General features: G+C 45.4%; 1 protein-coding gene across 1 annotated transcript; it reads left to right on the top strand.

Moving 5' to 3' along the window:
• The first annotated feature begins 18,440 nt into the window (after nt 1–18,440).
• LOC120841421 (venom metalloproteinase antarease-like TtrivMP_A) lies at nt 18,441–58,229 on the top strand. Its single transcript, XM_040212311.1, has 14 exons — nt 18,441–18,489; nt 20,836–20,993; nt 21,983–22,075; nt 22,459–22,576; nt 24,692–24,733; nt 25,148–25,275; nt 25,415–25,486; nt 38,076–38,209; nt 41,989–42,044; nt 43,205–43,316; nt 43,549–43,716; nt 49,151–49,373; nt 50,424–50,531; nt 58,151–58,229. Exons 1-14 carry the CDS (start codon nt 18,441–18,443, stop codon nt 58,196–58,198), a joined length of 1,509 nt encoding a protein of 502 aa, XP_040068245.1. The 3' UTR covers nt 58,199–58,229.
• Nucleotides 58,230–72,089: the final 13,860 nt, after the last annotated feature.

Here is a 72,089-nt window from a genome sequence, read left to right on the forward strand (position 1 = left end):
ATGGGATTAGCCTCGGGGCGAGCCATCCTCTCCAGAGGGAGTGGGGACGGAACAAAGCTGCCATGGGGGTTCCGGCTTAGAGGTAGAAGAAAGTTAAGCTTGTCAAACGGCGGCCTCGGATCCGAGGACGGGCACGTTAGAGAATTTGAAAAAAGCTGCTTGATTAGCCGGACAACCCAGTGCAGTCTACTGGTTCTAGAAGATGACTCGGATGAAGAAAACTCGTTTTGCTCGAAAACTCTAAAAGCATTCTGGACGTGAACTCTTGCCACAGATAAAAATAACACATGCATGAAAAACTACGAAGGCAACTAAGCTTTCTCCTATGCTGGGAGAATGCGCGAGCATTACAGGCAGAGTTATGTTGGCGCAACTTGCAATAAAGAAAGAAAAAAAAAGTTATGATCGCGCAACGAACAGCGCGCTAGTTTCACGATCAAGAGGGCCTAGCTTCGAAACCGGGCAGGGGATCGTCTCTTTTCTCGTGTTCTTTTTTTTTTTTTTTTCGTTTTTTTTTGTTTGGTCACGTGACAAGAAAAATCACATGAACAGAATTTTTTTTTTGTTAGCCACGTCACCAGAGATTTTTTTTTTTTATTATTTCTCCTTTTCTTCAGTCTTTCTTTCTTTTTTTTTCCTTTTTTTCTGTTTACGCCTCCTATCGCAAAACTCTTTGCACATATTTTGCGTTACATTGGCGTTAGCCAAATCCTTTTATTTATGGCAGGGAATTCTGCCGTACGTACCTTATGTTGCTATTACAAACCCTGGCTTGCAATTTCTGCTATCCAAAGGACTGGACTATGCCCTTGCTCCATGGTACGTTCCAAAACGTGACTTCATAATTGAAAATGAAGAGAAACTCAGATGTGCACGATGTCAAGGGGTAAATCTCGCGAGAAGCCGCGTTGTCAGTGTTTTGAACAATGCGAAACCGGCCGGGTCAAATTTAGATCAACAAGAACGCATTGCTCTTAATGAGTTGAAGTCAGACAGCTCCATCATGATTTTAAAGGCCGACAAAGGAAAAGGAACCGTCGTGCTTGATAGGGATGACTACATGAAGAAGATGTGTGAAGTTATAAATGACAGTCGCTATTTCGTGAGGCTATCAAGAAATCCCGCTGCTAAGCCCGAAAGAGAGTTAGTTGACCACCTTCGAGAGCTGAAAAAGAAAGGACGCATCAGTGACGACCTACACCGTCGTCTCTTCTACTTTGACGCCGCGACACCCAAGATGTATGGACTCCCCAAAATTCACAAACCGGGTTACCCCCTACGGCCGGGTGTATATGTTATTGGTTCATCCACTTACAGCCTTTCCAAATATCTGTTTATGATTCTGAGCCCTCTTACGAGAAACAATGAGTTTAGCGTCCGGAATTCCCGTGACATTGTTGAACTTATACGCGCTCAGACCCTGGTACCGCACGAGGCTATGGTATCCTTTGATGTGATTTCAATATTTACGAATGTCCCCAACGCCCTGGCGGTTGATGTCGCCCGTGACAGGTTGTCGGCAGACCAGTCATTGTCCACTCGCACAACTCTCCTTGTCGATGACGTTATACTCCTTGTGCGTTTTTGTCTCAACCAGTGTAATTTTAGTTTTAATGGGGACATATATCATCAGGTCAGCGGATGCCCTATGGGGAGTCCAGTTTCCGTAACCGTCTCGAATCTCGTCATAGAATATGTTGAGGAAGAGGTAATGTCTGGCATTGATTTCCCCGTGAAGTTCTACCGTCGCTATGTCGATGACACTTTTGTAATAGTTAACAGAGAGAACGTAACCGGTTTTCACCGCAATTCGAATAGTGTCCACCCCTCAATTCAGTTCACCTGCGAACATAAAACCGACAGTACCTTGCCGTTCCTAGATGTACGTGTCCATATTACTAGTGAACCTTTCTTTAAAATGGAGACATCCGTATATGGTAAACCATGTTACAGACAAAACGTTCTTGACTACCATTCTAATCACCCTACTCAACACAAAAGCTCAGTTGTAAGATCGTTGCCTTCACTGTTCAGAAACAGTCCCGTCTAACTCAACACTTAGCGATCAAGAACTTAGCCATGTGCGGGAGGCTTTGAAGAAACGTAACTACCCCCACCGGTTTATCAATCACGTTAAGAAACAAATGTCCCGTCGGCGCCCGGATCGAGCCGAACGAACACGTGACGTCGTGTGCATCCCGTACGTTAAGGGGGTTTCGGCGGCATTGGGACGCGCCCTTAGGCCGTTGGGGGTACGAACTGTATACAAACCCTACAGAACAATTGCCAATGTTATCTCCAATCCAAAAGACCCGACCCCGCCAGAGGCAGAAAGGGTCGTGATCTACCAGGTGCAGTGCAAGGAATGTGACGTTTCCTACATTGGAGAGACGGAACGAAAAAGAAAAACAAGACTAAAAGAGCACGCACGGGATATCGCCAATTCCACAAACGCCACCCGCTTCACGTCCGAACTCGTCGACCATCCCTGGACGTCAGGACACCAATTTGACTTTGACAATGCGAGGGATAAAAGGTGGGGACCGAGGAAGCTGCTGGAATCTTGGTTCATCCAGAACGATAAACGCGGAAGTGATTCATCGCTGGTAAACAAGAACCGTGGCCCCCTGCCGGACGTGTACACAAATTTTATGCCTAAATAGCCGAACGTTTTTGTGCGACTCTCACTCGGTCTGCGCTCTATTGAAGATGCCTCCCGCATGGGAGGCGAAACGTTTAATTAAATTGTTATTTTTTTATGTCAAGCCGTTTTTGTTATTACATTTATCATGTATTCCCGCGGCTTCTAGAGTATTTTTGCGCTCCTAATTTCACCGGCACGACAGCCATGGGAGGCCACTGCGAGCGAGTGGGGACAGAAATAATTGAGGCCTATCGGATGGCGACAAGCCCGAAAAACTTAACCACCCTGTCCATTTCGCTCTCAGGAAAGGAGATTATCTTTCTGAGGCCCTCAATGGAAGCCGAACGCAGACAGACTAGGCAAGGCGACAAGGTCACCGGCAAAAGCGGCCTTTCCTTTTATGCGTTATTGATTCCCCTTCGACCTCGCCTTTTGCAAATCCTCCCCACCTGCTTTTGTGTCTTCGTGTGGCTGTCAGCGACCGCGACAGCCGCTTTAAGCAAATCAAAAGGGTGAAGCGAAACGCGTGACCCAACGTGACCTCTCTACGTAGGACGCGTAGGACAAAAACGTTTGGACGAAAATTTTTCACATGACTTTCTCTGTGACGCTGATGGGATCTCTGGGGCTGTCGTTTTCGCCGTTTGCCTAGTTATAGAAATAAGCGGGCCACGTAGGTCCGGTTTTCGAACTGCTCTTCAGTGTTCTGTTGCTTTCGTGCGTTGCAGACGCGGCTGTGTTTTTTCGTCGTAAACGGTCGGAATACGTCCATGCCAATTTTTCGGTAACAGCCATTTTTTTTGCACCGGAGTTGGTGGAATACTTGTGATGCGTTTGTTGGACACGCTTCGACAAAAACTGCTCTTCGCCGACGACGAGACGTCAGTCCTCGAATCTTCGAATGTGTTTGTGGGGTGCCTGAGTTGGATTATCCATCTATCAAGGATTACATGATATCGCTCTTTTATTAGTAAGTGCACTGCAAGCATGATTCTGATAGTTGTCCTGCTTTCCTCTCAATCTCCGCGGTTTTTGTGTGATGAGTTTTGCTTGGCATGAGGACAGTGTTAATTGTATTTTATAATTTGCTTTTTGTTTTACAGAGAAGTGTGACCTTTGTAAATATGTTGAGAATACACTGTGTGCAATGATAGTTGTTTAATAAACTTCTGGGAGCGATCGAAAAAAATTGGTTTGTCCGTATAAGTGATTGGATATGCAAGAAATGACATGCAACGTACACATACTTGCACAACGTTCGGCCAATACGGAGCAGACGCATCGTACAGTTTTCGCACAATATTGCGCGAACGCTAGGCCGGGGCGAAACAGCTGTACGGCAATACCTGCCGGGTATCAAACAGTGGTGCAAAACTGGACAGTTGAGCGATATTGGAGCCGACTTTCGGCCGGCACTGGCACGATAGTGCAAAGTATTGCCGTGCTGCTTGGGAACGGAGGTGATGACATCTTACCATCGTGTTTCCAACGCTTATTGAATTTATTTCTCTTCTGGGACGCGTGAAAGAGCACTTCTGTGACACACCAGAGATATTCGAAACTTGGGCTGGCCTCTCGGTTTTTTTTGCCACTTTTGGCACTTATTTGGCACTTCAGTGGGTAGCCAGAGAAAAGCCAAACTTCGGCATGCCCCGAATCGACAAATTAAGATTTACTGCGGCAGTTATGGCTCAAGTCTGGCACTTACTATGGCACAACTGTGGCGGTCCAGAGAAAAGCCAAACTCGGCGAGGCCGAAGTACCGAAATTAGGCATTCCTTTGGTAGTTAGGCTGAAGTATGGCACACTTCGGCACTCCTGCGGCGTACGAGAGACGCCAAATTTTGGCGTGTCCGAAATACCCAAATTAGGCGTTGCTCTGGCAGTTGTGGCTGAATTATGGCACCAACTTTGACGCTCCTCTGGCGGACCAGAGAAACGCCAAACCTTGGCATGCCCCGAATTCCCAGATTATGAATTACAATGGCAGTTATGGCTCAAGTCTGGCACCAACTTTGGCGCTCCTCTAGCGGACCCGAGAAAAGCCAAACTTTGGCACGTCCCAAATACCGAAATTAGACGTTACTCTGGCAGCTATGGCTGGAGTATGGCACCAACTTTGGCGCTCCTCTGGCGGACCAGAGAAACGCCAAACCTTGGCACGTCCCAAATACCGAAATCAGGCGTTGCTCTGGCAGTTATGGCTGAAGTATGGCACCAACTTTGGCGCTCCTCTGGCGGACCAGAGAAACGCCAAAGCTTGGCATGCTCCGAATTCCGAGATTAGGATTTACTATGGCAGTTATGGCTCAAGTCTGGCACCAACTTTGGCGCTCCTCTGGTGGACCCGAGAAAAGCCAAACTTTGGCACGTCCCAAATACCGAAATTAGGCGTTACTATGGCAGTTATGGCTCAAGTATGGCACCAACTCTGGCACTCCTCTGGCGTACCAGAGAAGAGCCAAACTTTGGCATGCCCTAGGATCGCCCAACTAAGGCTATAGTTAGGCACCGTACTTTGGCACTGATGAGTGCCATGGTGCAAAAACCTAACTGCGCCAAAGTTGGGCCCTTATGTTTGCCAGACCTTTGCCCAAGTTGGGCATTCCTCTGGCGTGCTACCTGGGGTAACATACACGTTGGCAAGTCGTCTCCAATCTGATCCAAGAACGACGTCGACAGGAGCAGATAGTTCTAAGACGAACACCTCTGGTAGCCAAACTTGAGTAGTGCCTACCGTGATTGTGATAGCTGTGACTTTCTCGGGTCTTACTGGTATTCCAAGAACGTTTATATCAGATCTATTAAGATGAACTGTGATGTTTGAGTTGAGCGGAATGGCTGCGGAGCGAATGATCGAGACGTTTGCGCCCATGTCGATGCACACTTTCACAGTTGTTTCTGAACCAATTATGCCACGAACAATGGGTAGGTCGTCCCCGCTTGTACGTAGGAAGCAATGAACGTTTCTTGACATGGTAGTACGGCTTCAGCGTTCGTCATCGCTTTGCTCAAAACGTCTTGGAGAGGACGCCGTCGGACTGTGTGCGCTGCGTCTTTCTTCCGCCCGAAGAGTGGCGGGTCTCTTCGGAATGCGACATCCTCTTGAGAAGTGTACCGGCTTGACACAGTTGTAGCTTTTAATTGTGTTGCGCTGTGTATTATCTTCGTAGCGTGCAGCTGTCCTCCGGTACAGCTCTTGGTGTTCCTCGTTTGCGTAGTTGCTCTTTTTGAGTGGCCGTCGGCTATCCATCCACATTGCTTTGACAATACGTTCGAGCACCGACCTGAAATTGTGGGACGCCAGAGGGTTCGGCCATTTGTCATCGGAAATACCAAGCAAGATCAATGAGATTCTGTCCTAAGGCACTGATTCATACGGCGACTTTTGTAGCATGGCATTCGTGGTGTAAATGTATTGCACAAGAGTTTCGCTGGGCAGGAGCTTCCGTTGGGCCTGATACTCGATGAAGTCTTGCATGGTCATCTTCCTTTTGAAACGTTCGAGGACTGCTTTCTTCCAGGTTTCCCAGTCACGTATTGGTTTGCCATATACTGTCTGCCAGTCCTTAGCAGGTCCTCTGAGTCGACTCAACGCATTCAGTATGGTGAGTGATGACGTCCCATGTGCAAGAGAGGCGACACGGTCGACATCTTCAAGCCAATGAGAAACGTTAGTCTCTATATCTCCGTTGTAAATGGGTTTGGCGGATGACGTGTCAATCGTAGAGTGGACTTCGAGGGGACGTGAGTTTGTCAATACGCACTCCACGATCCGTTGTTGAGTCTCTGCGATGATGGCGAGAAGCTCGTTGATGGCAGGGATCGCAGGCTCTCGGCTGGTCGCCTCGTGGACCCTCGTGACTGTTGCGTCTATGACTGTTGCATGCTCAAGATGTGTGACTGTGTCCGGTGTTTGCGGCACTGAACCCGCGGCCGGGCGTTGTTCTTGACTTTGACGTACATGCTCTTTGATCGTCGTCATATCAGTTTCAAGCTTCTCGTCAGCGATTTGAAGCTGTTCATAGCGCTCCGCGAGATCGTTTCTAGAGTCGGCCTTGTCTTGCGTCAATTTGGCAGGCGTTCAATAAAATGCATGCTTGGGTCGTGTGCCTCAGATAGCACGTACCTGTGATTCTTGTCGGTGTCCACTGCGCCACGTTAGGATTAGAAAAGAACTGATTTAATCAGAAAGCGTTACGAATCGTAAGGTATTGTCCGTGCTCGTGCATCCGAATCCCGCTCGTCCCTCTTCCTTTTTTTTATTACTCGCACTGCTAATAGTCAGTCTTTAAACATCATGACTAATACGCACCAGCCCGCCTGCAGATACACATTTTTTTTTAAACTTTCCGCTGCCTAAACATCTAACCACAAATGACGTGTATTCGAAAAAGGTTTTCTACACTTAAAACGACAGACGTTATCGCGTTTCGACGTCCCGTGCGCCATGTCACGAATACTTGCTAATCCTCTAAGCCACCCCGCCGAGAGCTGAGAATTCTCCTACCGTTCCGTCAAGAAAATAATATTGCGTCAAACGACAAGTTCGATCTTGTGTCTTGAAAGCATCGCAGCAATTTGAAGGTGTCACCCTCTTGCACCCAACGACGCCAAGGTTGACCGTCTGATATTGGGAATAATTTTGTTTCAACGACGTGAATAGGAGCAACGCCAGACTGTCAAAATTGACGCTGTTGGTTTAAGGATGCTGCGACTTCAAGCATCCACTATGCTTTTCACGATCATCAAAAAACTAATCGAACTCATCGTTTGAAGCCATCTCTCTTTCTCGCCGGAGCGATGGGACAGTCCGTAGGAATGGAACACTTTGTCCTTGGCTCCTTGCAGAGTACGGGGAATAGCAAGCGTCAGTGACGTGACCCGCATAATCTCAAAACACAATGACATATGCTCCTCTACCTAGAGAAAATCCTTGTCGTGTGAGTCCACCACAAGATCAATATGGCTCCGTCAACTTTAGCGCTTTTGGTGTAAGGACGCGGCGAGTTCAAGCTTCCCCCAAGGCTTTTGCACACGCCATCGAACTTGTCGTTCGACGCCATCTTTTTTCTTGCCGGAACCATGGGGCAATCCTCGCCTCTTATTGGAGTACCGGGATGAGCAAGCATCCGTGAAGTGGCGCATGTGACCTCGAAGCACAATGACGTTTGCTTCTCTCTGTGGAGGAAATCTCGGTCGAATAAGGACACTTTTAGAAGCTTCACAAGTAGAGATACACAGTGGCGTGGGAAATCCGGTTCTCGCATTCAGTGCTGCATAAAACGAACTTCCATCTTGCGAAGATTTAGCGTGACATTCCACCAAACCAACAGTATTTACACGCCGACATTGTTCAGAAACAAGTTGGCTTTCACTCGGGTACGTTAGGTACATAACTCTACAGGCTGGGTGGTGATCGGGGAGTCAAGACTTCACCACACAACTCGACCGTAGGCCAAGGATTAGCACAAGAAGTGTAAAAATGAACGGCCAGGGAATAGCACAAAAATTGTAAAGATTAACAGCTTCGTGTCGGCGTTAAATTAGGGAAGCACTTTGTTTCCGAGGGTGTATACAAGTTTTCATTGACACAAGCATGAAAAAAAAGTTAAGAAGTCTTAAAACGAGACATTCGGTTTAGAGTGCTTGCAGAAGCGGCAGTTTGAACAGTGCGAAACTCCGAGCTAGACTTCTCTGCGCATCGATGATAACCTGTTTGCCTTAGGTGCCCTGGTAATCCCGTGTAAGGCTTTTAAAGGGTAATATTTATAGTCTTATTGTCATAAGACAATTTCAGTAGAATTTTTTTATCTCAAAGGCAGGCAGAAAATTGAGGTAAAAGTTTTAATTTATGCAAAAAAAAAATTAAAGGCGTTTAGAATTCTCTCTAATGCCGAATTACAGCGCAGATCTTGAGGAGGGTGATAAGAGCCCTATTGAAAATATTTCTAAAGGGCCCGTCAGCCTTGAAGGATTATGGGACCTCACAGGCCTTCAAAACCCTTCAAAAATACCCCACAGAAAAACCCTTCAAGGATACCCCATAGAAAAACCCTTTAGCCCCACAGCCCTTCAACCCGTCAGGCCCTTTATCCCATCAACCCTTTAGACGCCCAAATGACTGTGAACCATAGACAAAAATGCAGGTCAAAACACTGAAAATTTATTGCCGACATTTAGTTTTACATGCGTATTATAACTCAAAAAGCAACGCTTGTTCAAACCCGGCGCAAGGAGCTGTAGACGAAAGGGATCACATCAAACAGGGACAACTGACATCCTTATCACAAAGAAAAATACCTTTCAAAGTACTCACAATGCCGCTGGGTATATTCCTGAAGTACGGTAGTTGAGCTAATAAAACCGAGCAGGTGCACCTCACGGGCACATACACAGTCTCAGTAAGCACGTTTAGCGAAAACCACGAACTCGTAAGCAGCACCCGCCGCCGTTGAGAAATCCCGAGCACAGTCACGGTTTCGTCCATGATGAGATCGCGCCGGAGTCTTCGGCGTATTTTTCGCTCGCTGGTCTGAAGTCGGACGGACGAAGAGGCGCAAGGAACAAGTCCGGACAGCGGCCGTCATCCACTGTCTCAACACCCACAGTGCCGTAATCCCGGTGCGCAGGCACAACATGCGGTGGGACGCTGACCCCGACTGCCAGGCTTTGCAGCGAGTAAGCCGATACCGGCCACCATCTCCTTGAATGCGCTGAACACAATGGCGCTCGAGCGGTGCAGAAGGCGGCCTGCGCCGAACTATGGTTCATCTGCGGTACCAAGAAAGAAACTGCAGGGATCAAAACAGACCAAGGGGCGAGCCCTCAAAACCATGCATGCTCACCTTCCTGGAGGAAATTGGTCCGCTCCAAACATCCCGGCTCGTGGGATAACCGGAAACGCACACGAGCAGAGAGAAAATGGCTATGGCCTCCCCCGCTTGCACACACCACCCTCCTCCCCCCGACCGCTGACCTGACAGCCCTGCACCCTCTCCCCATCGCCGGGCGGAGAGAGGCGATTGCTTTTTGGGGACAGTCCCCCGTGGGGGGACCGGTTCCCGGAACGAGTCGCTCCCGCGTGCATCCCTGTTCCTGGAAAGCGCGCACTGCTCTCGGCTTGTTCTTTTTTTCTTTCTTTTTTTTTTTTTTTTATACATGGTTGCACGTATTTCGCCTCGAGCGGACAGGATTGCGTTCGCCTCAAAACGCCGCTCGGCCAATACCACTCGGCCCGCGGCTCGTCAATTCTCCACATGGGCGGTCGCCCTCAGTAGCCTCTTTCGCGACCGAACACCCGGGCAGTGACAGACGGGTCCAGGAGCCCACTCGTACTTGATAGAAGAGCAGTAATAAAAATCTGACCGTACTCACACACGATCGGCATTCTCCAAATACTTATTTTTTTCCCCGTAGCGTACAATAAGCAGCTATGTTCATTAATTCTGCGAAATGTGTTTTTTCCACCTTGGCCGTTGCCCACAGAGACATATCAAGAGGCCTGAAGGTTTTCCCGACCCCATTAGAAAAGTTCTTGACAGGCTTTCAGACATTTCAAGGCATCGTAAAGGGGACTTTAGACATTTCAGGAGAGCCTCTGACGGGGCCAGTGAACCCACCAGGAAATATCGGTGCCCCCGTTAAACATCTCAGAAATTCCTGAAGTCCCCTTCACACCCTTTAAAAAATCCCGAAGTCCCATCAGAGCGATTTTCAATAGGGAGGGTACGGAGGGTAGGGCATACCCCTCCTCTCCCTCTGTACCCTTTCCTCCCATAAAGCATTCAATTTTACATAAATTTCCCGATAAATTCAGCGAAAATTTCCCCTCTAGATTTAGCAAGGAAGCTGAATTGATGTTGAGGTCAGATGACTTCAATTTTCCCGCTAAATCTAGCGAAAGAAGTTTTCCGCTAAATTTCACGTGACATCATATTCATTTACTTGACGTCACATGTGGCGTCACTTGTGACGTCACGAGTGTAAAATTTACCGCTAAATTTGGAAGGAAACTTTACGGCTGAATTTAGCGGAAACATTTTTCCGGGTTGAGGCTTCACGTGTGACGTCACGTCACGATGGTAAAATATTTCCGGTAAATTTGGTGGAAAAGTTCTCCGCCGAATGTAGCGGGAAAATGTTTCTGATGAATTCAGCGGAAAAATTTTCGTGCTAAATTTAGCGGAAAACTTTCCTCGTTAGGTTTAGCGCAAAAATCTTCCTGTTAAATTTAGCGGGTAAACTTTACCCTCGTGACGGCACACGTGACGTCATTATAGGGAACGTCCCATAATGCAACGCGTGAATACGCCGACGTTGATGGCAATGGCGACGCAGCTCAACTCGGAAACAAAAGTCCACAAACTACGCCACAAAAAACAAGAAAAAAAGACAGGTTTGAGAGTAATTTTTGCAACGAACAACAGCGCATACAGGAAGCTTGGCGAATTTGTTTTGCTTTAAAGCTATTGTTTATTGCAGCTGCCAAGGCGGAAACTGACATTTTTTCTACCTGTCGGAGATCGCATGTTTGACCGCTCGGTGTGCATTCTCTTCTCGCACTGCTGCACGAGAATCCTTCTGTGACGCTTGAAAAATAGAGGTTATGACGCTTAATAATAATATTAATACTAATAATAATAATAATAATAATAATAATAATAATAATAAATATAATATAACCTAACTTATTCACGAATGCATCGATCTCTAAGATGATCATCGAGTCAGGTCAAAGTAGGCAGCGGCTTGCAGGACGTGACTCAGTAAATTAATAAAATTTAAAAAGCTAGTATTTTAAAATAATTTTGAAAAGTTGAACTTTCTCAATTTTATAAGTTTTGGTGAAGTTTTATAAGTTCTTACACGTGACCCACATAAGTGGGTCACACAGTTCGAGTATTCTTGGTTCCCATCAGTGCCAGGCAGCTGGTGTAAAGTAAGAAATATTCCTACCCAATGTCGTTGCACAGCCCCTTTAATCAAAATAATTTTTTAGAACTTAAATTTTGGAACTTACCCCCCGTGTACCTCCGAAAGACATACTCTCGCTATACTGGACACAACGCGGGGGACACTCATGACGTCTAATTTTCTATCCAAGAGCAGATGACGCTTCCTACTCCACGGCATTGGGCGTTGTGGTAAGCGCCTGGGGTTTTGCGAATTCCGTCTAGTTTAAGCTGTTTACAGCATGCGACGGAGGGTAGGGAGAACCGATAAAGGGCTCAAACGTGCAATACCAGCAACACACACAAAATCAGCAGAGTGACATCTTATTGGCTTTTAATATTTTGTCAGTTGTGTGCGGTTCTTGCGCTCTGGTAGATTGTTTTCTGTTTTCAAAGATGCGGTTGTGTTTTATAGGCGCAAACGTTGTATAGTAGGCGTATGTACGATATCGGTATACAGTAAGTGGTCATAATTTTTAGATAAGGAATAGTTTTCCTCTTACCTACCTCTGGAACGTGTAGCGTGACGGTCTTCATGCTTTGTTTTTATTTCGTATCGCGTCCAACGATCGAAGGACTTTGGTTTCGCTCCGCTGTCTGATATAGCGTGCCGGTATTCGTTTTTGCGCGAGTCGCTGTCTGGAATATTAGGGACCGAAGCGAACTTTCAGAGCCGGCGTGTGCCTGAGTGCCCGTCCGTGTTGTGAGCTGTGGTGCACCCGACCAGTTCGTGAACCGTGCTTTGTCGGTCGCGAGATTCCCAGTGATTCAACGTTCACCGCTGACCTGCCTGGATTGGTGCCGCCACCATCATCATCGAGGGTGCTCGTCATCATGGGCGACACTCAGCTGAGCGAGTTCACTGCTGGAGGAGCTTCTCCCGGGAGACCGTCCGCCCCCCCCTTCCTCCCCCCCCCCCCCTCCACCGACTGAAGCCCCCCGGAGTCCGAGCCTTGGGGGAGGGGAGGTGTGGAGACCCTCTTCCCGGCCCCCCGTTCCTCCGTGACCTTCCCGTTTCCCACCGCCGTCCGGTCGTGGAATGTCCGATCCCTCCGGGAGGGACGGGGCAAGCGCTGCCTCATTCAGCGCTGACGTCGAAGTGTCGCCTCGCGGCAAGGTTTCCGATTGGACGGTTGCAGGGACAAAGCCAGGAAAGTCTTAAAAGGGGAAGCGAACCAAATGGTGGCTCTCTGTTGCTGCCGACCTGGGGGTAAACGAGTGACGGAGTGGACCTCGGACGGCGGGGGACGCTGGCGCAGGAAGTGCGGGCACTACGCCGAATGACGGACTCGACCAACGGAGCGGACAGCGACCCTGGACGACGACATCCCCATGACGCTTTGCGGATGACTACCGCTGGGACTAGGAGCAGCTGCCATGGCGACGCACGTCCCCAAGGCCTGGCTGTTGACCATTCCCCGACCCCGAAACACCCCAGGCAATAAGTGAGTAAATAAACACTTTCGCCGAGAGCGAAGTATTGCTTTATCATGTTCATCCGGAAAGAGGGTCTATGGGAATAGGAGTTAGAAGCCCGCAACACATATCCGAAAGCGTCTGTGACCGTAATATTGAACGGCTCAAGGGTACGCCCTCAGTCGATGTGAACGTGGCCCGCTACTCTGCTGATCCGATACCAAGGTAGGAGGCCAGACGTGGCCTCTCTGTGCCGACACAGACTTCGTACACCTGCGACTCGTCTCGAGCGTGCTGTTTCTCAGAGAGATACCACCTGTGCCGGCAATCTCAGGTCGCAATCCACGAAGGTCTCTGTTGGAATGCGGCTAGGCAGAACTCGAGGACTGCCATCCATGCGTCATAGCGTTGGCGCGTCTTCACGAAGGACCGTCACAACAACGATGCCACCGTATCGTTTTTTTTTTCAACCGTAACAGAAGACATGTGTTCCAGGATGATTCAGGTGGTTCACTGATCTCCAAAATTCCAAAGTTACGTCACGATTTTCAACGAAGTCACCTACAACAAAATTACGTATTGTCCTTTCATACAGCAGCCTCGGTAAAGTTTTACGTTCAAGCCCACAACTACAGATACACGAATACCAGATCATTCCACCGTGACGTGATGCGATCACTGTTGACAGGGGCGCCCTTATTGAACAGGAGCATGATGACGTTTTTATGGGACTTAGGGTGACATGAAATTTATTCGAGGAGGAAGTCTTTTCGCATCGCTCATGAGACACACAGAATTCCAGGGAAGGGACCTCGGTCAATCCTTGACTGAAAGTTTTTGAGCCCATTGAAGACTCCTTGCCGGTTGGAACCGTACAGCGAGGCGACGTCGCTTGGCACTTTAAGGTCAAGTGCCAAGCCTGAGAGAAAGTAATTTCGTCATCAAAAACTTCCACATCAAGCTCAATCTCAGTTGGCGTCTCAAACATATTTTTAAAATATATTGTAGTATCAGTATTTAAATATTTGTATTTCTGCCCTCAGCGAAATGTATTCCTGTATTAGTATTTCCAAAGACTTTATGCTTATTCTTAAAATGTATCTCCGATACGTGTCGCGATAGATTTTTCTAGATATATTGGAATATCAGTATTTTTGCTCCTTTTCTCATGTCTTCTAGTATTTGTATTCCCGAATACATTTTTGAGTATTTCTCCCCAACCCTGGTATGGACCTTAATTTTTGTCGACATTATTTATTGCCATTCACGTTGCGAGTGGCGCCATCATGTTACTGAGAACTATAAAAGTTGCGTGTCGCTGTTGCGTATACCATGTGAGATAAAATGCCGTCACAGGCTCAACGTAAACTTCAATCACCTTTACTAACCCTAGACATGACGAAAGTATGGTCCTGCTCGAGGAGGCTCGGCGTGAAAGTGTCGGAGTCTTGGGCTCCCGCAGGGACATGTACCGATCTATCAGTACACCACAGGCGCAAAAAGGTCTGTTTGGATGAAAAGCTGGATGGATGTGCCGGAAAGATCGCGGCATGCTAAACGAGGTATGACAGAAGCTTATTAAACTGAACCCTGACGGGTATTGGAAACTGCAGTGTGTCAGCCTGGAACAGTTTCTGCTGCTCCATTCGCGCGTGGAACTCAGAGCCGCGCCACAAACCGAACAAAACACAATGACTCGCCAATTTAGTTTTTCTAAAAAAAAAGAAAAAAAACTTATTTTACATGTATTACACTAAATGCTTTTCAAGTTAGAGGGAGACGGAAGTGGTTTTGTATTTAAGGGGACACACCCCCAAGGGGGTCAACTTTTGAACTCTTGGAGTAAAATTAATGAAATTTACAGGGCGGGCTGAACGTCGTGCTAGAGGATGCATAACGAAATTTCGGGTCTGTCGGCTAAACGGAAGGAAATTAGAACAGCTTCTATCAGTAACACGCCTACATTGCTTAGTTAATTTACCGTTGAAAAACTATCACAATATTCAAATTTTTTGTCTGCTACATATGTGGCAGAATGCCCAGGGGGTGCGGCTATGGAAAGATTTTTGTAAAAATGTAATTTATTTCTTTAAATGTTTTCTTCTGCAAAGTTAGTCAACTTTTTGGTCTTCTCTGGCTTTGACAAAATGTTAACATTTGTTTATAAAAGACATCCGTAAAGTAACAAAACAATTCCATAGCCGCATTCCTTATTAAATTTTAGTCAGGAAAGGTGAAGAACAAGCCGTCCCTTTATCGCCATTATCAAACGATAGATTGAATAAATAGAATTTCTAGCAAAAAGCGGAACAGAGAAAAGTGTGTTCAAATCGCTGCAAACCCTGCCTTTCTTTAGCTTCACTGGACAGAAAATACTGTATAAAAAGTTAACTATGCAATGTAAACCAATTAAACTTTCTGCGGTAAACCTCTAGATGTTAGTGGATGCAAATATCTAATTTTTCAGAATCAACTTTTCTTGCAAATCTTTTTTTTTTTTGTTTTGTTTTTTGGTTAGTGGCTTTCCTTAAGGAAAAACACCAAAATCGTCTTCATTTGGCCTCCAAGATCCCGAGTATAAAAAAATATTTTTCAATTTGGCGCACGGAGGCTGCAAAAACTATTTTTTAAAGTTAATATCAAAGTGCACGGGGCGTGGCGCGATACTGGGAGTTTTCGGAATCTCTGCTTAGCGCATCTTCAGCACCTGTCAAAGCTGCGCGCGTGCACTCTTGCTGCGTTCGAAAAGGTCAGAGATAGACGTCACGACTGACGTCAGTGCGGAAAAATATACCTTGCAAGCTTCCGATTGCACGCGCTGCCCAAACGAGCGACACGCGCATGGCGGCCCGAAGATCCTAGTGTGACGTCACTACTGGTCGGAGGTTTTTCGGGTTTTCTCATGTTTTGTATAAATCGTCGTGGAAAATGAACGTGGTATTCAAAGTCAGGGGATAAAAATACTCTAGAATTCTTCTCTAACTCGTTTCTATTTTTTTCAAGAATTGTTTCAGCTTCCCTTCAAAGGCTCTCAGCTATTCAGTCTTTTCACTCCGCGCGCCCGCGGACTGAAATAATATTTTAATTTATTGTAGTAATTTGTTCTGTCAAGAACATAGAAGTTTCGGTGTTACTAAATGAGAAAAAATACGAAATCTTTTTTGACGACTTACTATCAAAAACGAGTACAAGAGGACTCCGTTCATTTCGACCAATCGGCCGACGTGCCTCAATTGATATCACGGTCCACGCCATTCAAAAGCTGGATTTTTCCGCAGTCTCGGGCGCGACGACCGAGAAAAAACATTGAAGAGACCATGAAGACCACTTTGAAGTTAACTTTAACGATTGATACGAACGCCAAGCGCTTGCACGTCGCACACATTAATTGAATAGAACCAGCAACTATCGCACCGGGACCGATGAGAGCGACTCTCATCTGTTCCGGTGTGATTGTTGCTGGGTCTATTCAATTAATTTGTGCGACGCGCAAGAGCTTGGCGTTCATATCAATCGTTAAAGTGAACTTCAAAGTGGTCTTCATAATTCTTAAAGGTTTTTATTAAGAGATTCGCGTTTGATTAATGACGAATTCCACTCGTCGTTATGGCGCGTTCCGGGATGCACTTGTTTGGAGGGCGCGTTCGCCACTGGTCTTTTGAGATCAACCCGGATGTCTTTCGCACGTCCTTTTGGAGCAGCGCCGGCTCTGATTTAGGGTTCGGAACGCCCATATCTCGATCGGCTCATCTTCCCGGAGCCGAGTGGAAGCCGATCTTTGGGAGATGTAACTTCCTGCCTCGCCGAGCGTGACGGGAACGGCGGTCGACCGACTTGTGATGGCGGTTTCCGGAAATGACGATAGCCCAGCGCGATGCGGAATACCGGGACGATAGTTGGTCACTTTCGGAAGCCTGTCGTCTTCCGCTGGTGAAGTCGGAGGCGCGGTGGCTCCCCAGGAATCGGATGCTCCGTAGTGGATTTAGACTAGGGATCTAAAACGACCAGGGGAATGGTCGGTTTGAGACGCCTGCGACCGCTTACGAAGAGTGAACACAGTGGCGTCATCTAACAGGCAGCCCTGGATACCTCACGGTCTCCCTACAGTTTTGGGTGTCAACCTTAGTCATTACTGTATTATCTCGGATAAAAAAGTAGGTTGATTTAAAAACTGAAAATAAATGTACAATAAGGTGTACTCGCACCCCTAACTAAAGCCAAAAGAACAGCGTGCATCCCGTGATGGTGACAAGGGACCAATGTGCCAATGTTGCCGGATTCAGCTTCTTTTGTACATACTCGTTAGTCTGGAACATTTCGAACATGAACGAGGGATACGTTACAAAATGATAACGTTCTAGAAGTGGGGAGAAAGGTAAAATGAGAAATTTGGCTGGTAAGGCCCTAGCCCCGTGCCTTCACGTGGGTGACGAGCGCGGTGCCAACTCGGTCATGAATATGTCAATAGAAATCACTTGAGTAAACGTAGCCCTCGAGAGGTGTTCTGAACTTCCCTAGCAGCAAATGAGATGCCGCTCAGAAAGTACACGATTGTTTAATCTCAGTTTTACGTGCTATGACTGTTATTCAGTGTATGGAATCGCACTTTTTTCTATCGAAGCGACGTGAGATTTGAGGAAGTCATTTATCAAAAACCGCTGGTGTATTCTTACGCGTCTTCGACGGTCCGGTTTCATGACATTAACATGACTCGTTAGCCGCGGCGTTTATGTGTGGCCGGCATGTGAGACGTCTTATTCCATACTTATTTTCATGCATTGATGCAGAAGCCACCTGCTCAGCAAGCAATGGCCACCAGAATGGCCGCTGCTGTGGCGTGAGTGTAACCCATATTTAGTTTCCACCGCGATAACCAAACCGCTGGTGCCACCTTTTTGACGCCCGCTTCAATAGAAAATTTTCAATATTTAGTCTCACCTACCACGTGCACAGCCAAACTCGACGCTCTAATTGCGGCGCTATGCAGGTTCTGCACCCTTGGAGAAGCGAACGCCTTTAAAAACATGCCACAGAGAAGCGGAGAATCCATTCTAACAAGTTGGCCCTTGAAAGTCACCTTTGATTCACAAAATCGATAGTGTTTCAAGGTAGACAATCTTGATCTTCAGTCACCGTCATTAGTGCGGAGAAATTACTGCTATCGAGACTGCCACGAGATGCTTCTGACTTTTGAAAAGGGCCCATTGCCGGTGTCAATGCTCGTCTCGTGCAAAAGCTGTCTTTAACAACATAATAAATGCAACTTCCTGTTTGCGTCATTTGATGTATTGTTTTCATTGTCTCGCATTTTGTGTAATGTTTTAAAGGGCGCTGAACCTTTTCACCCTTTAAAAAGGTTCCTGACAAAGGCATTTTTTCATTTTCATGTGTTTTTCTCTCCTTTACGCACGTTTTTACGACGGAAAATGTATTCGGCTACACTCATCATTTTCAGCGTAGCTACTGCTCACGCCGGTGATGTATTGATTCTATTTATGCAGAAACTTCCGCATGGCGTTTTTCTTAGTGACGTAAAATCGAATTTTACATTTCTCCTAGGCTTCAACTTCCGAGCTTTTGGGCACGATAAAGAGTTATCATAGAAATTCCGCACACAATATTGCAGACGAGAAATAATTTGTATTACGGCATGCACTATGCCCTCGAAAGGCGTAGGATTTAAATTGGCTTGGGTAGACATACCCCATTGATTGTATACATAGATTCCTTCATAGTCGCTGACAAATAAGACGCGCAGGGTGTGGCTTAATACTAAAATCTTGATTCTTGCTTCGTTATTGCTTCTTTCGTGTTCTTATTCTCTAATACCGAAATCCTACTGGATGAGAAGAAATAATGAGATGCTCGTTAGTCAACACGTCCTTCACTTTGGTTGTCAATTATTGTAGAAGCGGCCTTATATAAATATATGCCGCTATATCTCCCGATAACATGACGGATTGATTGAGACACTTTAATACGTTGGTATTCTATCGGGTATTTATATAGCGGCCAGGCTATTTAAATCTACCGCAAAATTCGGTTTCTTAAGCCATCACTCTACGATTTTGTGCAGCGTTGCCCACAGGGGGCGGGTATTTTTCTATAAAATTCGCAACGAGCGAACTTACCTGAGGAAAAAGTAAAGAAAGCAATAGTTGTAATTACTGTTGAAACCGAGCCAAGCCACCGCTCTCCAATCAATAGGGTGCCCAATTGTTTGAAGACAGCTGACTTCGCTGCGTTTCCATATTATTTAAGCCTTTTTTTTTACATTTTTCACACGTAAGCTCGCTCTTTGCAAAGTTCATAGAACAAACGCACCACCTGTGTGCAAAGCTGCAGAACATCGTAGCGCGATAGTTAAAAAAAAAACGAATTTTGCGGTCGATTTAAAGCGTTTGGCCGCTTCCTGATACACCTGGTACTACATCTAAATCTCTTTAAAAACACAAGCAAAATAAAATTGCGACTAGGTTAACGCAAACCTGGTGATTATATGTTTTTTTTTTATATCTGTGACATAGAAGTTGCGAACAAAATTCTTGTACTCTCAACCACTCTGACGTCATATAAGTTCCATACCGTCGGCCAGGATCCTGGCGGTGTCGCAGCGGTGGTTGTACGAGCCAAATGTACGAGCTTTCTATTTTAATTTTGCCCGGGAATTCTGGCACCAAGCGCAAGGGTTGCGACATCCGAGAGCATGACACTTTGACTCCTGTGAGGTCGTTTCTGCAAAATTCGGGATTACTTTTAAGGTATGGATGCGATAGGATCTTTAACACACCAGTCACAGACGAGTTCTAAAGACATAGTACTCCACAATTCAGCCAGCGAAAGGGCGTCACGAATAGGTAGAACGCGACACCGAGGTCATCATACCGGAAGCAGTTGTTCGCGTATTCAACGTCTGACGTACGTCAGGTCTGAATAAAGACCATGCACTTGGTTCCTCCTCTTACACCTACAAATTAAGAGAGGATGCAAATGTGGCTGTTTAATGCGGAACGACGATTGCATTGCACGTGCACGGAATGCACAATCACGTAATGTTTTTGTTTTGCCGAGTTCCAATCTGCCAGAAATCCTTTCGCGTTGTTGGGTCTTTGAGAAAATTACTCTTTGCGCTTTTCTTAGAGTCTGTTCGTTCAGATTACGTTTACAATCGGAGTTACCAAATGGATGTGACCGTCCCAAAACGATGTTCCATTCATCATGGTGCCGTACAATTAGAGCGCTGAAGAGCGAAAAGTTTGACAGATTACCAAAAGGTTTTCGCAAGAACAGGAACGTAGGCGTGGTACAAAAGATTAAGGTTATAACCATCATTAACAAAAGCTTGGCAACAAGGTAATCTAGATTCTTCAGTCCCTTTCTTTTATTTGGTATGGCACTCTAATAGCATTTTGAGGTCTAGCGAAGTGGCATATCTTCTCATGAGCTGCATATTAAGAAATGCATATGAAAGGATAAATAGTGTTAACGAAACACGATTGGAAGATGCCCCACCCCCCCTCCCTTCCCCCGGTTTTCTAAATCTGTTCCGTTCGAACTATTCACATGAGTGTAGGCTTGCTTCCCCCCTTGTACTTTTATTGTATTACGTTTCCAACGTCTTGTCATTGCAGAAGGGCTTTCTTATTTTTGTTGAGTTAATTTTCCTCTGTTTGTGAAAGGGAACTTTGCTGGGAGATCTAGATAAGATTTTTTTATAAGGAAAACACCGTGACTTGTGACCACCGTTTTGTTTCTTCCTCTTTACCCAGAAGTTTGTTGCGAGAATGGAACGGTCGGATAACAGGAGCGGTTACGTTCCAGGTGTCGTGTATCCGGTTTTGATTGAAAGCAGAAGCGGCAACTCAAGAGGCGCTGTTCAACTTTCTAAAGACTACGTCATAGACTTGGAAGAATCCAGTGTTTTAGGGGACAGTCTGTATTTTTCCGATGCTAAGTATGGAGAGGTGAATCACGAACTGGTAAGGAAAGATTACCTTTCACAAGAAAGCATGCTTCCGCCTCACTGTTTGAAATTCAATGAATTTACTTAGAAAATAAACATTCGGCCTGTTTTTTCGCTCAGAAGTTTTTTTATGTACCCGCTAGCGCCTTTGGAGGTTATCGTACATTTTAAAATGCCCTTCAAGCAGAATTGTTACCGCTTATAATAACGTTAATAACACACATTTGTTTAAATGACGTACCGACTCCCACGATTTCTTTTTTGCATTCTTTGAGAAAGTTTTACTTCCTCGATAATTTACACAACCATTCACACCGATATTCGTTCTGCGTCTTGTTGAAATTCATTGAATGTAATCATTTACTGAGTTTTTATAAATTGCCATAGTTTGCGAAGAAAAAAAGCATGAGCAATTCCTCTCTGAGAAGGCGGATGACCAACGAAGCTGTTTAGCACACGACACAGACGTGTCAAAGAACTTTGAACAAAGGTACGACCAGATTTATTGTCTTGATTGGTGGTCATCGTGACGAGCCGGAGGAAAAAAGACACCCGCAATGCGGCGGCCACCTGGCGGAATGTAGACGCGCGCGAAGCGACCGCCAATTCGGGAGGGCGGAAGGAACGGAAACTAGGCTCGCAAGCGCTCTGGGCGACTACAAGGAGACGGCGGTGCGAGAGTAGACATAGCTGACGCGGTTCAAACAAAGCCAAATCGTTGAGAAACGTTTATTGTCTACCTGGGAATCTACTGATCTTGAAAATGGAGTCTATTGATAACTAATCTACTGAAGATGCATATCCAAGTGATGAGACATAAACTTTTTCATAAAATTAAGCGATTTTGCACCAAACTCGGCAACTGACTTTTTGTTGACATACACAAAAAATCCACAAAACCAAGCAATAAATAGCTTGGCTATAAATATAACTGTTTAGCATTTCAGCTGCAACTAATATGAATATTACTTCGCAGTTATTTGTCTGATAATATGTTCTTTCCAGATGGATACTACAGACATACGTAATAGTGTTTATGAAAATTCGGAACACAAGGCGTCCTTTACAATTACTGAAACAGACGTGGGAATTGAAATGGTATGTACACATTTCTTTAAGTATATATTCTTATTGGAACAATAAATACGATTATACCAATGTACAGGAGGTTATGCAGTCGTTATTTATACATCCTATATTTGTAAACTACATAGATTTTCGCGAACATTTTATAAACCTGGAGTGCTTTTTTAAGTTTCATAAAAATAAAGGAGCATTAAGCGTACTGAAAGTACACACCACCTTAGCGTCTAAAAACATTACTTACGAGAACTTTAAATTATATATCTAGAATACTTTCTCCATAAATTGCTTCCTAATCAATTGAATTTTTATTAAAATGAAATGTTTGTTTAGCGATTCATAAACGGTCTGCACCGGGCAATGCTTGCAATATTCAGAAATCTTTCACTTTTTAACAGGAAGGATACCTAAACTTTACACATGGAATTGAGCCTTTGCGAATACATAACGAATCCGGCCGTGTCCCTCACAGAATATTTCCGCTGCCGACGTTTGAGGAGGCGATCCACTTGGAAAGTAAGTGACAGAATCAAACACTGTACACTAGATATTTGTTGAAGATTCGATCTTATAGGCTAGACTTCCTGAAGCAAAAATGATTTGAAATTTTGAACGTACAACCGAATTTCTTCCTTCAACGTTCGCTTCACGTGCAGTGTCAATACTGGTATGCTCTCAGTTATTTGCCATTTATTCTCTCGATGAATTAATTCACCTCCCGTTTTTTTTCTCTCAACACATTCTGTTTAAAGCGTGGCGAAATGACCGCAATAATTGATTATCATTGAAAAATGAAAAGGAGAAGTGCTTGCAAAGGCGACGGCCCCTCAGTATTTCATTACTTTTTTACTTGCATCAGTTCAACGGCTCCTGTATTAGTGATCTGAGTATGTAATCCGATGTTCAAAGTATTCAGAGTACCAGAGTATGTATGATCTCAAATCGTACCAATAATTAGCACTTACTTTCTGAGCTAACGGAAGAGGTCAGTGGTTTGGCAATCGGAAAAAGTTCTCATATCCTTATACTCAAGACAACCTTCCTTAAGTGCGTTCAAAGTTTCCCTTCTATTTTTCCTAAATAATTTAATATGTAGCACTTAAGAGTTCCAAGAATACATGTTTCTACAAACGATATTTTTGACAGGGAGTATACTGGCGATTATAACGTCCCTTATATTTTTACTTAATTATGCTTGCGTTTTAGGTAACACATGCAAAAATATCATGGGAAAATAAGCGCCAAAAAAACACGGACAAAGAGTAGATTGATAACGACACAGGGCGCACTCTCAACTGAATTTATTAGAAAAAAACACAAACTTATATACCAATGGGAGCACACTATCAGACACCACACGTCACGTTAGTCTCCGCCCAGACCACGTTTCAAATATTCAAACTCATTCGTAGACAGAGCCAATGATGTATCGCTAATGCATTTTTTACCCCTTCTCCTAATCCCAAATGCCTCGTGAAGCTCGCGTGACACTTTGTTTCTGTACCTCGCCAATATTTTAGTGCTGTCAAATGATGGGTCGCAAGTGCATCTTTTGCAATGTACAGCCAAATGCCCTGACGGTGTAGTTCTAGTTGAAGCGGCGTGCTCGCGGACCCGATCATTCATACACCTTCCAGTCTGCCCTACATAGCTTGAACCACACGTCATTGGTATTTCATAAACGACGGCGGTTGCGCAATCAGTGTACTTATTCCTGTGCTTAGTATGGCACGGGTCAGTTATCGGTTGTGGATCGATCCACAACCGATAACTGACCCGTGCCATACTAAGCACAGGAATAAGTACACTGATTGCGCAACCGCCGTCGTTTATGAAATACCAATGACGTGTGGTTCAAGCTATGTAGGGCAGACTGGAAGGTGTATGAATGATCGGGTCCGCGAGCACGCCGCTTCAACTAGAACTACACCGTCAGGGCATTTGGCTGTACATTGCAAAAGATGCACTTGCGACCCATCATTTGACAGCACTAAAATATTGGCGAGGTACAGAAACAAAGTGTCACGCGAGCTTCACGAGGCATTTGAGATTAGGAGAAGGGGTAAAAAATGCATTAGCGATACATCATTGGCTCTGTCTACGAATGAGTTTGAATATTTGAAACGTGGTCTGGGCGGAGACTAACGTGACGTGTGGTGTCTGATAGTGTGCTCCCATTGGTATATAAGTTTGTGTTTTTTCCTAATAAATTCAGTTGAGAGTGCGCCCTGTGTCATTGTCAATCTACTCTTTGTCCGTGTTTTTTTGGCGCTTATTTTCCCACGATGTACCAACTGGCCCATCTAAGCATTTTATTGCAAAAATATCACTTCGTCGTCTTTTCTTTCAAACAAAAATAATTAAGTACTTTATTTCGGCATAGTTCAGTTTCGAGGTGATGGCATTTGAATGAACACATGTGCGCTGACATCGGATATTGTAACAATTTGAGAAAATTATCTTGAAGATACCTTAACGACTAAAAGCCGCAAAAACGGGACAAAAAAAAAATAATTGACAGCAAAACAGGAATTGATCCTGTATAATTTTGCTGAAGAAGAATGCATTTGAAAAGTTATAACCTTTGACTTTGATTACTCCTTACATTCAGTATCACTATGATGTTTACAGTTCCCGTTGAAGAACGTTCTGATGAAAGACTACCGCCAAAAAGTAAGCTTATTTTGTTTTTAAAATATTTAACATTTCTCAGCAATCCTCTCGACCAATTGTAGAAACACCAAAGAGCAGGCTGTAATTCCAGTTACATGCGCGGCGTACATACTGGCCACTTTATAACCTTGATGCAATTTTCTGTACACAGCATAAACCCTAATTTTTCTTCCTTAGGTTTTTGCTTTGAAATATTTCGGTAGACGTCAGCTCTTGCTTCACGTGTAACTACAATTCGAGACCGCACTTTAATGATATAATGAATTTGAAAGCTTTCAATTAGAGACTGTTTCACTATCTTGCACAGAAAACAAGATCGACTTATCTGCATCGTGCAAATTAAAAAAAATGATTACACAGTCAATTCTAAACTTGCGAAGCACTGAGAAAATGCCATGATTTGAAACCTTCTAGATGACGCTGCAGAGCCACCCACCGTGTGGCGACCTGAAATGTACGTCATGTTTGACAGTGTAATACACAAGTCCCTCAACGAAAGCAAATATATACAGGCTCAATACATCATAAGGCTTATGAACATCGTGCGTATGGTTTACATTTGTTCTTGTTCAGAAATAATATAGTAATGTCAGTTTTCATTGACCAAACAAAAAGTGATTACTGAGGCTTTTGTGCTCCGATTACTGACACCCGTTCGAATGCTTTATTTCTTCCACGAAGGTGAATGCAATCTTCAAGACGGTTCGCAAGCCCCGAATAAACCTCCAGCTTGTTGGAATACACAGGTTTCAGGTGCGTATTCATTGTCCAACCCCCACATATTGGTATCTTTATATTTGAAAGTCTTGTTATTGCCGCCAAGAGTGCAACGCAATTGGAAACTGAAATATTTTAGAAGAAAACAAAATGTTTGTCATATAAAGTCGACTTTTTTATTCGAAACCGTTTGCATCAGATTGCGCTTTGCCAAGGGGAATCGAGTGAGCGGAAAACATTAACTATTTGTTTAACTATAAATTATTGGATGCCTATGATTTAAATAAGACTCATTTGCGTTATACCAGATAGTATTATTTTACATTAGTAAAGCTATAAAATAGTGTATTTGATGACTAGATGTATTTCTGAACATGACAGATTGACTAATAAATAACCGACCACTGAAAATATTCGAGAAGAAATAATTACTGTAAATTTAAAGTACGGTTTAAGTGACTTTTTTCTTTGTTTTTATTAAGCTGGGACTTTGTAGAACGAAAAAAAAACAGCTTAATATTGTGTGGTTGCGATTCGCTCGGCCGACTGCTTTATGCTTGATTTTAGTGCGTTATGAGATTTTTTTTTTTTGTTTAGCGATTCCTTGATATAAAAAGCAAACAATGCATATAAACTGCATCGCATGATAGAAACATTGTAAATTATAAAACTATTTTGGGATTATTTTTGTGGAAATGTTTTTATTCAAAATATTGTAGTGAAACATGTATGATTCAAAGCACTATTGAAACATGACAAAAATCAAGATTTAAATCGTCCAGACTTTTATTCTCCCCCATGCTGTTAACGCTCATGTTTTCTGTGTTGCAAGAATATTGTATTGGTCAGCTTGATACAATGTTGTGTTTTTGATATGATAGTGCTGCAGAGCAGGTTTACACAAGTGTACCGGATGCAAAAATATGTTCAGTATAGTGACTTATATTGTTGTAACCAGGAATATACCTCCCAACATACTTTTTATGTACAATATTTACAAAAGAAATGAAACTGTCCTGGGCATCGCTCGATGTAGCCGCCGGGCCGCTCGGTCGCCGAATTTCCCAGCTCGTGGTGTCTCGTTCTGTGTGTTCGCGCCGAGATGCTTCTTTTTCATCGTCGCGGAAGCACCACTAGCTCGGCTGCTACAGATGCCCCCCCCCCCCCCCGCCCCCCTGGACAAGTGGCCTGGGCCACTTGCGCACCAAGTGGGGAGTGCGTTGGAGCATTGTTCTGCAACGCAGGGGTAGTAGTTGTGTCGAGGGCTGTGGTGAAAGCAGGTTTTAGTCGGTCCAGGGAAACTGTATCTCGACGTCCCTGTATAAGTACCGTATAAAACTTCGGTGTTCTGCCTACGACCTGGTATGGGCCATCGTATAGAGGTCTGAGAGGTTTCTTTACCGCATCTCGACGTATGAATACCTATGATGATTGGGCGAGGGCAGGATGAACGAAGACTTGTCGTGCGCTAGGTTGCCGTGTCTGTACTGGGCGCAAAAAGTTCATGGCTTCCCGGAGTCGTTGTACGTAGGAGGCGGGGTCCATTAGTCTTTGTGCCGTTGATGGTTCAACCATGTCAGCAGGGAGACGAAGGGGAGAACCGTACACGAGTTCTGCCACTGTACAACCCAAGTCGGGCTTCAAAGTTGATCGCATGCCTAGTAACACCTCTGGTAGGTTGTCAACCCATGCATCGGGAAAGGTTTGTGATCGGAGCGCAGACTTCAGCTGACGGTGGAGTCGCTCGACGAGGCCTTTCGCAGCAGGATGATATGCTGTCGTGCGCGTCCGTACTGAGCCCAGAAGAGATGTTAATTCTTTAAATATCGCGGACTCAAACTGGCGCCCGCGATCGGTGGTGATTGTGGCAGGCACACCGAAGCGGCTGATCCAGCTGGATATGAAAGCGCGTGTTACTGTTTCAGCGGTGATTTTTTCTAGTGGTACCACCTCTGGCCAGCGAGAAAATCTGTCGACGCATGTCAATAGGTATGAAAAATTCCGTGAAGTTGGAAGTGGACCAACATTGTCTAGATGGACGTTCTCAAAGCGTGTGGATGGAAGAGGAAACTTGCCAAGTGGTGTATGGGTGTGACGCTGCACCTTCGACCTCTGGCAGGCAAGACAAGAGCGTACGAATTCCCGTATGTCGGCGTTGATTTTGGGCCATACGAAACGGTTCGTTACCAGCTCTTGTGTTGCGCGTATGCCTGGGTGGCAGAGGGAGTGAAATGACGAGCACACCGCATGACGCAGTTGGCGTGGCACATACGGGCGGGGTTTTCGTGTCGAAGTTTTACATATCAAAGTGATACCATGATCAGGGAGGGTTACCTCTTCGAGGACGAGGGACGTGCCGGTCTTCATGATGGATCGAAGTTCTTCGTCCTGTGCTTGAGCCGCAGCTAGTTCAGAGTAGGTGAACTGATCTTTCTTTGCGTTGAGGGCATTCAGCTCCAGACGTGATAATGTGTCTGCGACGGTGTTTTATTTTCCTTTCACGTGTCGGATATCGGAAGTGAATTCCGCGATGAAGGAAAGATGTCGCAGCTCTCGTGGTGAATGATTTTGGTTCGATGACTGAATTGGATAAACCAGCGGTTTGTGATCCGTGGCTACCCTATTGAAAATTCCATCAAGGTACGTAATATGGGACACTGACTGCCAGTCAGCAGCTTTGGTGGAACGTGATGGACCATCAGACGTCATCTGATGGTCCATCAGATGACGTCTGACTGCCACTGCCAAGGGAATTTCATCAACAAGGGCAGCATTTACAGAAGAGTAAAGCTATACACACTCATAAATATCGCCAAATGCCTCAATAAAACAAAATGTAAAAAAAAAAAAAAAATCTGGTCCACAGCGCATCGAATCCGCGACCACTCGCATACAAATCGGGCATCTTAACCACTATGCTACGCCTCCACTTCCGAAACTCGCTTTGACTATTCGATTTATACGATATGTTTCGGCTACAAATGCAGTTAAGCCGTCAGCGTGTTATGCAAAGCACTCGTACATCACTCGCCGTACTTCAGTTCTACTCACCTGCCATGTAGAGTACTTTCGCGTCGTAGAGCGATCCTTTTGTTCGCGCGTCACCGGCCCAGTAGACCTGGTACACCTTGTCGCCTTCAACTACACCGCTAAAGTCCCTTACATCGTCGGAACTCACAACAGGCTGGATCTTGTCGAGTAGAAATTCTACTAAAACATAAGACATTGAAGAGCCCGAGCAGGATCGACAGGTTAAAGCAAGCGGGCAAACAAAACGAGTCGAGAGCGATCGTTCATGAAAGCTCGGCGAAATCTCTATGGGCGAAGCGAAGTCGGCGAAGTGTCGTCTTCGGCGCTTCGACGGGCTTCTGATCAAGGTTGTCGGTCCGTTGCTTGTCATATCTCTAACGTCAGCGGTTTTATGGGCTCACGTCCCGAAATCGTTTTCTCGTGCATAGATTACTTTTTGTATTCATAGATTTGACGAAATAGTGGTATCCGAACGAACTTTACGTCCTTTGACCGTACGTCTGTCTGCACGTCAAAGCTTTTTGACGTACAGTCAGAGACAATCGATGTACAGTCAGAATCGCCACCAAGACATCCTGATGGCATTTCGCGGCGGCCGACTGCCACCAGGAAACCATCAGAAAGCCGACAAGCGGAGTCTGACTGGAGTTTGACTGTAGGTCAGAGTAGCTTGTTTGCCAATCAGTCATGCTTGACGTACAGTCAGGCACAGTCAGCGGTCCACTAGAAAACATTGACTGCCAAACAGCGTTACATTGATGGATTTTTCCTTCGGGTATGAAGAAGGCACGCCCTTCCAGGAAGTGTCGGAAATGTTTGATGGCTAAGTAAGCCGCAAGTAACTCTCTTCCGAAAGTACTATACTTCCTCTCTGCGTCTTGCAGTTTACGTGAAAAAAAAATGACATGGGGGACCATATATTTGCGATCTTCTGCTGCAACACACCTCCGACCGCGACGTCCGAGGCATCGACCATCAGGCACGTTGGTGCATCTGAAGACAGGTGTACGAGGAGTGTGGCATCGGCTAGTTCTTTCTTCACGCTCTCCAATGCTATCGACGCCTCCGGGGGCCATGGCAACGTTGATTTCTCGCCCTTGGAGGTGCAAAGCAGTGTCTCCAATGGCTGTAGAAGCTTGGCAAAGTGGGGGAGAAAACGCCTGTAAAAGTTTACAAGCCCCAGAAATCGCCGGAGGGTGCGTTTTGTTGTAGGTTGTGGACAATCGGTGACGACTCTGACCTTGTCTGGTAGTGGTCGGATACCTTGACAGTCAATGTGATGGCCAAGAAAGGTCAGCTCTGGTACACCAAACTGGCATTTGTCCACGTTTATTATAATGCCATACTCGTGTAGCCTGTCGAAAAGTGTGGTGAGATGGCGCTTGTGTTCCTCCGGGGTTTTGCTCGCTACGAGGAGGTCGTCGAGGTAGGCAAAACAAAAAGGCAAACCGCGGATGACCTGGTCAATAAATCGCTGGAAGGTTTGGGCTGTGTTACGCAGCCCAAATGGCATTGTGACGAACTCAAAGAGGCCGAAAGGAGTTGTTATGGCCGTCTTGTGTATGTCAGCAGGTTCAACCGGAATTTGATGGTAAGCCTTTATGAGGTCTATCTTCGAGTAAATGGTGGTATCCCTCAAAAAGGCAGTGCAATCTTGAACGTTTGGGATCGGGTACCGGTCAGGAATGGTAGCTGAGTTCAGAGCCCTATAATCCCCGCACGGTCGCCAATCGCCGCTCTTTTTGGGCACCATGTGCAGAGGGGACGACCAGGGACTAGAAGATGGGCGTACGACTCCGAGTTGGAGCATATGCTCGAATTCCTGCCGTGCGACCTGCGGCTTTTCAGGTCCGACTTGACGTGGTCGGCAATGGACAGGCGGGCCCGTCGTCACGATATGATGAGTGACGTCATGCTTAGGTACCTCGCCGATGTTGTGCGGGTTGATGAGGTCTGGGTAGTTCTCGAGCAGCCTGGCAAATGAATTGGAAGGTGGCTTGCCGAAAGTGGGGCTAAGAGCTGGCGCTCGAGACGCAATACCAGAGACTTGTAGGTGAGTGGTCGCATCAATTAGCCTTCTTTGTGTCATGTCCACCCAGATGTTGAAGTTCCGAAGGAAATCTGCTCCAATTATTTTGTCGCTGACGTCTGCAACCCAGAACAACCACTGGAACCGTCGTCGGAGGCCAAGGTCCAACGTTAGTGATTTTTGTCGATACGTTTTGATGGGAGAAGCGTTGACAGCTTGCAATGATGTAGTTTGGACGCGATTCCGGCGATCAAAAAATGAGGCTGGAATGATGCTGACCTCAGCGCCTGTGTCCACTAAGAAACGGGTGCCGACGATCTTGTCGTGGATGTGGAAGGGGTGACTGGTGGGCCGATATGGGTCGCTCGCCGCCACTAGCGATCGGCCGTCCCGTTTTTATGGTTCCAGGAACAGGGTGAACAACAGCGGCGGGCATTCGGTCCGAACTGTCGGTGGTACCGACATAGCGACGTGTCTGGAGGCCGAGGCGACGGCGATGGTCAACGGCGACTTTCGCGACCAGAGTGTTGCTGCGACGATTGAGCATGGTCACGGGATTCCCGCCGAAGCTCGGACACGATGGTCGTCAGGTTCTGCACTTCTTGACGGAGCTTAGCGATGTCCGAAACAAGGTCTGGAGACTGCTGTGTTGCTCCGATGGTGGGACCGGAAACCTCCATAATTCGATCCGCCAGCTCGGCCAGTTCTACAAGCGGAAGCCTGTTGGCTACCACTAGGCCGACACGAACAGAAGCCGGCAGCCGTTGTAGAAATAGCTCACGGAGGATGGCGGCGTCGATGGAGGCCGCCTTGTCGCCCAGAAGGTGTTGCAGGTGTCACAAGAGCTGGGTGGGTCGACGGTCGCCTAGCTCTTCTGCGCTGAGGAGCTGCTGAAGGCGTCGTTGTTCAGAGGCGACGAGGCGACTGACCAAGGCTTCTTTGAGAACTTCGTAAGGAGTGTCACCGCTTGGGGAAAGTAAAACGTCCCGCACCTCGGTAGCGGCTTGCGGCGGGAGGGCGTCAACGAGGAGCTCGTATATCCGGGTCTGGGAGGTTCTGCGGTGCAAGCGGAATTTGTTCTCCACTTGTACGAACCAGAGCGCTGGATCCTCAGCCCAAAATTTCGGTGAAGTGAGGACCGAGGTAGCGCGATTCCCAAGGTGGCGCTTGCTTGGGAGGCACTTGCCGGTTGTGCAGGCTCACCAGACTCCGTAGACATGGCAGAATCACGTCCGGGTCACCAATTATGTTGTAACCAGGAATATACCTCCCAACATACTTTTTATGTACAATATTTACAAAAGAAATGAAACTGTCCTGGGCATCGCTCGATGTAGCCGCCGGGCCGCTCGGTCGCCGAATTTCCCAGCTCCTGGTGTCTCGTTCTGTGTGTTCGCGCCGAGATGCTTCTTTTTCATCGTCGCGGAAGCACCACTAGCTCGGCTGCTACAATATAATAGGTAAATATTGAAAATATTATTAGTTACTATAGAAACTACCACACGTTTAGCAATTTGTGTAAAATGACAACGGACATGGCAGTACAATAGATAAAAATGTCCGCAAGTGATTTACCGTTTCTACTTAGACAACTTTTTTCCTGAATTCGTGTGTTGGTCACGTGTCACAAAGTTACCGGACGTCATTTCTTCTTCTAAATTTAGCGGAGAAACTGATTGCTGTCGAGGTCACGTGGCGTCAGTTTTCCTGCTAAATGTAGTAGGCAAACAAAAATTCCGTTTAGGTCACGTGACCAAGTCAGATGACATCACTTTTTCCGCCATATTTAGTGGAGAACCAACATTGTTCTATAGGTCACGTGACATAAAGCCATGTAACGTAATTTCCCCGTAAATTCAGAGGGGAAATGGCAGAGGTCGAGGAAAAATCGGGACCCGGAATTACATTCTTCATTTTTCTGAGATGCATCGAGGGCGCTGCAGCAGTATTGTAGGCGTCACCGAAAAAAAGTAACGAAATACGTTACTCATTACAACAGATGATATCAAGGCCATACCAATCATAGCTGTTGCCCATCTTTTATGTTCTCCTCTACAGCATATATGTAACATTCCATTAGTAACTAATGTGCCGTTCACATGTATGCGCCCGAGTACGACCGAGAGAGACCAGACCGGGTTTTAAGCCGTTTGCGACGTCTTAGGACCAGCCCCGCTGCAGCGGAGCTGGTCCTAAGAAGTCGCAAAAGGATTAAAAACCAGCCTTGTCTCTCTCGGTCGTACTCGGTTGCAAGAGTGTGAACGAGCCTTAATACTTTTCCCCATGGCATGAAAAGTCCAAGAGTTGCTGTTTTGTACAAAGGCCAGGTTCTTTTGACAACATTAATAACTCTAGGCCCATATCCGTACTTCCCTTGTTTTTAAAAGTATTAGAACATCTGATACAAAACGCCTATGCAAATTTTTGAATTAAAGATACGTCTTTGTAATTCAGCATTAAGGTTTAAAGAGAAAATAAGGTCAAAAGAAAAGGCGCTACTTAGTATCAAAGAAAAATCAATCAACATTTTGAAAATAAACTAGTACCACTGGAATATTTTTAGACTATAGAAAAGCGTTTGATCTCATTAAACTTGATATATTGTTTTAAAAACTACCGTTTTTTAACATTCTAGTTGTGGCTTTAGATTTCGTACGTACTTACTTATCTTCACGGTTACAATATGCGTGTTTTAATGGATACCGGTCCAAGCCAGAACAAATTTCGCATGGGGTATCATAGGGGTTTATTTTAAGTCCTCTGTTTTTTTATTATTTATATTAATGATATTCTACCTATCCAAAGCACTCCTAAAATAGTTTTGTACTCCGACGATACAAGCTTATTTTGTTCTTATCCATTTTTACGTCATCTAGAAGTTACTACTAACATGTGGCTCAACGAGTTATCGGACTGGCTTGACTCTAATCAATTTCAGTTAAATGTTAAGAAAACAAATATGACCTTTTTAAGCCACGAGGTAAACCCGACGATTGTGAAATTTTTATACAAATTTATGACTGTGATCGACCGTGTAAACGTTTATAAATTGCCAGGAGAAATTTAAGCTGGACACATCATATTATTAAAATGCATGCAAGCATCTTGATATCTATTGGTATTTTATACAAAATTAGATTGATGGTTCCATGCTGGTTAAAACGTCAGTTGTACTATACTTTGATTATACTTTCATCTCCATTACTGTTTATTAGTCTGGGGTACAAGAACAACAAAAAAAAAAGATTGATAGGCTGTTTCTTTTGCAAAAACAAAAGCTATAGGATGTGCAGAAAAACTTCAGCATACTGACCACACAGCACCGTTCTCTTGGAGCGCAGATCTTAAGCTCTCGTTTCTGGCTTGAGCGGCGTCGGCGTAACCGTAAGGTCACGTGACCCCGGTGACGTCCCGTGACCTCCTTGAGGTCACGTGACCCGGGTGACATCACGTGACCTTTGTAAGGTAACTTGACCCCCGTGAGGTCAGGTGACACCCGTGAGGTCAGGTGGCGTAACCGTGAGGAGTAGCAGGCAGGATTAGGAGGTGAGGAGGAGAAAGAAGTATGCGCTTCCCTCAGTACCCTTCCCTCCTCCTCGAGAGAGCTGCGCTCTAATTCGGCTTGACAGGGAGTTGTACACTCTAAAACAATTCCGTGAGTCTAATTTCCCGCACAATACTCGGAGATCCAATCAGCGCACCTTACGGAGGCAGCTCAGCGAATGGTGATACCGAAACATATGTTTAGACCTAAAAAAGCAGTCTCAGTTGTGACATTAAGCAATGCAAGTCTGACATTTCGTATTGATTAATGTCACAACTCAGACTGCGTTTTTTTGGTATAAAAATATGTTTCGGCATCGTCATTCGCTGAGCTGCCTCCGCGAGTTGCGGTGATTGGCTCTCCGAGTGTTGAGCGGGAAAGTAGACGTACAGGTTTTTCTTAGAGTGTAAGCGGCTTTCATATTTCATATAAATTTTCTTACCACTCAAAATAATTAGTGGCCCCACCCGTTTTTTACGCGCTTCTTCCTAGTAATACACAATACAATCTCCGACACGGCTATTATAGAGTACCTTGGTCTAGGCGGAATTATGGATGTAACCAATTACCATACTTGATGCCTGATTTTTTTAATAAACATCCAGCCGTTGGGAAAATAATCTGAGATTGTGGAACAAAACACTGCTTTAAAATTAGTCTACAGCGGTACTTTCTCTCATTACATGTTGAGTAAATACTTTTAGATTACATTTTTATTGTGCAGGAGTTGTATTAACTGTCTCATTTATTTCCAAAATATTAAGTGCACTAACGATTGTATAAGCTCTGTACAAAACATGCTGTGTTGATTGTTGCTGATGTGCTATTGTATCTTCTTGCAATGTTTAATGAATATTGTTTTTGTTTTCGCCTCCTGAGCGTTGCAAATGGGTGATAGGGCCAAGTCAGGCAGAGCTAATCTGCCTTTTGTCTTGTTACCTTAGGCCTAGTGTCTACATAAAGCCAATTAAATTAAATTATTTGAAAATGAAAAGAACGCGTTACAGTTACCCAAATAAAGTAACGAACATTATCTTGGCGTTACTTTTTGAGTTATGAATTTATATGTTTGATGTTTTCACGTCAAATGTATACTTAATCGCCATATTTCTAGAAACATTACGTCTATGCACACACTTTACATAATTACTTCGTTTTTTATGGCTTGCCCCAAACACTCACAAAAAATGCAAAGAAAAACGCAAAGAAAACAACAGAGCACTTAGCTTGGCGCCTAGAGGCACGATGACCAATTTTTGTAACTTTGTCTTAAGTTTTAGGAAGTAAAAGTAACCAGTGACGTAAATCCGTCACCCGTTACTCGAACTGCGTAATGTAGATACATTACCCGTTACTGTTTTAAAAAAGTAAAGTACGTTAAGCGTAACCGAAAATAGGCAACGCGTTACCGGTAACGTCATTACTAGTAACGCGTTACCCCAACACTGGAGCTGAGTCTTCAAACGATGAACAGTCTTTGTGTCAAAACACGGAACTCTATGTCCCCCTCACACTCAAAAATATAACGTTGCACTCCGAAATAGAACGCGACCCAATCAACACTGAGACATCAGTCAGGGGCAATGTCTAGGTTTGTATAGAGGAAACGCAGAGAAGAAATGCGCCCCTTCCTTGAAGGTTACATATGTCACAAACAGCGGCAGAAAGCAAACGGAATGGTTTCGTCTCGTTGCCGTTACAATTCATCAAGATGCGGGGCTTGGATTTTGACTGAAAAGGACAAGGTGAAAAGCAGATCCCGTAAGTTGCTCTATCCGATTTGTCTAAGACGATCTATTTATGCATGATAGAAACCACTGCTATTTGATTCGTTTCTTACTTACTCTTATTAGCGCCACCAGGTATATGCTTAAGGGCTGTTAACATGCCATTGCACATTTACGCTCCTTTTACTTATAGGCGACCATAACCATGCTGCAGACGAGCCGGGCTTGTGAGGGACCAGCTGCGCTTGACGCTGAAAACGTCAGCAGCACCCAACCCGAATACGCCCATGCCAAGTTTGTTTAACGAGGAACTTCTCCAAACCTGCTCTGCAGTTTCCTTGCAAATTATTATATCTATGACACCTACGAAGTATCCTGCAGAGTTTCCTAAACGAAATCACTAAATTTATTCTAGGTGCCAGATGAAGGCGCAGCAGATGTACCCACGTTTGCCAGCCTGAAGGATTCGATGCATCGAGGAAGGCGCTCAGCGCAGCCACCGGTTCCTTCATCAGCCGACACACCGCAAGACAACGACGCCCACAAAAAGACAAAAAGAGCGGAGCCCTTCTTCATCATCGACGACCGCAGAGACCTCGTTGAATTGTTGCCTTCGCAACATGACATGGCATGCAACGGCTGTCGTCAGTTAAAAGTATTTTTTCGCGGACGGGGCTTTTTTTGTTGTACCTTACATGTGTGACGAACTTGTAACTCTGCATGTTGTAACTGACGGAGTGATTGGCGCAGCCGTTCGCTTTTTGTTGTCGGGTCGGCTAGCTACAAATTTATGCTCCTGCGTTTGAAGGGCTATAATTACATTCACATCTGCTGGGATTCCTTCCTCGACCCCTGAAAGTTTCATGACGGATTTTGAGCAAGCGCTTTTTGGTGATCTGCGCGTCGTGTTTCCCCAAGCTGCTCATCGTGGGTGCCACTTTCATTTTTGCGCAAAACGTGTGGGCTTCCGTTCAGGGGGCTGTGCTCCAAAGCGCACATTCAAGAAACAGCCAGCTAAGGGCGCTCATTCGTAAGCTCGGGGCACTTTCCTTTCTTTCGCCTTCTGACATCCCTCGCCCCTGGGCGATTCTGCGTCCGGCCGTATATTGCTCGGTATTCCGGAGCTTCTAGGATTATTCGATTACCTTGACGCGACTTGGATGAGGGCATTTTCCAACCGGGACTGTGGAACCATCACGGAAACAGGGGATCCAGAACCAACAAACAGATGGAGGCATGGCATCGAAAAATTAAAGCAATGTCGGTAAGATCGCACCCGAACCCCTTCGCGTTCACTGATTTAATCGAGAGAGACGAGGCCAACAAGAGTGATCTTGCTTTAAGTTTAAAACGGGAGAGTCGTACGTCCGCGAGGCCGCATGTGGGCTACAAAAGTCAGAAAACTGGCGGAGATTGAAGTACGTTTTCACAGTGGCGTCATTTCGCTTTTTTTTAATTTTTGATCTATGCTCAAGCTTTTTTTGAAGTATAGGCATTGCTGAGAGCTTTAGCCGGAGAAATAAGTGTGTGAAAAAAGTTGCAGTCGATTCTTTTTACCAGCGTGTGATGTGTGAGAAATAAAGCCAATACGTTTGTCGCAAACAGATGGTATCACTCTAATCAAATGCAGAAAAATGGTTTCGAACAAGCCTGAAAGGAGGGAGGGGAACGGGGCGGGGGGGGGGGGGGGGGGGTGCTAGTGCCTGCCTGTACACATATCTTATATCTGACGGTATGTTGGGTACCCGAACAAGGTAAGAAAGGAGCGTCGGTCTGCTTTGCGAAGAAGGGTTCCTATGGTTCGGTGAGGGTAACAAAGAAACCACATATTTCCGCCATGACCTTGCACTATTTTAATGTCGCGATTACATAACACCATTTAAATGAATAAGAAAACGAAGACATATGTCTTAACAGCAATTGGGGATTTATCTGTCTAAATCAAAGTTATGAAATCGCTTCCGTTCGCGCATTCAAAGCCGTCGGTTTTATTTCGAAGTAACCACCCGGTTTTGATTTCAATTTCGTACAATTTTTATTTTTGTCGTGAGAGATGGCGCTGTCAAAACAAAACTAGCTCCTCTCTCATTCGTTTTCGCAAAGGTAAGTACGTTTCATTTAGCTTATTTTACTCAGTAGACTCAATGCTAAGTATTGCAGAAGTTTATAAACAATTATAGCTAGAGACATTTTTCAATCTAGAAAGTACTACTTTTCGATGATAACGGCGGTCTAATTTGTGATTGAAAAATTAATAAAATATAAATCTTTTCATTTATATATTTATGTTTACAGACGAAAGAAGATGAATATTTCGTTGTGGCGGAAGATAATGTAGTCTCAGGGCCTGAGTCGCTAAAAGCATTTGGACAATTCACCAAAAAGACCACGTTCGCAAGGCCTGCCGATTTCTACCTGATGCTCTTTGGGTAAGCAAGATCACGTAATTCCTGAGGTCTAGTTGTGCGGTTAAGGCAGAGATAACATATCCTAGTTCCTTATAACGATGCAATGCTCCCGAAGGATATGTGATAGATTCAGGCGGACGTGCGAATAGTTTCGGGCTTAAGATAAATTACACACTGCTTAGATCAAATCTTTGACTTCCGTGACCCTTCAAAACATGGACGAGCTTTTATTTTCACTCAAGGCAGTCGTAGAAGTTTTTTTACAGAAACGAGCACATTTAACTTTCAACTCTTTGCCGGAAAGAGTTGCCACATGATCTTCTATTACGGATTCTGGGCAGGCAAGTGGCGAGACCTTGGCGGAAGCCGGAGGGGTATCACTACAGGGTGATTTAAGGAGAGGCCAGGCTCTTTAAATCGACCGCGAAATTCGGTTTCTTAACCTATCGCGCTACGATTTGGTGCAGTGTTGCCAAGAAATGGTGCATTTTGTTTTTGTAAAAGTCGGTAAGAGCGAACTTACTTGAGGAAAAAGTGAAGAAAGAAAAGGTCTTTGCTCCTATGAAAATCCAGCAAAGCCACCGGTCTTCAAACAACATGGTGGCGTTTTGCACGGGAGGCAAGAGATGGCGCAAGCGGTCGCGACGCCAACTGCCACCAACAAATGAGCATACGACGTTTTTAGCAGACAAGGAACAGTAGTTTCTTCTTGTTACCGCGCCTGTTTTTGTTTCTGCGACTGTCGCCGCTTGCGGAACGCACGACGATTTTGAGTCGAAAAGAGTGCCTGCTAAAAACGCCGGATCTCGGCGCCGTATGCTCGTTCGTTGGCGGCGTTCGTTGCGCCATCTCTTGTCTCCTGTGCGAAACGGCGCCGTGTTGTTTGAAGACCGCTGGCGTCGCTCCGTTTAAATAGGAGCTAAGCCCTTTTCTTTCTTTCTTTTTCCTCAGGTAAATTTGCTCTTTGCAAAGTTTACAAAAGAAAAGTGCACCATTTGTGGGCAACGCTGCACAAAGTCGTAGCGCTATAGGTTAAGAAACCGAATTTTGTGGTCGATTTAAAGAGCCTGGCCTCTCCTTGAATCACATTGTAGAGTTTGGCTATTCACTGCACAGCAGTGATTAGACGCAAACTACCACTGAAACGTTCGTCTGGCTGTTTTTTCTCACGAGCCTAACTCAAGTGATTGCGCACTGCTCGTGTCGAATACTCGAGCCGCCTTCGACACTTTACCCCGGGGGATGTGATCCCCGTAACTACGTCGTTAATTTTTACGAAGCAGAATAACATTTTACCAATACAGGGAAGCTCCCGAGCTAATAGTGTTTCCGGTGAGTACAGTGGGATATGTCGAAACGTTTCCGCAATGAATTTGAAATGAAAACAAAACCATTTCAAGTTATGGTACTCTAAAACAGAATCACCTCGAAGTTGAACGCACCTGATGCAAGGTCTTTTCAACTTTTCTATTCACTCTTGGAACGGAATTTCTTCAAGGCCCTCAAATACGCAATTGAATTCCCCTGTTACCTTTTCATTCTACTGAAATCTCTTTCTAGCCAAGACTGTTTGAGTTTTAAGAAAAATATAAAGTGTGAGGGAGGTCAAACTTCTATTATCTTTTTTTTTTTCTAGTCGTAGCAAATGCCAAATGCAGATGATTTGCTACGCATTAAGAAAATGCGACACCCATCTTGCGGAAAGCTTTCTGTTTTGAATTCAATTTATTACGTAAAATATTATCTGCTAGGTGACGAGAGGTGCCCCACGCCTTCCTTTATTTTACGCACTTTTATTCAGCGACATGCAAAACGTTTCCCCTACAGTGCCTGATGTGCTGACCGTTTCACTGTGTAGCGAACCTGATTCGTCGCTTAATGTCTGCCACAATGTTGGAGCTTGGAAACCCACTAAACTCACTGTACAAAACAAAGGCGATAAATATCAAGGGCATCAAAGCTGAATTTCTTTTCGTTTTTTTTTTACTTTTATATATATATATATATATATATATATATATATATATATATATATATATATATATAAATAAATTATGACAACTGGGCCTTTGATTTTACATTTAATTAAAAATGCACAAGTTTCTTTTACTTGAACGCTTGTCAAAGCGCTATTGGAATAATCGATTTGATATTTTCATTGAATTCTTTTGAATTAGTTGGATTCCGGAAAGTTTTCACTCTACCCTTGCGCAAGAGAAGGTAAAGACGCCGCACAGACGAATGGCAAAAAGAACCCAGGACGAGCGCTAGAGCAACAAACCTTACCAACAAACTGACAAAAAAAAAGCCGACTCGATCATAAACAATCTTCTCATATTCTAAAATTGGGCGTAGTAAAGTTTTGTAAGCAAGCAGTTTTCAGCTAGGTGAACAACACCCGAGGAGGAGTTGTTATAACCTCCAAACCATGACCTGCAGAGCTTTGATATGTTGTTCTTAGGTCATCCGTTTCATTCCTAATACTGGCAGATAAGTGTTCTATTCACATTATGCAAGCACCATCTAGATTATGGGTTCAAAGCAATAATTCATTTTCATGTTTCCTTAAAAAAATTCATCTTTTTTTTTATTCAAGCATAGTTCAGTTCTTAGAAGGTGGTATCTTGTTACACACATATGTACTTATATGTGTCTAACGGATATGTGTTCAAGAGAGGACACAAATACGCTGATATCTGTCTCCTCTTTGTCTTTGTCTTTCTCTGCGCCGTATTTAACTACCTAGTGATGAACAAACTCGCTTTTATCGACAACTTTGCCACCTTCGTACTTCGGTGCGACTCGTGGTAGCAAGCTACTGTAAAGAGCATTTCAATTCAAAATCGTAACATGCCCTCTTTTTTATGTGCCAGTTAAATTGCCTTTACGGCAAGGTGACAATAGACGTTTAAAGAAATTTATTGCCCCTCAAAACGACCGGTAGAGGTGCATAATTTTGGCTAATATGCGCTGCATTCTACAAGTTATTCACGTATTATTTCGGAGGATAGCAAACCTCTTTATTTATGCAAATCCTGGTGATCTCCAATTGTCAGTATTACGCTGTCGCAAGCAAGACATTAAGAAATCATTTCTTGGAAACAATATTTCTCTTGCAAAGGTTATGTGAAGTCTTCGATTTTGTCGATTGTTTATGCATAGTAAATTAGTTTTGCGGATATTTAATATTTCTTGTGGTATCTTAATGCTCTAAATACAAAAAAAGCTTATGGTTTTCGTGATGCACAATCTTTTTCTCTATCTCTACGTTTGGTTCAAAGCGATGGCCCAGAAAAAGGCGTGGTAAGGGCCACGGGTTAATATTACATTCAAAATCGATTTCTTTAGATTGGGAGGGCTGGTGACGGGTAAACGCAGACGATTATATTCTCATCTGAGTTTTTGCATCGCCAACCTTGCACCGATTTCGCGGTTGGTAACGTCAGCGCGACACAACCCTTCCCAAGTGTTCGAAAATATTCTAAAATCGACTAACTTAGTGCTTTTTGATGACGCTCAACTACGTTCTGTTTAGAATGATATGTTTTGCTTACGAACTAGAAATTTCATTCACAAGTTTTAGTTAATAATCTTACTTATCGTGGCAGCTGCTCTGTTACGTCCCCATCGCCGTGTAACTGATCTGCCGAGACTGCATAAGTGTAGCTTTCACGGCTTTTCTAAAAAAGGAGCTATAAAGCCTAAAAAGCACAAACTACATGTACACACACCGTTTCTCGTGATTAATGTTCATAGCAGCAGGGATTTGCATAATTAGTATATTCATAATTGCATTTCAGGCGCCGCTTAGGGACACGTAACACGGAGACTAAAAAATTATCTCCTAATCATGAAGGTAAGAGAGCGGGGTCAGAAGATGCTCCGGACGACACATTTATGCTGATTCTTGAGAAAATCGGAGTTTAACCAGTCATTTTCGAAAGATGTCTAACGAATAACAAAAGATATTCGCCGTTTCTTCTAGAGGGTAACTCGAATTACTGAGTGGGATTTGTAAGTTGGTAGCCGTTTTCCCAGAAGATGGCCTTTACTGAATAAAATTAGAATTGTTTGCTTTGAAGTAGTTGGAGAAAGTCAAGTTCAAAATGTTTTTCAAGCACGTTTTGGCCACTTAGTTCACAAATAAAATTTGACGAGAAGGGTTGTCGTCAGATGATGATCATAAACATCACATTCAACGAATATCTCTGGAAAATTTCACTTATATTTGTCGTGAGATATCTACAACACCAAACGCGAAAATCAACAACAAATTATGACATTACATTTTTATTCTACGTAAAACTGTAAGGCCGCAAGTGTACGTGTGTCCAGAAAAAATCGTGTTTTCTCATTACAAGACAGCCTACGCATTGCCCAATGCTTAGTGCCCCCCAAATGGAGCTCTAACGGTACACCCTGATGCCAGAGTTTTAAAACTCAGTGTTTGCAGATTCAAAAGTTAGAAGCAATTTCTTTTACTTTTACACTGGCAAAATGAGTCCCGTTTTCGGTAGCCGAGGTCACTCCTTTTTGAAGCGTTACTGGACTTCGTCGACTGCCCTCGTCTTATTGGGAATTTCCTAAAACTGTTCATAACCTTTGAGTCAGCAAGTTCTGATACTTCGGCATCAGGTTCGAGCACCGAGCGCTACATTCGGCCAAAGACTGGGCGTTCAGTTATTCCTAATTTAGCTTTGCGCTGAAAAAATTAACTGTAGATGTTTGTTTGCGTGTTTTTTGTTTTTTTTTTTTGCTTGTACCTTTCTAAAAACAAATTTTCCCTGTAAGCACACCGCCCTACTTCTAGATACGGTTTGTTTCCTTGGCATTCGAGAATTTTGCACAAGCGGTCACGCGTCGGCTAATTATTTACTTTAAGTGGCTAAACGTCTCACAATTCTAAATACGTGCTTTTCCAAAGAGGGTGATTTTAATATCACAGCTTATGCTTACAGCTTGAAAGAAACGTTATTGAATATATTTGGTAAGCAACAAATGGATTATTATTTCCAGGACGTGCCTATTCCGGAATGGTCTGCGTGAAAGGCGCTAATGTGGGAATTTCCGAGGCAGTACCTCCTCTGTACAGTAGATTCACCACAATAGCCCACGAAATTGGGCATTTGTAAGTATCTCGTCGCTTCCTTTATAAACACATGTGCTCAGCGTATCACCCGGAAAAAGCTTTTTTAGTCACCATTTGTAAATCCCATGCCTTTTATCTTCGCTATGGACGATGCGATATGGGCCGATAAGAAGCGTGACCTTAATGAGCCTTGCTTTGCGTTTTTTAATCTGTCCCTGATAATAGTGTCGACCATTAGATGGTTTTCTTAGCATGAACAATATTTTCGCAGGCTCGGGAGCGCGCACGATGGAAGTGGTCCCTTGAGAAATGTCAAGAATCATCCTGGTGCTGTTGACTGCAAGTCCAAAGTCAAATACATTATGGACTCTGGAGGGCCTCTTGGACCGCCTTTCGCGTTTTCGCATTGTAGTGAGGAGGGCATGCAATTTGTTATGCAGTAAGTATTTGCTTGAACTTTCTTAGGCGCTGGCATCATCGAACCGTTGTTTTTTTTTGACCCGTGGCATTTCCTATGCTATTATTTCATCCTAACTTTGAATATATCGTTTGCCAGTTGACGGGGATGTTACTGCGAATCGTAGTTACTTAAATCGTAGTTCACTTAAAACGTAGCTAAATCCACCTCACGAATGATGACGCTAAAAGCGTTACCGAATTACGCGCATCATGTTCCTTGAGCTGTCAGCGATAGTAGAAAGGAACTTGCAGCACATCTGTCATTGGAGAGGCAACGAGGCGCCAAGTTCACAGCGAAAATACATTGTATTGTGGTTGTACTGTTATTCTCGATATAAACAAATTATGGTCATTATCTCGACTTTAAGGAACATCAAAGCGTTTACCAAAATGTAGCTGAATCTATTAAACTTCACAAATAACTTTTCTTTTTTGAGTCCCACTCTGTCCGTCGGTTGTTTTGTGTAAACGAACTGAACCGAAACAAACATTACAAGGTTGATTGATTTGTACCCCTGAGGCAACTGTCGGACAACTCTATTTGGCAACACGAGATATACGCGTTTCCAGCGACCCTCTCACATCACGGCAACAAGAACAGCAGGGCAACATGTTGCTGTCGCCCGAACTCCGTGTTGGCCGATATGTTGTGCGTCCACCCTATCACACCGCGCTGACGGCGGGCCCAGTGCTTGGAACACTCCGCCATCTTGATTGTTTACCTTCGTTCGTGTGTGGCGAGGCGTCCCTGGAAATGCGAATCTTCAATGTGCTAGAGCATTCGGCGGGCCGGAAATTGCCACGGGACCGCATCAACTAGTGACTGTGGCTAGAAAACTTGACACAGGGAGTATTTTCCACCTTTATTTCATGAAGATGTTCTTCATTCGCTGACAACGGTATAGCCCTATACAAGGAAGATGATATTACCGATATATGTTAGGAATCTACGACATCGTATAAGGTGTTTCTGTTCAGTTTTTTTCTTTCATGCAATTTCTATTTCTACTGTAAAATTGAGTTAGCACCTGCAGTTTCCTGAAGCGTTTTTTGCAGCGTGGTGTTGAGCTGAACTGACAGTGCTTAAAAACTACGACACCGACATTATCGGCCTTCATTACAATAGGTAAAATGAATACTTTTTTACGCTGTATACTTGTTTCCGCCTGCTATGTGATCGCTTCATTCACCAAACGTCCTGTGGATTTTTGTATCAGTTCGGGTGTCTGGTAGCGGCTGTTTTCTAGTGCCAACCAAGCAGGCTAAAATATCGCGTTCTTTTATTCCATTTGCAAAGCACGACGAAATCTCCCAAATGTGTGTGAATAAAATAATGAAAGCGCAAAATTAGTTCTTTATTAAGGACCTACGCGGCCTTATAAAAACTAAGTCAAAATAATTTGGAATGCAGTTAACCCCAAGCACATTTCCAATCCCTTTCACTTTACTGATTCTTCGAGAAACGAGCTGGATGCTGTTGACGTCTGTGAACGAGTTGGCAATTTCTTTAGTGAAATGTTTTCTGATTACTGAAATGCTTTCTGGCGAGACCTTTCCCTTGCTAGTTATTTTACCTGAAGATAGTATACTAACTCATATGGCTCCAATTGCTATGTCTGCGACTGGTATTTACAAACTGATAGAAAATCTTGAACAAAGTTGAGCTCCAGTCCCTGACATTATTTCAACGAAAGTGCTTAGGCTCTGCAAATAAGAAGCTTCCTCTCTTCTGTGTTTACTTTTCCAACACTCCTTACGAACTGGCGAAATTCCTGCAAATCGAAAAAAGGCAAAAGTCACCCCACTTTTTAAGACCGGTCAAAGGAATGAGTTGACGAAATATAGATTGATCCTTCTGACAGGTGTAACTTGTAAGCTGATAAAGCATGTAATTTTCTGGAATATTATGGATCATTTGCCGGACAACAAATTGCTCTTTGTAAACCAGCACGTTTTCTGGCAGTATCATTCTTGCGAAACCCTCTTTTTGAACTTGTCACAGACCTTCATCAGAAACTTCAGTCTAAAACAGAAACCCATGCAATTTTATGGACATAAAAAAAAAAAAACATTTGACAAGTTACCACGTCAACGACTTCTTAAATTACGCGCTTTGCAAAATAGAACCACCTGTCATACAGTGTAATTGAACTTCCTTGTCGAGCGCTCGCAAAGTGTCTGCTATGAACGCGAATCCTCATATCCTCCGAACGTAAAACTAGCAGTATCACAGGGAACCGTGCTGGGCCCAATACTTTCCTTTTGTACGTAAACGACTTGTCCCCCACTATCCAGTCCACCATCCGTTTTTACGCCGATGATTGTGTGACTTATAGAAACCCATCTAGCATTCGGGATTGTATTGAACTTCAGAACGACTTCATTACAATTAAACATGGTGTCTAATGTGGAAAATGGAGATAAATATTTCTAAAAACAAAATGTCGAAATGTTAGTACTAAGCGAAGTCCAGCAGAGTTTAACACTCACTCTGCTTGAACATGTGCATACATATAAATATCTTGGGGTGCATTTCACTTCAAAATCGTCTTGGGAAGCCCACATCCTTCACATAAGTGTAAAAGGAAATAAAAGCCTCGGTTTTCTAAGTCAAAAACTTCACATGGCAAACTGTGAAACGAAGCGTGTGGCATATACCGTACCTTATTAAATCTGAACTTGATTGCGCTTCTTTAATATAAAAAGCCACGTAATTTTTATTGGACACAAAAACTAGAATCAGTGCAAAATAGAGCCGCACGCTTCATTCTTAAAAAGTACACGCGCACAAACATCACCTCACTAAAGGAAAAACTCGGAGTATCAACTCTTGCACACAGAAGGAAAATCTCAAGACTTGCATCATTCCTTACTTATTACTACCACTGCCCATCGAAGGGAGAACTGTATTGCCGGACTCCACCACATATTTCGTCGCGCACTGACCATTCAGAAAAACTTCATTTGGTCACTCCACGGTCAAACCCTTTCAAATTACCCCCATTACAGTGAGCTACATACGAATGGAATTCCCTTCCTGATAATATTGTAATCCTCCAAGAATCCTCTGGTTTCAGAGCTTCTCTGACCACTTACTTAAACGCATTGCAACCGTAAAGCGCGAGACACATGGACGACAGAATCGTCCGATCCGACGTCCGATCCGACAGTCCGAACGCCGCTCCGAATTGCCGCACGCGACAGTTTGAGACACACGCTTCCGACCTCGCATGCGACACGACAATCCGTTCGGCTCCGCCCAGGAGATCCAAGTACTCCAGCGGAGGTCCGCGTTCATAGATCTCTGGTCTTAGATTGACGGTTTAGCTTGCACAAGCGAAGTTATTAGCTTGTTCTCGCTAGCGCGTGCGTTCTTTGCCGGGGTCATCTTTCTCGAATCGGTCGGCGGGATCCACGCGTCCGGCTTCCCATCGCCCGTCCCGTTATCGCGTTCGCTTCGTCCCCGCCAGACCCAGTGCGTCATCATGACGTTCGCGCTAGCTGTGCTGTCATTGGCTGGACGCATACGACAATCCGTCCGCCGTGCGAAAGTATCTGGCGCGTTGGACGCACGTCGGATCGCCGATCCGACGTCTGATGCGACCAAATTTTTCGGATCAGGCAGTCGTACTGCCGGATCGGACGTCGGATCGGATGGATTTTTCGCGCATGTGTCTCGCGCTTAACACCAGTTTTCTTGTTTTATTTCTTTTCTGATTGTGTTTTGAATAATGTTGTACTTGCCCCCTTTATGTAAAGCCCCATTGGCGCCTTAAGGATATAATAAATAAAATGAAATGAAATCAAGAATCATTTTCATACTGGTCGTTTTAATGCTTTTATTTTTTAGCCTTTTCTTTCTTGCGATATTTTAATAATACCATATCAGCAGCCTAGTATAGACATGTCATTTTATTTCACTAGAAGTAATGTGAGCTGGTCTCTCGGTAGTTCCAAGATCAACAGCAGTTTGAACGTTCACGACCGCCTCTGTGACCATTTTGACAAGCACTTGCCATAATTATGCAGTAAAAACATTCATAAAATTACTTTAGCTGCACGACAGCATAAATTATTGTTGGAAAACGTTTTCCAAGCCTTTATTTAAATAAGCTCATAAAAAGGACGTTGATAGAAAACTAGCTATAGGTGTTGTCTTGTCGGCCCGCAATTCGCCCAGCCAGTCATAAGAGCAGCACGCCTTGTCCAAAACAAGTTTTTTTTTTTTTTTTTTGCCGAAAGTTGTCATACCGAGGTAACTTTTTCGTTGTCATCCATGTTGTGTTACTGTTGCGGCGATGTGACAGGGTTGTCGGACAACATGGGAAGGGAGCAACAAGTTGCACGGTTGTTGGACAGCATGTTGTGTTGCTGTTGCCGTCGTGTTGCATCAGTGTTACAGGGCGCTTAGAATTTTCGTAGGCACGCATTTTGGATAATCACTTCAATTAAACAGGATGTAGTATATCGGCTGCCTTATGCTAGTGGAAGGATACTTTTCTCTCTTTCTTCTTGTGTGTTCATTTAAGATTTAAAAGTTGTATTATTAATCTAATCTCATGAATCAGGAAACCACCCGTTATAAAAGTATTCTCTGGAGAAGAACAATGGAGACAAATGACAAACACATATCTCCAAACACAGTTAATTTCTCCTTGCTGTGTTGAGATTTGTGTTTGTCCTTTGTCCCCTTGTTCTTTTACTGCAGCGATTATTTTCATCATGCTTTTCCAGCTCGCTTGCACCTTTGAAATATTTTCATTATCATAATAACCTTAATAGGCTGGCCATTTATCCTTCCGTATTGAAAAATCTTATTTGTATGAGAAATATTTCCGTCCAATAAACACATATGAATCATACAAGATATATAAGAACTATATAAGAAATATAAGAATCTTGAGAAAAGTTTCTCATATGTTCTTATGTCTTATATAGTTGTTTCTATGGTTTTGTATGGTTCTTATATGTTCTTATATATCTTGCATGATTCATATGTGTTTATTGAACACAAGAAATTTCTCATTCAAATGGCTTTTTCTTTAGGGTTGTTGGAGTTTGACCGGCGGCAGCTGATAAAACCCGTTAGCACTACTGACGCCTAACTCCTGATTAGCTCAGTAGGTAGAGAGCTCAACTGGAAATAGAGATGTCCCTGATTCGATACCAGGACCAGGCGGATGTTCTCTGTCGCGCACAAGTCACCTATTTGTGTTTGGAGATTGGTGTTTTTCCTTTGTCCCCGATGTTCCTCTTCTCCAGGGAATATTTTCATCACTCTAGTGCAGCTCGTTTGCACCTTTGGATTAATTGCATTTCCATAAAAACATCCGTATTTCTTCCATTGCACACGCCCAGATTTCGATATATTGTTATTTTAAAACATATAATGACCGATTCTTGTTTATTTGCAGGCTACGTGGAGAGCAATGCTGGAAAACACAATCCGACTATGACTTTTTTAACGTCACCAAGCAGGTTGCGGACCGCTTTCTCACACCGGAGAGGTTTTGTCAAACCATTCAACCGGAGGGATACTATTCGGCCGTGAGCATCACTCCCCTTCCCTTTTGTATACCTACCCTCTCCCTGAAATCCGCTCCCCTACCTCTTGGCAATGCGCGCAGCATGCTGAAGGTATGTTCAAACAGGACACTTTTAGTGCAGCCACAGCATTTGCTGTCGCTACAAATGAATGGTTTTCTTCTTTTCCTGTCGCCTCGCAAACGTTTTTTTTTTCTTGTTTTTTTTTGTTTTTTTTTGTTTTTTTTTGCTCGGGAAATGCTATTTACGACTTGGGTTCTTGATAAGAGGATTTAAGGGTGCTCATCACGTGCATCTGGAGTCACACGCTGTGCTGGCTGTCGTCAAGACACCACTGTTGTTGGCAATCGCGAATCTTCCGAAAACAAAGGAGAAGAAACGACGATAGTGGGAAGGCGAGGAGGAAAGGCGTGCTGCTTGTATGGTTGATGCCCTCACTGAAAACGTAGGCCCGCGCAGCAAACTTCTCGCGTTTTAGAAGCCTGGACACTTTTTTTTTCCCTACACGGCATGTTTTTTTTCTGTTTGGGCAACCCTTGATTCGTGCGCTAACAAACACGTTTGCAATAAGAAAAGCTACCTTTCAAGTAATGCCGACATTGTCTGTGGTGTGTCATGAACATACGTCACAGCTGAGGCTCCCATAGAGCGACGTTCCTTATGGATGGAGAAGTACAATCTCGATTTTTTGTCTTTGTAAGAAAGAACAATGACTTGTTTTAAATTTGATCATTCACATGAATTCAAACGCCTCTTAGGTATTGCATATATAAGGACTAGACCGTTGGATATGAAACCCAGACAAAAACGTATGTGAAATCGCTAAACATGTACCGGAAAGAGAACCCGGCAGATGCCCGTCGTTGGTTTGGCACATAAAAACCCCCAAATTTGACTTTGCAATAGAACCTACTGCACAACGCATTATCTTCTATAAAAATAATATAAGTATTACTAAAGTTTAATGTTTTCACCCAGACATCGCTTTCGGAGACCATTAGACATTTGCTGTAGCATCTGTGGTCATGTGCCCATATGTTCTACAGAATTTGATATCTAAATTAATATTGAAAATTTAATCAAACATTTGTCCTACTGCAAATATTTGAAGTTGACTACCTTTCTTGCTACAAATATTTTCAGAGTATGGAGGACTGCGTGATAAGGTGCCGTAATTGGGAATCCTATTGGTACGTAAAGACGCACATATACTTCGCTCCATTTGGCATCCCTTGCGGGGATAATGGAGAGGTAGGATATCCAAAAATACTTTGTTTTTAAGTTTTCAAGCACCTTGGGGGGCATGGGTGTTTCAGATGAGTGCAGAGAAGGGAACCTGTCAGTTAGGGGATTTAGAGCACCAACAATTTAAGAAATGCATTAACTGCCGGGTACTGAACATCTTACCATTACTCGGTAGCTAATAAGATCTCGGCATCAGTGGATAAGAGCGTCGAAGCGCCGATCCCGCTCTCAGAATCAACACCATAATGGTCCTCACTCTGTGATCTTTCAGCTGACAGCAACTCTATGTGTGCTTCAAGAACGGCTTACCAGTATATATTCTACTCGCGAACACTAGGTAGAAATTAATGTTATATATATTGTCACGGGTGGTGACCAAGAAAGACAATAAATAGGCAGAAAATAATAAACGTTTAATGTGGCGAAATGGTGCCAAAAATACATGGGTACAAAATATAATAACAGAGCGTCGCGGGCGTCGAAGTCGGCGCAACAGCAGATTTTAATGCTGGGGCGAAACTGACCCTGGCTCGCTATGCGAAGCCCCCTATATACACGAGTGAGCTTCTGGAATTGTGGGCGTAGAATGTTCAACGAGCAGAACATTCGGACCTCGAAAAAGCAACAGGGTTCTCGAATTTACCAGAAAAATAAATTGCAGGAATAACAAAAGAGGCGTCGCTCCCAGGAATCAAACCCTGGCTTTTCGCGTGGGAGGCAGGCGCGATAACCGTTAGGCCAAGCGCGCGCTGGCTACTTGGCCAGCTGCGCGGGCGGAATAACTCCCCCCTTTAAAAAGCGCATCGTCACGATGCAACACAAAACAAAACAAAGCAAATAAAAATAACGATAGACTAAAGAGTCATCTGGAACACTTAAGGTCTACAGTCCTATCGAGCGTACTACGGCTTCAGGCGCACGACGTGGATGACTTCAGGTCGTGGTAGGCGGCGCGATGATGTCCTTGTTCCCTCGGGCATCAGATCTCCAAGTCGACGAAGTACCTTGTAGGGTCCGAAATACCGCTTCAGGAGTTTCTCGCTCAGGCCACACCGGCGAATCGGCGTCCAGACCCATACTCTGTCTACGGGGAGGAACTGGACGTCCCGACGACGAAGATAGTAGCGGCCCGTGTCGACACATTGCTGGGCTTTAATCCGGTGTTTGGCGAGGTGACGGACTTCTTCTGCCCGTTGGGCAACCATCTGGGCGTCGTCGCTTCCGTCGACTGCCGGTTCTTGAGGTAACATCGCGTCCAGCATTGTCGTCACTTTGCGACCATGAACAAATGGCCGTGCAAGAGACCTTGTGATCTCTTGCACGGCCGTGTTGCAGGCAATGGTGACGTACGGCAACACCTCGTCTAATGTCTTGTGCTCCACGTCGACGTACGTGAAAATCATGTCGGCGATGGTCTTGTTGAGTCTTTCCGTCAGCCCGTTGGTCTGCGGGTGGTTCGCCGTGGTGCGACGATGGCTGGTGTGGCTGAGACGAAGGATTTCTTGGGTCAGCTGTGCCATGAACGATGATCCGCAATCTGCAATCAGAACTTCGGGAGCGCCATGCCGCTCCCGAAGTTGATAAAAAACTTGCCGACTTCAACAGCAGTACCTGAAGCAAGGGCTTTCGTTTCCACTTACCGCGTGAGATAATCTGTGGCGACGATTATCCACCGGTTTTCCAGGCTCGACGGCTAAAAAGGACCAACTAGATTCATTCTGATCTGCTGGAACGGTGTAGCTGACGGAGGAATGGGCTGCAGGAGACCTGCCGACTTTGTTGGCAGTTTCTTGCATCGCCGGCACTCGTACGTGGCAGGATCGGGTGTAGAGGTGGACGGTTTTGGGGAGATTGGACCAGTAATACTTTCGCGAATACGGTCCAGTCTCTGGCTGTAACCAAGGTGTCCGGACGTAGGGTCGTCGTGACATGGTTGAAGGACCACCTCTCGAAGGTCGGCCGGGATTACCAGCAGCCACTGCGAGTTGCTGTCCCAAAAGTTCTCTTCGCAGAGTATACCTTGTCGAATGGCGAAGGTCGGCAGGGTTCGTGAGAAAACACGGGGCACGGTATTCCCGCGCCCTTCCAGGTGCTGGTTTAATGCGCGCAGCTCAGGATCGTTTCATTGACGTCGTGCCAGGTCGTCGTTGGTCACCGCTCCTAGGAAGCACTCGTCGTCATTGCCGTCGCTGCGGCCGGAAGGTGTTTCGACAGGGGCCCTGGACAAGCAGTCGGCATCGCTGTGGTTGCGGCCTGACTTGTAGACTACAGTCATGTTGAACCCCTGTAGTCGGAGACTTCATCGAGCAAGGCGTCCTGAAGGAACCTTGAGGTTCGCAAGCCAGCAGCGCGAGTGGTGGTCTGTGACTACGCGTAACGGTCTCCCCTACAAGTAAATGCGGAACTTCGTGATTGCCCAGACGACCGCAAGACACTCCTTTTCAGTCGTGGAGTAATTTCTCTCAGATTTGGACAGCGTCCGACTTGCGTAAGCGAAGACTCGCTGGGTGCCTTCTTGCACTTGAACCAGTACCGCTCGAAGTCCTGCATTACTAGCGTCCGTGTGAATCTCAGTTTCCGTATCCTGATCAAAGTGTCCTAGGACAGGAGGAGTCTGGAGTCTTCGCTTCAGCTCGTCGAATGCCAGCTCCTAGTCCTCGGCCCATTTGAACTTTTTGGCGTCCTTCGTGAGGTTTGTGAGTGGTGCGGAAATCCTTGCAAAATCTCGAACGAAGCGCCGATAGTAGGCACAAAGTCCGAGGAATCTTCGCACGGGCTTCTTGTCTTTCGCCGCTGGGAATGCCACGACGGCGCGAGTCTTCTCGGGGTCTGGGCGGACGGCTTCGTTACTAACCACGTGGCCTAGGCAATTCAGTTCGTCATAGGCGAACCGACACATTGACGGCTTCAGGATGAGTCCGGCAGTCCGTATGGCTTGGAGAACTGCTCGGAGTCATCGCAAGTCTCGTCGAAGTCGCTGTAAAACACGACGACGTCGTCAAGGTAGACGACACAGCTCTGCCACTTCAGTCCTGCCAGTACGGTGTCCATGACACGCTGGAAAGATGCTGGCGCCGTGCACAATGCGAAGGGCATCACTTTGAACTCGTACAGTCCACCCGGCGTGACGAAGGCTGTCTTTTCTCGGTTCCGTTCGTCGACTTCGATCTGCCAGCAGCCGCTCTTCAGGTCCATCGATGAGAAATATCAAGACTGGCGCAGCCGGTCTACAATGTCGTCGATGCGGGGGAGTGGGCAGACGTCTTTCTTCGTTGCCGCGTTCAGCAGCCGGTAGTCCACGCATAACCTAAGTGTTCCGTCCTTCTTCTTAACCAGCACGACTGGAGAGGCTTACGGACTATTATGTCGTTTCTCAGCATCTTTTGAACTTGCTCCTGGATTACCTCCCTTTCTTTAACGGAGACTCGGTACGTCGATCGATGCACATGGCGCGCGTCGTCCTCGGTAACGATGCGGTGCTTCGCAACGACGGTTTGGCGTACCTTCCACGACGTCGCAAAGCAGTCGCGGTATTCGGCAAGGAGATAAAGAAGCTGCCGTCGTTTCGGGCCCGGAAGCTTAGGTTCAATGTCGAGCTGCGCTGGCGACGTACTGTCTTGCTGAGGTTGCAAGGTTACATCAGTAATCAGGGCGATCTCGGCGGTGTTTTGAAGTTCCTCGACGTGACCCACGGCTGCAACTTTCGTGACGTGTTGAGTTTATTTCGGAAGTTCGTCTCGAGGACCACCGTCCGCCATCCTGAAGGTCAGCTACTCCTCTTGCGACGCCTATTCCTCTTCCCAGGAGCAATTGAAGGTTGCCTCCCAGGAGAACTTCGCCGCAAGTAGCTGTCTCTGCCGCGACGGGTACGACAACACTTGATCGCGGAGGCAGGTTCACGTGGTCGAAGGCAACTCGGACGGCGGGTGACGCTGGTCGGGGTTTTTCTGAAGGCGGAACAGGCTTCCGCAGCGTCAATTTGTTCTCACCCAGGTCGATGACGGCCCCGTATTCGTACAGAAATTCCATGCCGAGAATGACATGTCTGCAAAAGTCTTGTAGAACGACCAATTCCACAGGGCACGTTTCGGCGTGAATTTCGACGCGAGCAGTGCAAATTCCGACAGGCGTGATAAGGTGTCCTCCGGCGGTTCGAATTTGTGGTCCTCCCCAGGGCGTCGTAACTTTTCGCAGGCGGCGAGAGAGCCTCCCACTCATGACTGGGTAGTCTGCTCCGGTGTCCAGAAGTGCCGATGCGTCGTAGCCGTAGATAACAACGTTTATGTTGTCGGACACCGTTGCTGGAGCTTCGTTGCGACGCGTGGCTTCGGGAGAGTGGGAGCGCTCCGGCGTTCTTGGAGGCTCTTTACTTTGGTCATCTTCAGCAACGCCACCTCCAGTCGTTGCCGCACTTTGTTTTCCCGACGAGATAGGAGAGATAGGCTGTCCCGACGAGAACGGCGGAAGGGTTAAAGCGCACGTCGAGGCGAAGGCGAACGGGAACCTCGGGGTGGAGTCGGCACCGGAGACAGGGGTCGTCGGAGGTACTCCTCGATGTCTCTAGGTCGCTCCTCAAGGCGAGGTCGCGGGTCGCTCGGCGCGAAGCCTCGCAGGCCAATTTGTCGGTACGGGCACCTCTGGTAGACGTCATCGGCCTCGCCGCAGTGATAACAGTGTGGTCGTCGATCGGCCGTGCGCCAGACATCTGTCTTCCTAGGCGCCGGTTGTTCAGTGCAGGCGAGGTGGGGTGTCCTTTCTCGACGTAGGAAAGTCTGCGGCTCTGGTAGGTCCCGTCGAGGTGTCGCCGTATATGGGTGAGGGGCTGTCGTCGTCGGGTAGCTGTGCCGTAGCTCAGCATCGGTGGTTCAGGAGAGGCGCTGGTGAGAACTTCTGACTGCAGCGCCTGCTGAAGTTCTTCCCTGACAATCTCGACGACTGAGGGCATAACCGGCCTTGTGGCAGCAGGTAGCAGCTTCCTGATTTCCTCCCGCACGACGTCCCGTGTAATCTCGCGGAGGTCCGGGCTGTTGCAGCTGGAAGTAGAGATTGCAGCGACGCCGGGAAGTCACTGGTAATGGGAGGCCCGTGCTTAAAGGGCACGTTCGATGTTTGTTGCCTCCGTGATGAAGTCTTCGACGGTGATAGGCGGCTTCCGCACAAGGCCTCGGAAGATGGCCTCTTTCACCACTCGCATAAGGAACCGCAGCCTCTTCTCGTCAGGAGCCTTTAGGTCGGCGCGGTTCATGAGGCGGAGAACGTCCTCGAAGAAACTTGAGACGCTCTCGTCTGGCCCTTCGCTTCTTGCTTGAAGAAGATCCTCGGCCCGGTGACGTCACTGCTGGCTGGCGAAAGTACGTCGAAGCTCCGCCTGGAAGTCTTGCCACGACGAAATTGACGCTTCGTGGTTCTCGAACCAGGTGCGTGCAGTGCCTTCCAGAGCGAAGTAGATATTTTGCAGGCTCTGCTCCGGACCCCATCCTTTGAACCATGCGACGCGTTCGTTGTGGCGCAACCAGTCGTCCACATCTTCATGAAAATTGCCACTGAAATTCGGCGGTGACCTTGGTGGGGCAAACACGTAGACAATGGACGTCTGTGGCGTTCCGTCCGGCTGCGACGTGGTGTTCATCGTCGGCTTCGGTAGCTTCTTTGTCCTGTCCGGCAGTGGTCCAAGTTCCGTGGGTAGGCCGGGTTTGCGGCGACTTGATCGGGTCTCGGTCCTCTCTTCGATGCGTCCTCGGGGGCTCGGTATCGGACTTGCACTGCGGGCCCTCGTAGGGGTGTGCTGAACGGACATGCGTACAACGCACCTTCACCAAAATGTCACGGGTGGTAACCAAAAGACAATAAATAAACAGAAAGAAAGAAACGTGTAATGTGGCGAACTTGTGCCAAAAATAAACGGGTACAAAAGATAATAACAGAGCGTCGCGGGCGTTGAATTCGGCTTAACAGCAGAGTCGAACGCTGGGGAGTAACTGACCCTGGCTCGCTATGCGAAGCCCCTTGTGTACACGAGTGAGCTTCTGGAATAGTCGGCGTAGAACGTTCGACGCGTAGAACTTTCGGACCTCGAACAATCCCAACAGGGTTCTCGAATTTACTAGAAAACTAAATTGCAGGAATAACAAAAGATGCGTCGCTCCCAGGAATCGAACCCTGACTTTTCGCGTGGGAGGCAGGCACGTTAACCGTTAGGCAACGCGCGCGCCGCCTACTTGGCCAACTGTGCGTACGGCAATAGTTTTAGTTAGCTCGACTCTCTAGAGGTGCAAGTAATATCCGGCTCCAATCAATCTTCAGTGATACACAGCCTGTTCTTTTAGGCTTTTTAGAGTTGTTTTCAAAAACGCCGTGATCGCTACACTAATACAGTCTGCCATTGTTAATGGTGCTAAAATATAGTGTCGCCCCAGTGACCTACTAAGTGCACTTGAGTCACCTAGGGTGGATAGATTGGACAAAAAAAGCTGAACTTCTCTTTGTTGCACCATCAAAGGAAGATAAGCTCCTCTACTCTCAATGATTAGAGGTTTCCTTTTCCCGACTCTCCTCTTCTCTGGAATTCCCTCTGGCATTGTGGAAAGAGTGAAGAAGTTCGAGAGAGGAGCTTATTGTGCAATTTCATAAATTCTACCTTTTTCCGAACCATTTTAAAATATAATTTAGGCCTTTTATTTTGTAAAGGTTTATGGGGCGGGCTCAACAAAAATATGGTTTTGAATGTATGGTAAATATCTGACAGTTAAAATTCGGCATCGAATGTAACGAAATAACTAAGCCTCTCACAGTTTTGCAATACAAGCGGTACATCGGTAATTTAGTTTTTTTTTTTTTAGAACTGAGATAAAAAAAAAATTAGTTTACATGTTGCTTGAAAGAAATACAAATACTCAAACGCTCCTCTAAGATACTATTGGAATATATGTGCACCGCGACACTGCCCAGTTCTGTCTATCGCCGATTTCACATTGAACAGAGAGGATCGCCAGCAAAAGCCGTCTTCCGAACTGCGTAGAAGATAAAAAAGACAGCAGATATACCAAGCGCCGCTTACCCATTTCAAGCATTCTTAGTGTGATAATAATTACGAACCACTCTTTGACGTGAAGCTCAAATGAATTGGACCTGTGCTATCTGATGGCTCGTTCAAAACAACCAAACCGATTCGGCATGCCACATGTTGCTCACAAACACATTATGACCGGACGGAAAACAAATAAGGAGAGTTCGTCACAAATTGCAAACAACTCAAACCTACGTCGAAGTGATATTGACAATGGAGGCGCTATTTCTATGTCAGTATATAGCTCGTATACTTGTATGTTTGTTTTGTCTTGAGTTGTTAGCACGTGTATACACAAATGAAGTACAACTAAATGTATTCAGACGTAGCTTCTTGCTAACCTTGTCAGATATTTGTTGAAAGCTTATTTTTAACGTATATCTTGCTCCAAAAACCGAAAACAGACCAGTATGCGTAATAGAGAGATCCTTCTTCAAGATTTCTTGGTGATGCTTAGAATAGCGTACCAAGCATAAATTGACGACTGGCTAACATTCCTCGCTGTCTCGGCACGAGAAATTTGAGAAATCTAAGATGAAAATTGTTCCCTCTTTTTCAGCGGTGCTGGTTCGGAAACTGCACGAATATTGACCACGAGGTCTCTTAAACAGTTACAAGGTGGAAATTTCCGGTCTAAAATATCCATGCCTCTGAAGAAGTATAAATAAAAGCATTTATTTTTGCCTTTTGCATTGAGTGTTGTATGAGAAAAAAATCACAATAAATATATGTCTTTACACTATCTTTTTACAATAAAATGCCTATTAAAACTTTCTATAAACTTTATTTAGCTTTAGCTGCAAAAATAACACGAAAAACGAATTACAAAGACTTGACCTAACGGGTCGTTTTGCTTTAATTTTACTAGAATTTAAAAGATTCTTCGCGGTAGTCATTAGTCTAGGTCCTGATATCTGCCGTGCTGCAAATCAATGAAGAGCGAGAGCACTGTAGCAACTTTTATCTGATCATTCGAGGCAAATCCATTTTATTTATAAATTGCCACAGAATACACAACAACATGCACATATCAAGCCTTTGTTTCAGTTGCGCAGGATAGCTTTCTGGTTATCGCATATCTTCTCGGTGTGTCAGCATATTTTGTCGCCATTGCAACCACACGTCTTCATCACGTGACAAAAATATAAAGTGAGCAAGAAGTAAATCAAAGGAAATGCTGTCTCAGTGGAAAGAGTCATGGGTATTTAAAATACAAAGATAGTTCTAGAAAATGAAACTGTTTTTTTTTTCTTTTTGCACAATAAAACTACGTATCTCAGAAATTTAGACCTTCGTTAATAAAGCGAATTCAAACGCATTCAGACGCCTCTGTGTGTAGGAACCTTATTTATGTCGACACCGTTTATTGCCAATCGCGTTGTGAGTGGCGCTATCCCATTACGAAGATCCCTAATCGTTGCGTGTCGCTGTAGCGCACCAAGTGAGACAGAACACTGTGAGAGACTGAACGCAGAGTTCAATAAGGTTTGCTAACCCAAGACATGCCACAAGTGTGGTCCTGCTCGAGGAGGCTCGGCGTGAAAGAAACGCAGTCTTGGGCTCGCGCAAGGACGTGTACCGATGTTTCAGTGCCCCACAGGCGCAAAAGGGTCCGGGATAAAAAGCTGGATGGATGTGCAGAAAAAGAGAGAGATTACACTTTATTAGGCCCAAAGAATATGAGCAGGGGGCCTCAGTCCAGGCCCTCTCTGGTGGCGTACTCCAGAGAGGACTGGATGTACGCAGCCACGTAAATCAGCCAGGTAAGCCAGGTAAAAGGTAAAGGGAAAGATCGCGGCGTGCTTGACGAGGTCTGACAGAAGCTTTTTGCCATGAACGCGGTGGAGTACCGCAAACTGCAGGCGTCAGCCTAGAACAGTTTCTTCAGCTCCCTTCACGCCTGAAACCAAGAATCGCGCGACAAGCCGGACAAAACACAATGACTCCCCAGTTTTGTTTTTCTCAACAGAATACAAAAATAACAACAACACGATCTTATGTTGATACCAAACTAAACGCTTTTCGAGTTACACGCCTCTCGGCTGTTCAGTCTTTTCCCTCTGCGCGCCCGAGAACTGAAATAATAATTTATTTTATAGTAGGGATTCGTTTTGTGAAAAAAAAAACGTAAAATTTTCGTTGCTGCTAAATAAAAAAAGCACGAAATTTTTTAAAGAAATTACAATCGAAAAGGAGGAGGAGCGGACTGCGCTCATTTTGGCCAATCACCAGACAAGCCTCAATGGATGTCATGGTCCACCTATAAGCTGGTTTTTTTTTTTTTGCAGTCTACGGCGCCAATCTTATGGGTCCCGGTGTGATTGTTGCTGTTTTTGTTAAATTAATTTGTGGGACACGCAAAAGCGACATCGTGCTACAACTTCGTTAAAGTTATACACTCTAAGAAAAAGGGGAGCGCGGCTTAGTACCACAGGGGAACAAGCTCGTTGACACCACCATTAGTCCCTTCGGGGAGTAACGGGAAGGGGAGTAACAGTTGCACCCCTCCTTTAGTGTCGCGCATTAGCACCGTTGGGACTAACTGTCACACCGTTTCAATTGTACCTCAAGGGACAACTGTTAGGCCCTTGCACTTGGTCCTTTGGGACCAACTGTTACACCGCTTCAATTGAACCCCGAGGACGAACTGTTAGGCCCTTGCACTCTGACACTGAGACTGACTGTTGCAAAGTTTCAAACGAACCCCGAGGACCAACTGTTATGTCCTTGCACTTGGACTCCTCGGTCTAAACGTCAGTCCTTGGATTTAGACCCCTGGGACTAAAGATTTATTCTTTACATTCGGTCCCGAGCCACAAATCTCCGAAACGAAATTGTGCAGTTAAGTTAAACACAGCCTTATTGCCTCGTAGAAACACATCGCATTCAAGGATGGTTGAAGTCGAAGTTCCTGAGCGGTAGAATCCACGATAAGGCCAAATTCCGAAGAGTGCACTTGCGTCGACGATGGCTTAAACACTGTGACGTCTTTCCAAACCGGTCGTGGTCCACGCACCGTTTAGCTCCTTGCCTGTTTGCGAAAAATTTGGAATATTAGCAACAGGGGCAGCGTGAAATACACGATCGCTCAGCAAAAGTATGAGATATAACACACGCATAATAAAATATTGAATAGGCTACAAAAGTGTTACAATGGCTTACATCTAACATGCGATCTGTTGACAGCAGACCAGCGCACTATGATACTTTTAGTAGACTGTTCGCTGCGAATTACAGACCAAGCGTGTGCATGCTCAAACTATGCTTCAAACTGACGGAACCAGGTCACGCCATCAACCCGAAAGTCTGTACTATCGAAGAAAATGTCTCCATTAAGGCCGGTTCTCACAGGCAACGAAGCGCTGAAGTAGCGCTGCTCACGTGTGGTGAGCTGCTTTTCGTCTGCCATGAGCAAGAGTTTTGACGGTGCGATACAAAGCTGGTGAAATCTCCCGTCAGCACGCGCTTAGCGCTAGGTCAGTCCTATGCCTGTAGCTCTCTGCTGCATGTGTGAACACGCATTTATGGCAAAAAAATCCTGCCAGGGTCTGCAAAACGCAAAAAATGAGCCATCGGTATAACTGGCGTTTTGCTTGACACGATTGAATATCAGGTCCCTGTGCTCATAACAAAATAAGCAACCATGGTGCCGAAAAGAATAGAGCTTGGAGCGCGCTTCGGAAGCTAAAGAACGCGCTCAAAATAAAACACTTTCTGATGTCGCAGTTATTGAATATACCATAAACAGAAGTACTTTGACATACCTTAATCGGGTTCGCTTGTCTTGTGACTTCAGAACAGATCAAGTGCCGTATTGCAGCACCGCGAATCTAAACCGGATCCCGCAATGATCGGCGACGACCAACTTCTAAGTTCTGAAAAAGCCTATTGTAAAAACAGGTTCTTTTCAAACAAAGTCCCTTTTCCATTTTCCCGACGAACCCTCTCTGCCCCATCTGCCCCACCCCCGCGTGTACGAGGAGCGCAAGAAAAAACGCGGAGTAGGTTGTTGGTGGGAGGGGGAAGGGCGCGCACACGGAAATCTCTTTTCCCCCTCCCACTGCAGACACTGCACACGGACACAGCAATGCTTCACGGACGGGAGAAGGTCAAAGGTCGCCATTTTCAACACGCCAGTCAAGTGCCGTACAAGCAAACACGTTTTTTGTTTTCTCGCTTTCTCTCTTTTTTCAGTTTTTTCGGCAGCTTTTTTCTTTAGTTCGCATTGGTTTTATATTAGCAGTGTGTTGCCATGGATGACGATCCAGGGACGGTTCGTTCTTTTTGGTTCATCTGGAATGTTATCTGAAACAGTGACGACGATCGTATGAAGGCGTTTAGATACTGCCCCTGAATGTTCTTTTTAAGTGGTACGTGCCGTGCATCAAGTGTGTCGTTGCGGATTTTGAGTTCGACGTTGGACTACCAAGAAAGGTTGGTTACTAGGAGACGCAGAAACCAGGCTCGACGTATTCTGAGTAAGTAAAGTTTGAACGATTGAAGTGACCATTTATTCTGACTGTGAGACTCCGGTGTTGAAAGCGCGTCTTCTACAAACTCTGAAGTTTTATTTCAGAAAAAAAAAAAAAGTGTTAGTGTTTGGAGGTGTTGCGTTTGGATAAATGCTCATTTTTTGCGCGAAGACAAATGACATAAATGGGACTTGTGAAATGTCAACAGACCATTTTTGCCGAGATATTTGGGAGAAGTAGAGTCAACGCATTCGTTAACTCGCATTCGCGCAACGCGAAAAGTTCTACCATGTGATGTCTGAACGTTCGTGGCACATTAAGCAAATTCGCCAGTTTCGTCCGAGTTTTGTCAACACTTTCAGCCGTGCTGGGCTGAGTCTCGCCGATCCCCAAGACAAGCGAAATATCATCCGTCCTCATGGCGAACATTCCGTTTGTTTTAGGGGACCAAATCACATTGATGCACCCTGTCTGAGGGCTACTGATGGCTGCTTTTGCTCGCGCACGCCGATCGGGTAGTTCCAGTCGAGCGCAGTTAGTCCCCAGCTTTTGCGCACGGTACCTAGCTTGAACCAGATAGTCCTTCCGGGGAGCAACTGGGATTTCAGAGGACCAAATGCTGCCGTTAGTCCCTTGACGCCAACTTTTTTCTTAGAGTGTACTTGCCAGATGCGGAGTTCCGGAAAGCCAAGGCCGGGGAAGCATCGGAGAAGTCGCCGATACACGTCCTATATCTTTCGCGGTCACCGGACGAGTCCCTTTTTCGAAAGCGGGAAAACAATAGGCCGAACCTCCTCGCCTGTCAGCAGTGATTCACGTCCGAGGGGAGGAACGGAAAAAGGTCCCTGCGGGCCCCGGGAGAGAGTGATGAAGAGAGCCTCACGAACAGGTAGGGGCCCACGTGGAAGGCGGCCCAACGTTCCGACCCGCGGTCGTTATCACAGCCATCGGGGAATGGAAACCACAGGTATCCCCTCAGATGCTGGCAAACAATGACTCATGAAATTCCTATCTAGGGACCTGCGGCAAAAGACACTTTGACTCCACTCTTCGAACGCTACCTGGTTCGAGTCCCCGGCAACGCAACACCTGTCAGATGAAAAAAATAGTTCAGAGAATCGGAAGGAACCTTGGTCAGCATAGTAACATTGCCCCAGCATCGCCTTGAGCGTGGGGCCCTCAGAACGTAAAAAAAGGCGTGCGGACTTAGGCGTTGTTTTTCGGGGCGAAGGATATTTCTCAAGAAATGTAAAGAAATATACTTCATCATGATTTAATTGCAATACAAAGAAACATTCCAAATGTATTTTGATGCAGGAATACAAATACTGGTGAAAAAAATGTATCGCGATACAGAAATATAGATGCGAAATGTATTTCTAAAATACTATCGCGATACATTTGTATCGCGATACTGCCCAACCCTGGTGCATTCCCACAGTTGCCTTTCGATGCGTTTAAATGGGTTGACTGCGTTGCGTCGACAAGCGACCGGTATTCATTCAAGCTTTGTGTGAAACGTGGCCACCTATTCAAGGAGTAGTTTGGCAAGCTGAATACGAAGGCACAAATCTCCTGGCTCGCACTCGTAACGCGGTACAACGCTCTCAAACTAATAAGTGTCGCTACAGCTCACCGCGTCATCTAAGTTCATGACTCCTAAATTTTTGCCAGGACCGAAGGTTAAAAGTTGACGTCACCTCCGTCTTCAGGGAGGCTGTATGTTGGGAAAACCGAACATCAGTTTCGGTTTCGGTGATTTATTTTATGCGAAATAATAGACCTCATAAAACTCCATAACAAGATTGAGAATATTGCCAGGTCCACATAGAGCCCACAAACACCCTTTCCTAAAACAAAAATTCAAATTAGTTTGAATGGCAAACTGCTGCCCGTTAGGCAGCAGTTTGCCGTGTTGTACCCGGCACTGTTTGAACCAGGGCGGATTAGAGAATGCCGAGGAAGTGATAACTACTTTTTCCAGTAATAATATGTAAATATAGTCACGGGGTAAGGCGAAGAGGCGATAAATTATGAACTCAAAAAGAAAAGTTTAATTGGCAACTTGGTGCCAAACAATATAAACAAGGAGCGGCGAGGCAGCAGAAAACCCGGCGAAGATTTGGCGTCGTAACAGGAGGCGAGAGCGACACTTACTCGACAAGGTGGCGGGCCGCTCCTTATCTAGTGTGCGTCGGCATTACGAAAATTTGGCCGACAAAGTTCGAGCATCGAGAATTCGGGGTGAGAATGCACAGGCCCTTTTGAGAACAGGAAACTAGGGTGAAATGATAAAAGTTACGGCTTGAGTAAGAATAAACGCGAAACTTCTAAAATACCGTGACCGGGCGCCACTTGCCCGACCCTGTGCGCGGTATTATACAGGAATCGATTGAGAAAATGAAAGCCCGTAACCAAACGATTTGTAGCTGAGGAATAACATTAATCTAACCGTAATCGCACGTCGTCCTCGAACGAGGGATGTAAAGGGCTGAGCCCACGCACAGTTTTCCGATCGAACATCATTTTCAAGGCCCCGCATATGAATTTCCGCGATGCAATTTCGCACCCATTGCACCCCGCTACAGCGGAGAAGCATCCGTGACAGAGCAGAGCCTCAATCATTATCGGAATCGCACTTCTCCGTCACGCATGTCGCCGGCTGCGCTGTAGTCTACGCTCGAAACAGCGGGTAAATAGCACTAAAGTTCAAGATATTACGTCACAATCTCCACCGCACTCGCAGTAACGGAAGTATGACACGAAACAATTTTTCAAGACTGACTAGGGGTGCTCCGTGCCGGGCTTTCTCGCATTTTGTGTTCCGTGCCTAAAGTTGGTTCAGATATTTGCAATTTATACCCTAGTTGCACAAGCAACCTTAGTTGCACGCACAAAGGGTGTGACTGAGGAGGAATGACCTAAATGGGGTTAGGACTGTCCGAAGGGCATTCTAAATCGCAATAACACTGAAGTATAGCAAGGCACAGGGCGCGCCATTTTTAGCTGTTGCATTCTTACAATAGTGCACTGAGGGAGCGTCGGAGTGGCGCCTGGTGCTTGCAGAGTCATCAGCAATAAAAACGAACCCTTCGACGATCCAGTTTGAAGCTGATGTGGGGATTCGCTTTTGTCAGGCCCCTATACTGCTTTCGATGTAGAAATAAATCAACCTTTATTCTATACTCTAAAACAAATCACCACTGATCAAACTGTGTCTAGCGCCGCCACATAAACTGCATCAGCGAACCATTCTTTCATAGTGTGGGAGACTGTACACCTAAAGCCCCTTCATGTTTCAAAAGTAGCGCATGGTTCGTCGATGCACGAGGCACGTGCAACGCGCAGCTCTTGGGAAGATCATGGCGGCACAGTACAACACTGATACAGTGTACTAGAATACTTGGGTAGTGTTGGGACCGGAGGGGCTCGCCTGAAGCGCGTGGTGTTGATCGCGACAGGTGTCGACACCGGCGCGCTATCCAGAAGCTGTGCGCATGCGCGGCTGCACGCGCGAAAAAATGAAGCTTTGGTGCCGCTTTGGTGGGGTGCACATAGGATTTCTGATACAGCTACGACCTCCCAGCGGTCGTACCGCGGCATCAATTACGCTGCGGCACGATCGTTAGCAACACGATGTTTCAATGTATGGTACAAGCTACAGTACCCTTCCTTCACATAAAAACAATTGCGACTTTAAAGAAGCGGATTGCAAGTTGTTTCAGCGTAAAATTAGCTGCCACTTTCGGTTTGTCGGATGGTGAGCATATTAAATGAAACGCCCATTTCCTTCGTCGCAAAGGCCGAACATTAGATCGTAATCGTAATCGTAATTTTTATTGGCTCAGGAGAGCCGTGGCACCGCGGAAAGGCGACAGCCCGTACCATGGAGGCCCGCAGTGCCACGTCTAGTGATGATGATTATGAGATGATATATACAAGGGGGAACGACGCGGTCTTCTCAACATCGCAAGCACCGTTGCTTGAAGGTTCGGGGTGTGCCAAGACACTTCTACCAGCTGTAAGAAGTGCTTGGGCAAAGATATTTGAAAGGGATATCTAAAGCTCGTAAGCAGTTTTTCTTGTTTTTTTTTTCTTTTTTTTTTCCTATTTTATTTTATAATGAAACGAAACGGCACATACTAAAGTCGGAGAATGTTTTAGTATGTTTTTAATACCCCAGGTTAACTTCTCTGTCTTCTTTTCTGCCCGTCTTCTTTTTCTTGACCTTAAAGGGACCCTCCGGAGCGTTCTGCGATGGTCTATTTAAGGCGGTAACTCAAACTATGGGCCCTAAGGATCCTAAAAATTATAAAATTACGGTCATGCGCGGCAGATTTTTCTATTAAAATTGCTATCAAAGTTCCCGGCACGCCCCCCTTTCTGAGATGACCCCGGAAAACGGGAGGGGCATCTCTTTACGCGTCAGCCAATAGCAAGCGAAGGATTCCGGCGTCTTTGTGCGTCGCCAACACGGCTGACCGCCGACCCGCGGAGGAATCTCTCGAACACGCGCGGACTGTCGTCAAGGAGCCCGGATTTTGTGCTCGGCAGTCGTAGTTCGTCGCACCGCACCGTCGCGCAATGGACCTTTCGGACCTGACGTCCCTGCAGCTTGAAATCCTGAAACGGACAGCGACATGGGAGCCATTTCGTATGAGTCGACCCCGATGCGCGTGTCCCGCAAACGCACGCCTGCACAGTGCACACGCCCCGGGAAGCAGATGAGCCGACGCGCCGACGCATCACCCCATAGCAACAAGCCCGCGAGGAGAAAACATACTTCGCTGGTTTTCGAACGATAATTGTGAACCTCATGAAACCTACACGCTCATAACAATAGATTTAACCGACAGCTGCTTTCTTACAACCAGGTAAGTTTCGCCTGAGCTGGGTATTCGAAGACCCATGGTTTCACAGGGGGCGTATCTGGTTCACACAGACATACAGGGTGTTTTTATTTTATTCTTTACAGAACTTTACATATTTAAAAAAAAAAAAGATGTGGCAGATATGTGAATGCCGTCTTTCGTTAGGTCTGTAGGGCTCGGTAGACAATAAACGAGTGAAAAACCGTTGCTATGTTTAAGAATTAACCAAAATCGGTTAGTTAACTTTGTTTATTAACGGCTTAATTGGCCATGGTGCAATTGCAGTTCTAAAAGGAGTCATTATTAAAGGCAAACATAATTTCGATAATTCGCAAAAAGGCAACGAGGTTCGCGAAATACATCGTAAAAGTTTGCCTTTCTTCGCTTCATTCAGAAACCGCGTAATGAAAATAATACGTAGAATAGTGACTTAGTCGTCTTGATGTGTGGCGCCGGCGAGTTTACCAAAGACGCGCTGTCGAGTTAGTGACGAGGGGATAGAAACAGCGGTGTCATTCTTCAACGCATCAATATCACCACAACCTCATTCGCGCTTTCAGCGCGCGGTTTTTTAATTAAGCGAAGAAAGGCAAACTTTTAGCGATGAATATCTCAGTACAGAACGAGCGGGTTGGTATAGATAATTAAGCTTGAGGAAGAAAGCGAGAAGGGACCGACAAACACAACAAAAACAAGCGCTTTGTTGCCTTCGCTCAAAGCTGTTTTTTTTTTTTTTTGCGAACTTTCTAAATCATGTTGGCCTTTAATAATGGCTGCCTTTAAAGCAGCAATTGCAACATGGCTCATTAAACCGTTCATTAACCCTTTGCCTACCGCGAACATTAAAAAAAAAAAAAAAAGATTGGGAAATACCGATTTTTTTTATGTGCCCTATTAGCAATGTGCGCGGCCAAAAGCGTCGCTGTGGTCAGCTTTCCACGATTGGCCAAACCATGGGCATATGAGCGCTGTCAGATTGTCAACTTTGACGGTGTTAGTTTCGGATTGCGATGGCTCCTAGCTTCTACTGTGCTTTTTAAACACACCATCGAACTTGTCGTCGCACCGGAAGGTAAGTAGCCAGAATAACAACGGGTGACGTCACGGCGAGGCAAATCCCCGTCGTGACGTCACGGAGGGAAATCATAAGAGGGCGCCACCAAAACATCTCGGCGCTAATACTCTGTTTCACCTTGTGTTGTACCGCAGGAAACACTACAAGCCTGAGCTCCCTGCTCTCGGGCAGACCTCGGCGGCACAAGCTCACGTGCATTAAGGGCAGCTGGCATCGCTATGAGCTCGCGCTTCTATCCTTCACTGCGGTACAACATAAGGTGAAACGGAGTGTATAAAATCGTGGTACCAACACGTGCACCGCTCAAAGAAAAAAAAGAAAGAAAAAGGTGGGCTGCGCGAAGAAACACTTGCTAAAGAAATAGGCCTATAGTTGCATGTGCTGGTTTTATCTCCACTTTTATGTACTGGAACCACGTTGGCGCTTTTCCAGTCAAGAGGAATTTCGCTCTGTTCAAAAGACTTTTTAAACAACACGGTTAGATAAGGGGAAATAGAAACAGCACAGTTTTTCAGAATGAAGTTGGAAATACAATCTGGGCCTGGGGCACTGCTTACTTTGATCCTTTGCAATAACGACACAATGCCACTTTCCGAGAAGTCGATGTTATCCATGTGTGTAACGACGTTTGATGTCGGTATTCTATCTACCGGGTGACCCGGCTGAGTGAAAACTGTTTCAAAATAAAGATTAAAGGTTTCAGCTTTGCTCTTTAGGTTGGTTTCGTAATTGACACCATCTATGACATCGGGGATAGTGATGCTAGGAGTTTTCTTGTTTTTGACGTATTTCCAGACTTCTTTAGGATTTCTTCTCAATTTGGCGGGTAGAGTGTCTAGATATTTATTTTGCGCCTTGCGCATTTCTTTTGTTATGATTTTGCCTAACTCCTTCATTTTGGATTATAATCTAGGTTCATGTGAACGATAATACCTACTGAACAAACAATCCTTTTGGTTTATCAAAGTTCGAATATCCCTATTCATCCACGGCCTATCGTTCCTTTTTTTTTTCCTGATATGATGCGTGATGGAACCTATGTCTGTGTCAAAGACAAAAGTTTTGTTTTAAATAAATTCCAGGCAGAATTCACATCCAAGTTTGAGATATGCGATTGGAATTCAGGAAAAAATGAATCCAGTTCACGGGATAGCGTTACGTAGTCGCCTCTTTCATAAAAAAACACCTTGCGTGGTTGTGCACAGCGCCGTTGTATAGCATAACAGGACATTCTTGTAACGACAACATCATGATCGCTTATTCCCAGTATCACATTGACGGATTAAACAAGATTGGGGTCATTGCAAAAAAAACAAATCCAACAGATTAGTGCTGTTAGGACCCAGTCTTGTTGGAGTTTAAACTAACTGAGATAAGGAGTGGGCAATGACCATTTCACGGAAAGCAGAATAAATGGCAGATGTAGTCTGAATGATTGGCTGGAAATAGACCCAGTTTATATTAGGGAGGTTAAAGTCACCGGCGAGGGGACTGTGTGTGTTGGCTCCAGACTTAATAATATACCGCTTAATTGAAACAAGGGTTGGCAAGAGTTTGAGCCAGGTGGCCTATAAAATGAGCCTATAGCCACAGAGGAGCCATTACCAAGCATGACTTTATACCAAACAGTTTCACATGATTCACCATCAACATTAATAGGGACACTATTCAGACTTGTGAACAAGCACAAAAACACCACCCCCGTGTGTGCTGCGGACTTTTCGATATGTAGTGTAATTAGAGGGGAAAAGTTCACTATCTGCTATGGTATTACCCAGCCAAGACTCAGTTCCAAAATCTGTATGAAGCTTTGTTGCTTCCAAAAGTGAAGCGAATTCCAGAGTTTTATTTCTTAGACTTCGACAATTAACTACAATACATATTAAGTCCCTGCAAGCTGACACCCTGCTTTGGGTCGCTGTATTCAGTGGTTGCCAGCTGTCTAGTCTAGTGACGGCATCTGTTTCGCTATTATACATGAAAAGTTGCCCATTCATTCTAAGCTTATTAAAATTTAATTTGAAATTTCCTCCACGTTGACGGGCGAACTGGATGAGTTTTTGCCTTTGAAGGCGCACCTTGTTCGAATAGTCTTCACTGATTGCAAACTGGGACCCCTTTAGTCTAGCGGTGACTGTAATTACACGTTGGTTGTCTTTGAATGACAGAAAATTTACTATCAGAGGTCGATCCTCTGCTTCCGTGTAGCGTCCTAATCTATGCACTCTCTCGATAGCTTCGGATGCGATCGGCACTTGCAGGTTTTCAGAGCAAAAATATAGTATTCTACTCTCGGACTCCGCCCATGTTTCATTTTGATTATCTTCGATACCGAAAAAGATTAGGTTATTTCTTCGCGACCTATTGTCTAGGTCACCCTGGTAATCCCGCAAATTTGTACACGCAGTAGAAAGTTTACCTGAATAGTTTACAATGCGAGCTACCTCGGCTTTTAATGGAAGGAGAGACGCAACGTTGTCTTCAACTTGCTTAATGTTGTTCGTTAGCTCTGTCACTTTCTGTTCAAGAATCTGCTGTTCAGACCGGATAAGTTGAATTTCGTTAAGAAACTCCGACTTTTCCTGCTGAATCACTGGTATTTTCATAATAACCTTGAACATGTGCTGTTCTTGCTGCTCCGTGAAGGGTCTAGGATTTCGTTCTATATCACCGGCAAGAAGCAGCAAGTTTCGTAAAAGGTGAATACAGCGTAAAAAAAAGAGAGTCATCCGTCGCATATGCATGCATACCGGCGTGGTGGGTTCTGACGCCAACTTTTTGAACGCTCTGCCATTGAAAGAGAGATAAGAGTAACCAACCTGAAGAAGGACAAAGCGTAAGTTTCTGGCAGCCATGTCGGCGCCAGATCCCACATTGGCGAGGTGAGGCAGCTGCTTATGTAAGTTTATGCCGTGTTGAAGTGCCCACGGTTGCCAGTCCATGCAATTGCCGAGAAGTGACGGTATCACTGTCTTATCCAGCGGCAGGCAGCTATCCCAGGGGAGCGGGAAAGCCGAGCAAACTTGATGTTCATGGCCGATGTCGTCTCAGGGAGGCAGGAAAGTCGGGCAAACTTGCTCATCTAAGTCGATGCCATCTGTGACAACACCAACGTCCGTCGCAGCGTCGTGAAAAGAAGCCACCATACACACCACCTGAAAAAGGACGAAACGTAAGTTTCTGGCGGCCATGTCGGCGCCAGATCCCACATTGGCGAGGTGAGGCAGCTGCTTATGTAGGTTTATGCCGTGTCCAAGTGCCCACGGTTGCCAGTCCATGCAATTGCCAGGAAGTGACGGTAGCGCTGTCTTATCCAGCGGCAGGCAGCTATCCCAGGGGGGCGGGAAAGCCGAGCAAACTTGATGTTCATGGCCGATGTCGTCCCAGGGAGGCAGGAAAGTCGGGCAAACTTGTTCATCGAAGTCGATGCCATCTGTGACAACACCAACGCCCGTCGCAGCGTCGTGAAAAGAAGCCACCATCCACACCACCTGAAGAAGGACGAAACGTAAGTTTCTGGCGGCCATGTCTGCGCTAGATCCCACATTGGCGATGTGAGGCAGCTGCTTATGTAGGTTTATGCCGTGTCCAAGTGCCCACGGTTGCCAGTCCATGCAATTGCCGAGAAGTGACGGTAGCGCTGTCTTATCAAGCGGCAGGCAGCTATCCCAGGGGGGCGGGAAAGCCGAGCAAACTTGATGTTCATGGCCGATGTCGTCCCAGGGAGGCAGGAAAGTCGGGCAAACTTGCTCATTGAATTCGATGCCATCTGTGACAACACCAACGTTCGTCGCAACGTCGTGAAAAGAAGCCACCATCCACACCACCTGAAGAAGGACGAAACGTGAGTTTCTGGCGGCCATGACGGTGCCAGATCCATGGATGCGCTGCACATTGTAACCACTATTTCAATGTCGTGCTGTAAACTATTACAACTTTTTCCTTGCCTGATCCACGTGTGCTCATGTATTCTGCTCAAATTGATGTGAAAAAGTTGCTTGTCTTCTTTGAATCTTATAAAGCATTACTTGTTCAGCCCACGTTGTCTCAGTTTTTGGACTTAAGTTCAATGTTAAAACA

This window comes from Ixodes scapularis, unplaced genomic scaffold (genome assembly GCF_016920785.2).
Source record: "Ixodes scapularis isolate PalLabHiFi unplaced genomic scaffold, ASM1692078v2 PGA_scaffold6__148_contigs__length_123643588, whole genome shotgun sequence".
Classification (NCBI taxonomy): domain Eukaryota; kingdom Metazoa; phylum Arthropoda; class Arachnida; order Ixodida; family Ixodidae; genus Ixodes; species Ixodes scapularis.

What these genes read in the sequence shown, in the direction of transcription:
- LOC120841421 (XM_040212311.1), top strand. Translation starts at nt 18,441, where the DNA reads ATGTATTCGGCTACACTCATCATTTTCAGCGTAGCTACTGCTCACGCC. An exon ending in GGAGGCGATCCACTTGGAAA is followed by an intron (nt 22,577 to 24,691) that starts GTAAGTGACAGA and finishes TGATGTTTACAG; the next exon opens with TTCCCGTTGAAGAACGTTCT. An exon ending in TGAAAGACTACCGCCAAAAA is followed by an intron (nt 24,734 to 25,147) that starts GTAAGCTTATTT and finishes GAAACCTTCTAG; the next exon opens with ATGACGCTGCAGAGCCACCC.